General features: G+C 40.9%; 4 protein-coding genes across 11 annotated transcripts; 3 read left to right on the forward strand and 1 right to left on the reverse strand.

Moving 5' to 3' along the window:
* The first annotated feature begins 2017 nt into the window (after positions 1-2017).
* cxxc1a (CXXC finger protein 1a) lies at positions 2018-18813 on the forward strand. 2 transcript variants are annotated; one of them, XM_062999496.1, is made up of 14 exons: positions 2018-2165; positions 5183-5295; positions 5409-5509; positions 7489-7619; positions 7717-7872; positions 8327-8470; positions 9289-9396; positions 10106-10293; positions 12914-13121; positions 13317-13424; positions 14564-14613; positions 14699-14795; positions 17314-17466; positions 18161-18813. In XM_062999496.1, exons 1-14 carry the CDS (start codon positions 2154-2156, stop codon positions 18305-18307), a joined length of 1716 nt encoding a protein of 571 aa, XP_062855566.1. In that variant the 5' UTR covers positions 2018-2153; the 3' UTR covers positions 18308-18813. The 2 variants fall into 2 exon arrangements, with proteins under 2 accessions (XP_062855566.1, XP_062855567.1); XM_062999497.1 differs by having other exon boundaries at positions 10109-10293.
* A 1337-nt stretch (positions 18814-20150) lies between these two features.
* On the forward strand, positions 20151-23811 carry LOC134318535 (uncharacterized). Its single transcript, XM_062999528.1, has 2 exons — positions 20151-20387; positions 22425-23811. Exon 2 carries the CDS (start codon positions 22450-22452, stop codon positions 23752-23754), a length of 1305 nt encoding a protein of 434 aa, XP_062855598.1. The 5' UTR covers positions 20151-20387; positions 22425-22449; the 3' UTR covers positions 23755-23811.
* Positions 23812-28301: 4490 nt separating this feature from the next.
* LOC134318532 (beta-1,4-galactosyltransferase galt-1-like) lies at positions 28302-34069 on the forward strand. Of its 6 annotated transcripts, none has more exons than XM_062999521.1 (4): positions 28302-29477; positions 31314-31536; positions 31760-32203; positions 32354-34069. In XM_062999521.1, the coding sequence occupies exons 3-4, from the start codon at positions 32172-32174 to the stop codon at positions 33672-33674; spliced, it is 1353 nt and encodes a 450-aa protein (XP_062855591.1). In that variant the 5' UTR covers positions 28302-29477; positions 31314-31536; positions 31760-32171; the 3' UTR covers positions 33675-34069. The 6 variants fall into 6 exon arrangements, with proteins under 6 accessions (XP_062855591.1, XP_062855590.1, XP_062855592.1 ...); XM_062999520.1 differs by lacking the exon at positions 28302-29477 and having other exon boundaries at positions 30054-31536; positions 31760-31851; positions 31971-32203; XM_062999524.1 differs by lacking the exon at positions 28302-29477 and having other exon boundaries at positions 30055-31536; positions 31760-31851; positions 31971-32018.
* A 4502-nt stretch (positions 34070-38571) lies between these two features.
* Positions 38572-55824, reverse strand: LOC134318522 (cyclin-dependent kinase 17-like). Of its 2 annotated transcripts, XM_062999508.1 has the most exons (17): positions 55552-55824; positions 52786-52938; positions 51976-52122; positions 50813-50946; positions 50121-50246; positions 49114-49170; positions 48389-48503; positions 47057-47151; positions 46900-46962; positions 46411-46534; positions 46170-46290; positions 45824-45921; positions 45543-45648; positions 44655-44697; positions 44466-44556; positions 43861-43938; positions 38572-40645 (listed from the first exon to the last, which is right to left on the reverse strand). In XM_062999508.1, the coding sequence occupies exons 2-17, from the start codon at positions 52913-52915 to the stop codon at positions 40608-40610; spliced, it is 1566 nt and encodes a 521-aa protein (XP_062855578.1). In that variant the 5' UTR covers positions 52916-52938; positions 55552-55824; the 3' UTR covers positions 38572-40607. The 2 variants fall into 2 exon arrangements, with proteins under 2 accessions (XP_062855578.1, XP_062855579.1); XM_062999509.1 differs by lacking the exon at positions 51976-52122 and having other exon boundaries at positions 55552-55822.
* Positions 55825-58251: the final 2427 nt, after the last annotated feature.

The raw sequence follows: 58251 nt of genomic DNA on the forward strand, positions 1-58251 counted from the left end.
ACTTTAAATCACGTTTAAAGTATTAAAATAAAACTTTTCTCTTACCTTGTGTTGATGAGATTCAGTTTTAAACTGATTATATTCCGATAATAAATAAAAGTGAGAGTTTAATCCGTCACACTGCTGAACTGATCCAACACTCTAATGCACGCTTATGAGATCTGTGTTGCCAGATTGGACGAGATAACACCAGCTGCGAGGTTTAAATTCCGCCTACATGATTGAAAGTCCTCCCAATCTTTTCATGTATTTCTTCATTGCCTGTTTTGCCAATGCTTGATTCATCAGGTACCCGGGATTTCTCCCCACTTTTTCAATCATGCACAAGTTTGTGAAGTTTGTGAGTGGATAATTAGCTCTTGTTTACACTCAGTCAAAACATAACCATCATAACGGATTGAAAAGCCGCACAATCTGGCAACCTGACTGCAGCTCTTGCGCTTTTCCTTCCTTTACAGCTGAGACTCGCAGCAGCATCAGAACTGATCTGGATACACGTTCATCATTCATTCATTCATTCATTTATTCATTCATTCATTCATCCATCCATCCATCCATTCATTCATTCATTCATTTATCCATCCATTAATTAATTCATTCATTCATTTATCCATCCAGCCATTCATTCATCAATTCATCTATTTATTCATTCATTCATTTATTCATTCATTCATTCATTCATTTACAATAACAGCTTTATTATATTCAAGTTCGCGGTGGGTCAGGCGCCTAACCGAACACTAAAACCTTTGCAAAACTTACTAACTCATTGACTCTATCACTTATTCAGTCACTTATTCAATCACTCACTCATTCACTCACTTGTACACTCGTTTATTTACTTACTCAATCACTTATTCAGTCACTTATTTACTCACTTTCTTATTTACACAAACTATTATACACTCACTTATTCACCCACTCATTTACTCAGTCAATCACTTATTCACTCACTCCCTTATTTACTCACTGTTATTCACTCAATCACTCGATTATTCACTTACTTAATCACTTATTCACTCACTCACTTATTTACTTACTCAATCACTTATTCAATCACTCATTTACTCACTCGTTTACTCAATCACTCGCTTATTTAATAACTAATTCACTTATTTACTCACTCACTTATTTACTTACTTAATCACTTATTCACTCAATCACTCGCTTATTTACTTACTCAATCACTCATTTACTCACTCACTTTTCACTAAGTCACGTATTCACCCATTCACTCACTCATTCACTCAATCCCTTACTTATTTAGGGCCAGTGATAGCTCAGTAGTTAAGGTACTGGACTAGTAAACAGAAGGTTGCCGGTTCAAGCCCCACCATCACCAAGTTGCCACTGTTGGGTCCCTGAGCAAGGCCCTTAACCCTCAATTGCTCATCGTGTTCCGCTCATTGTGTAAGTCGCTTTGGATAAAAGCGTCTGCTGAAAATGTAAATGTAAATGTAAATATTTACTTAATCAATTATTCAATCACTTTTTTACTAATTTTTTACTCATTTGTTACAACCTGGACAAAGCACCAGTCCTTTGCAAAGCTCCACTCATTCACTCACTTATTTACTTACTTATTCACTCACTTTCTTTTTTATTCATTCACTCACTCACTCACTCACTCACTCAGAAGTACACAAAAGCAAGAGTCATTTGCAAAGCTCACTCACTTGTTCACTTTGAAAAGTCCATGTTTGGTTTCCAGCATGATGAGATTAAATTCTTGCAGGGTTCCACAATGACTAGCTACACTCTTTAATAAGTATTTGTATTGTTTATAAGAACGTTAATCAGGAAAAATGCTCAAGACATTTTTAGTTTTTTGAACATTAAAAATATTATAAACAAGGTGTTAATAAATATAATTAATAATGAAAAGGAAATGTGTCGAGTACTGGTGCATTAGTAGATAAGCGGTTCATGCGGTGTCCGGTAGGTGTCAGTGTTTCTAACACAGCCTGGAGAAACAACGAGGAAGAAACATGCTAGGCTAACAGAGGCTGCAGAGATGATGCGGATCCGCCGTGTAAACACAATGTAAATATTTCTAAAAGGATCCTCATTTTAAGCTTATATTCGTTTTATTCTTCTTTTTTTACTTTGTTGTTTTTATCTGGTGTTTTTTATTGGACGTGTTTTGGACAGAAATGGATAACATGGTAAGTATTTGGCTTTAATCGCGACAGAAAGTCAAGCAACAGCCGCCATTACGGATCAACCTGATTCATAACAATCAGACACACATCACACTGTCAGGGTTAATATATATATATATATTATTTTTATTATTTAATGGTACTTGACTGGTAATCAGAAGGTTGCTGGTTCGTGTTTCACCAATGCCAGGTTGCCACTGTTGGGCCCTTGAGCGGGGCCCTTAGTTCTCGGTGATTGTATTGTATATGATCACAGATATAAGCTCATTTGGATAAAAGCATCTGCTAAAGGTGGAAATGTAAACAAAAAAAGCAAAGAAACATATATTAGTAACACTGGGTGGTAGATCAGTGGTTCAAACAGGGGTGGGAAGGTTGCTGGTTTAATCCCCACCACCGCCTACTGTTTGGCCCCCGAGAAAGGCATATAGAAGCACTTTGTAGTTCTACAATTACTGACTGTAGTCCATCTGTTTCTTTACATGCTTTGTTAACCCTTTCACCCTGTTCTTCAGTGGTCAGGACCACCACAGAGCAGGTATTATTTAGGTGGTGGATGATTCTCAGCACTGCAGTGACACTGACATGGTGGTGGTGTGTTAGTGTGTGTTGTGCTGGTACGAGTGGATCAGACACAGCAGCGCTGCTGGAGTTTTTGAACACCGTGTCCACTCTCTGTCCACTCTATTAGACGCTCCTACCTAGTTAGTCCATCTTGTAGATGTAAAGTCGCTCATCTATTGCTGCTGTTTGAGTCGGTCATCTTCTAGACCTTCCTCAGTGGTCAAAGGACGCTGCCCACGGGGCGCTGTTGGCTGGATATTTTTGGTTGGTGGACTATTCTCAGTCCAGCAGTGACAGTGAGGTGTTTAAAAACTCCAGCAGCGCTGCTGTGTCTGATCCACTCATACCAGCACAACACACACTAACACACCACCACCATGTCAGTGTCACTGCAGTGCTGAGAATCATCCACCACCTAAATATTACCTGCTCTGTGGGGGTCCTGACCATTGAAGAACAGCATGAAAGGGGGTTAACAAAGCATGCAGAGAAACAGATGGACTACAGTCAGTAATTGTAGAAATAAATATATATATATGGTAAGTGGAGCGGATAAGATGTACAGTACAACAAAATTTTCCCTCGTATATCCCAGCTTGTTTGGACGCTGGGGTCAGAGCACAGGGTCAGACATCGTACGGTGCCCCTGGAGCAGAGAGGGTTAAGGGCCTTGCTCAGGGGCCCAACTGTGGCAGCATGGCAGAGCAGGGATTTGAACCCTCAACCTTTCGTTTGAAAGCCCAAAGCTCTACCCACTGGGCTACCACCGTCCTCAGTTTCTAGTATTGTAGTGGTTAAAATTTTGGCCCAGTTATCAGAAGGTTACTGACACTTTTACCCTGGTACGATGACATACGGATCAGCCGTGACATTAAAACCATTTTGCCTAATATTGTGCAGATTCTCACAGCTTTGGCCCCCTCGGATTTCTAAAGGTGTCTTTTAATCACTTGAATCACTTTACCTGTCAGTGTTTTTTTTTTTTTTTTTCTCCCTTTTTTTCCCTTTTTCTCCCCCTTTAGAGGGGATCCAATTGTGCATCCAATTGTTCAGTTTGCATCGTGCTTCCTCTCTGTCTATGCCGAACCCCGCCCTGACCGAGGAGATCGAAGCTAACCCACATCCCCTCCGAAACATGAGCTGCAGCCGGATGCATCATTGCCACCTGCACATCGATGAGTTTGGCGCCACCTAGCGCTGCATGCGGAGAGACACACCCTTAGGGCGCTCTTCCTCATCTCCTGTGCGGGCGCCTCTAATCAGCCGGCAGAGGTCGCAGTCGCATTCTGACACAGAGAGACCCACATCCGGTTCTTTGTCCCGCCCCCCAACTGAGCAGCCGGCCAATCGTCTCTCATACAGCCGCTCGGCCTCGAACCGGTGAGGCAGAGCTGGATTCGATACCACGTACTCAGAATCCAGCCCTGGTTGCAGCGCGTCTTTCTTACCGCTGCGCCACCTGAGCGGCAACTGTCAGTGGTTTTAATGTTGTGGCTGATCGTCGTATCTCAGAACAATCTGGAAATACAAAAGCTAACACAGGGTCACTTATTTTAATAAGTCTTGGGATAAAAATGTTAAAACCCGGGCCACGATATGTATTGTCATTTATTTTTTTGTCACAGTGAGCTTAGATTTTAGCTCCAGCAATCTGACCGTAAAAGAGGAAGAGGTTTCAAAAACATTGAATATTTCAGAGCGACAGGACGATGTAAACTGAAGATCCAGATGTGAAATTTTCTTCCTATGAAAATCATTTTAAAAATAAGAGATGAAAGTTTTGTAGCCCACTGTTCACCATAGCAAGTACCTAAACACCTAAGTACCTAAACAAGCACCCTGGCTAGCTAAAAACACCCTTACAAACACAGTTTTCAAGAAATGCATCTTTCTGTACGTAGTTTAGTTCTCCATCGCACATATATAGACCCTTAATTATAAGGATTTTACATAAAGCAGGGGTAAATTACAATCTGTACCCTGACAATCTAAAAACACCCTTACAACCACCTAATAAACTCCGGCAACCACAAAGAAGTGCATCTTTCTGCACATGTTTTAGTTTTATATACAGCACAGAGTCAGATTAGACCCTTAATTACAAGGATGTTACATAAAGCAGGAGTAAATTACAGTATTTCAATGTTTTACTTTAAAACCAACATTATTTAACAGATTTTACTGTAGAAATGAGTATATATTTTTCTAAACTGTATATAAAAAGCACTATACACATTAATTTTACCCAAATCTTAAATTTTCAGTCAAATTCAGTCAAGTTTTATACTGCATTAAGCATCCCCCCTTCCCAATTTCCCCCTCAAACTAGTCGTATTCAGTTACCCAATCGTTTTTCACCTCTGTCTGATCCTCCAGACGTTTTAAACACTCGTTATTAGACCGAAGTGCACCCCTGGTTTGTCTGTAACCCTTTTGCTTCACTTTTCTAACACTAGGATAGTGAAACATCAGAGTTTGAGCAGCATTCAGGAGCCGAGATGAGCACGAGCCGGGACAACGCTCCAGTTTATTGCATTTGTCGCAAACCAGACATCAACTGCTTCATGATGTAAGAAGTCGTGTTTACACCCGAGCAAACACTTCTCTTTTCTGAATGCAGCGTGAAGTCAGTCATGCTTGTAATGCACTATGTTTCGATGTGCTTTTTTTTTTTTCATGCAGTGGTTGTGACAACTGCAATGAGTGGTTTCATGGCGACTGCATTAATATATCCGAGAAGACGGCTAAATCCATTAGGGTGTGGTACTGTGAGAAATGCCGCAGTGAGTATCTGTTGTTAGGTTTAAGACTTCTTGGCTTCGTCGCCCAAATCGCTGGCGACCGTTTCTGACCTCGAGCTGAGCTTTGCTTTCACTAACACCAAGCAAGTGACCGCAGATCATACACCAATCAGATAGCTACCCACCATGGCGGAGAGTTTCTCTCCCATCTCTAATCTTCCATCTCTTCATGGTAATGGAGATGACGCATGTACCGCTCTGCTTAATTCTCAATTCCTGTTGCTAATCACCACATCGCTTTGCTACTAATTTGCATACGATTCGTTGCGTTGCCAGTGTTCCCGCTGCCTCCTGTCCCCAGAACTCGCCAGCTTTAATAAATGACGTGATTTCTGCGCTTGCCGCGACGCTCAAAGCTCACCTGATTAAACTTTGCTGTCCGCTGACCCTCCAACGTGATTTATTGTAGTAAAACGGCGAGTGAGGAATGTGATTAGTGGAGGAACTTATGATCAGTAATAATGAAGAGAAGTTTAGTGCTCCTGTCTCCTTCTTTTACTACATTAAACCACGTTAAGCTTTATTTGGGACTCTGGGAGAAGCTGATTCTGATTCTCACAGTTTCTCAGAAGCTGGAGCTGTAACACAAGTTTAAAAGTGAAACAGGGAGGAGAATCCAGATAAACACAGATACATGTGGAGCTGTAACCCTGGATCTGCACCTTATTCCACACTAATGCAGATTCGGCTCATATTCACACTTTGATGACGTTTTATTGCACCACTCAAGCCGAGATTATATTATAAAACGCTTCTCATGTGACCACGCGCTAAACATAAATAATACATACGATTTAGTGTGGAACGGTGATGGACAGTCACATGAGATCATTTGGTTTCAAAATACTGTGTGCGCAGACGACCCATTCCATTAGATGATCCGATATGCATCAGGATTGAGACTCCGCAAGTAGAGTGTGAGCTTGAAAATATCACCGTCCTGGCCTCACTCAGTTCCAACCAAAAAAGTATCCAGACTTTACACACATTAGGTGATGTAGATTCGTTTTTAATGGTTATGGAAAGGTGAGCTTGTGTGCACAGGAGTCTTACTGTATTTGGCTGCATCCATCTGGGTCTGTCAGCCTGGTGATGTGTGGCGTGCTCCTGGTTTTGATGTTCTGCCCAAAGAGTAAAATTCTCATCTACCAGCATTGTCAGTTTGTCATTACTGGTGATTACGTGTAGATTGATGGGTAAAAATGGGCAATTACAAATTAAAATCACAACACTACGTGTGCGAAACATCCTGGGGTCTGAATACTTCAATCCACTGTGTGTAGGTAGAAGTATTTAATACCCTCACAGCAAGAAGGTCCTGTATTCCATCCCCAGGTGGTGCGGTCCGGGTCCTTTCTGTGTGGAGTTTGCATGTTCTCCCCGTGTCTGTGTGGGTTTTCTCTGAGAGCTCCGGTTTCCTCCCACAGTCCAAAGACGTGCAAGTGAAGTGAACTGAAGATACTAAATTGTCCATGACTGTGTTTGGTATTAAACGTGTGAATTGATGAACCTTGTGATGTAACCAAAGTGTCAAACGTAACGTTATAATCCTAATAAATAAACACCCTTTTTAAACACTGGGTGGCACTGTAGTCCATCAAAGATACACTGGATCCTCAGGGTAAATGGTGTATTATAAATAGATGGTACATAGTGGTGATGCAGAACACTGAAATCTGAACTCGTGATGTCAGTACCAAGTACTGGTGGGCTAGCGTATTTTACCAGGAAATAATTGTCACGTTTTAGTGCTTGGCATTCGATGACCAGTGTGATTCCACAGCGGTGGGATGCAGCGTACCGAACTTTATCTGCTGTCCTTATGTGTGAAGTGAAAACAGACAGAAACGCTTCATTCTGTGCTTATTTTTTTTTTAAAGAAATAAATAAAGAAATAAAGCACCTTTTCCCCTTCGTTCTTGCTTAATTCATCCCTTTTGGGGCTTAATTTGCTATTTTAGGTAAAGACGACTCTTTAGAGACCAAGTATCGGATGAAGAAAAGTCGCGAGAGAGACTCGGAGGACGACGACATGGAGCAGCAGTCCGATCTCGACACGCCCGACAAGCTCGACCGCCGCCGTGGCTCACGGGTAACCTGGATCCAAACACTCTTGTATCTGAAGTCTATCTTAACCCTAGTGTAACTGTAGTCATGATTAAACGTGTGTTTATTATATTTGCCTGTAGATCAAGCGCTCGGCGCGGATGTGCGGCGAGTGCGAGCCCTGCATGCGCACGGAGGACTGCGCCCAGTGCGACTTCTGCAAGGACATGAAGAAGTTCGGCGGGCCCAACAAGATCAGGCAGAAGTGTCGACTCAGGCAGTGTGAAGTGCGGGCCCGGGTGAGTGCGCTTCTTAGACGTATCCGATTACCCAGCTGTGTCTCCTCCACTGCCCGCTTTGGTTCACCATGTATGTTCGTACGGAGATTTGTCACACATTGATCTTCATTATTCGTCACCGACCAGCCAATAGAGGGCGCAGTTGCAGCAGCATTGACGAATCTCTTCAGAGGCATTCGAGTCCTTAAGTTCGAATCTCAGCTGTGCTATCAGTCGGCCGGGTCATCTACACAGACACACTAGTAATCAGGGTGCCGGTTCAATCCCCACCACTGCCAGGTTGCCACTGTTGAGCTCTTAAACAAGCCCCTGATTGTATACTGTCACAACTGTAAGTCGCTTTAGATAAAAGCGTCCACTTAATGCTGAAAATGTAAGCAGTACTGTGTCGTATGTTGATTAAAATGTATTATTTAATACTTTGTGTCTGCTCCTGATGTTGGTTGTGCTGCAGAAAATGCTGCGTGTGAAGGAGGAGGAGCTGGCCATGTCTAAAGGATGCGATCGATACCAGTCGGATTATCCGTTATCCGACGAGTTCAGCGAGAACGAGCTGGAGCTCTACCAGCAGTACTGCGCCGGCAGATACGGTGAACAGGTAGGTTTCTTATTTAACAACACCGTACTCTTTCTAAATAAACAGCATACCATATATTTATGATCCCCATGTACACAGCATTAAAAACAAGAATCTGTGATTTGTTTATTCGCTACACCTTTATTTAACCTTCATTTCCAAAGTTTTTACTTACCAGCTTCATCGTATTTTGTAAAAAAAAATTTTGTGACAACTGGCAAAATAAGAGTAAAAAGTTAATTCGATGTTCGAGTTACAATGTTTTGAAACGTTCCACAGCAAAGAGGTAAATTGGTAACTTGAAGCATTTCTAAATTCACTGTTGCAAATAATCGAGTTATTCACCATCTACTGTACATACTATTGTTAAAAGATAAAGGAAATACAGACAAACCGCAGTTAAATGTGCAGCGCCGTCGATCAGCCAGCAGAGGTCGTTATTGCAGCAGTGATGAGGAATCCCTACGGTCCTCCCACCCTCGGACCAGCCTTTAGTGTCCGTACAGGTGCCTGGCTGACTGTTAGCAGAGCTGAGATTCAAACTGTCAGCACTGGTGGGCTAGTGTGTTAGACCGCTGTGCCACCAAAATGCCTTTGAATAGATTTTTTAAAGGTTAAATTAAATTAAACACATAGATTATTACAGTGAAGGAAAAGAAATGCATATTAATACAATACAATGCACATAAGCAACTCTTGAGGGGTCTCTATTACTATCTTTAACAACTTTTTTTTTTTATATATATGTAGTATTATGTTGTATATGGCATTCAGGATGTATTTTTAGGGTTTTAGTATATAAAGGACCTGTTCAGAGATGGGTGTATGTTTTGGATCAGGGCTGGAACAGCGATGAGGACGACGGACAGTACCTCGATCCTGCCGTGCGGAAGAAAGCTGTGAAGGTCAAACACGTGAAGAGGAGAGAGAAACGATCCGAGAAAAAGGTGAATCACCTCCTACACAGATGTAAACACCATAAAAAACCGACATATAATGTACATGATAACATGAAATGGACTTTAGCATTAAAGTACATACTGTGACACCTACTACAGGAGATTTAGAACGCCTTAACGTAAAGAGCAGACGCTAGCACTGGGTGATGGGGCAAAAGGAAATCAGATCGCACCGTATTTATTTCCATATCATTTAATATTGATATATTATGTCATGTCACCACGTCCCCAGTGCATTAATGGTTGGCTAAGATGGTTGGCACAGATCCTAAAACATGCAGTCAGGCCAACTAGAGCTGATATAAATTGGTGTGTGTGAGTTTGTGTGTGTGTGTGTGTGTGTGTGTGAGTAAATGTGTGTGAGTGAGTGTGTGCATAAGTGTTAGTGAATGAATGTGGGTGAATGTGTGTGCGTGTAGCCTAGAGGTTAAAGGTACTGGACTAGTAATCATAAGGTTGCTGGTTCAAGTTCCACCACTGACAGGTTGCCACTGTTGGGCCCTTGAGCAAGGCCCTTAACCCTCAATTACTTAGATAATATACTGTAAGTTGCTGTAGATAAAAGCGTCTGCTAAATGCCGAAAACGTAAGTGTGTGTGTGTGTGATGGACTGGACTTGGCATTATTGGTTGACCGGTGGCGTCTCTCCGCCCCCCTCCCCTCCCCTCCCAACTGACTTGAATGTTCCTTCCATCAGAAGGAGGAGAATAAACCCCGTAAGCACAAGCCGAAGCAGAAACACAAGGACAAGGTGAAGCACAGCGAGAGGACCGAAGCCCGAGACGGCGGCGAGGCCAGACAGTGTCTCGGACCCGGCTGTGTAGAAACGGCGCGTCCCGGCTCCAAGTACTGCTCCGACAACTGCGGCATGAAGCTCGCTGCCAAGTACGTACCGAGCGGCCGACACCATCTCATCCAAACTGTTATCAGATTATTACAGAGCTCGTTTAAACCGGTGGGGGCCTCGGTAAAAGCGTTCCGATTTTTAAAGAAAATAAATAAATAATATAATATAGAAAAAAAATTAATAATAAAATATATTAAATAAATAAATAATACAGAAGTAAAATAAATAATATATATATATAAATAAATAATAGAAATAAATAATAAAAATAAATATCTTTTGTACTGAATGCTTTACTGTCCTTTTGCTGCTGCAACAATTTGAATTTCTCCACTGTGGGACTAATAAAGGATTATCTTATCTTAAAATAAATAAAATATAGAAATAAAATAAATAAATAAAAATAAATAAATAATATAGAAATAAATGAATAATAATATACACTACCGCTCAAAAGTTTGGGATCACTGTGAAATTTTCTTGTTTTCAATGAAAACACACATGAGATTAGGAAATATAGCTAATAAACAGGACATGCAGACATTGTCTGAGTAAAAAAAAATTATTTTGATGGAAATGATGACTGTGTACTTCAAATTTAGCCTTTATCAACAAAAGCCACCTTTTGCAGCAATTACAGCCTGGCAGACCTTAGGCATTCTAGCTGTCAATTTTCGAGGTAATCTGATGTGATTTCACCCCATACTTCCTGGTGCATCTCCCATGACATGGATTGGCTTGATGCACTCGTCCTCCGTACCATACGGTCCAGCTGCTCCCACAACAGCTCAATAGGGTTCAGATCCGGAGACTGTGCTGGTCACTCCATTACAGTCAAAATTCTGGCTGACTTCTTATTTCTTAAATATTGCTGACACATTTTGGAGGTGTGTTTGGGGTAATTATTCTGTTGTAGGATGAAATTGGCCCCAATCAAGTGCTGTCCACAGGGTATGGCATGGCGTTGCAATGTCTTGTGGTAGCCTTCCTTCTTCAAAATCCCATTCACTCTATATAAATCTCCTATTTTACCACCTTCAAAGCATCCCCAGACCATCAAGCTGCCTCCACCATGCTTGACAGCTGGCATTAAGCATTGGTCTTGCATCTTTTCATTGTTCCTGTGCCTCACAAATGTTATTCTGTTTGATCCAAAGACCTCAAACTTGGACTCATCTGTCCACAACACCTTCTTCCAATCTTCCAGTGTCCAATGTCTTTTCTCTTTGGCCCATCGCAGTCTTTTCTTTTTATTGGCCAGTGTAAGGTATGGCTTTTTCTTGCCAATTCTGCCATGAAGTCCAGCATCCTGAAGTCACCTCTTCACCGTTGATGCTGACACTGGTGTTTGACGGGCTCCATTTAGTGCAGCTGTCAGTTGACAACCTGTGAGGCGTCTTTGTCTCAAACTGCACAGTCTAAGACGTTTATTTTCTTGTACAGTTGTGCATCGGGGCCTCCCACTCTTTTTTCTGTCCTTATTAGAGCCAGTTTGTGCTACTCTCTGAAGGGAGTAGTTAACAGCATGGTAAGATATTTTAAGTTTCTTTGCAATAACTCACATTGAGTAGCCTTCCATTCTTAACACAACAATAGACTGACGAGTCTCTAAAGAAAATTGTTTCTTTCTGGCCATTTTGAGCCAGTAAGCAAGCCAACAACTGCTGATGCTTCAGATACTAAACTAACCTAGAATGTTGTGCTCCCTTTTATGCTCCCTTATTAGTATAACGTTTTTCAGCTGTGCAACAAAATTAAAAAAGGGTTTCCTAACAATCAATTAGCCTAATAACATTCTTAACTTGGATTGGCAGCCAAACCAAGAGATTGAGGCAGAGGACTAAGAATGGCTGATAATAGGACTATATGCAAAATAGGCCTCTATACAAAAATAGGCTTTAATGCAAACATTTTCATTCTTCAAAAATCATCTGATACATTTAAAATAATTGTGTAATGGACTAAATTGTTTGTGAATTGCATGAAAATGTGTTTTTCTTTGGAAAAGAGGGAAATTTGCAAGTGATCCCAAACTTTTGAGCGGTAGTGTATATTAAATAAATAAATAAACAATATAGAAATTAAATAAATAATAAAATGAATAAATAATATAGAAATAAATAAATAATATAGACATTAAATAAATAAATAATATAGACATTAAATACATAAATAATATAGAAATTAAATGAAAAAATATTATAGAAATAAACAAATGAATAATATAGAAATAAAATAAATAATAAAATATATATAAAAAATATAGAAAATAAATAATTAATATAGAAATTAAATAAATAATATACACATTAAATAAATAAATTAATATAGACATTAAATACATAAATAATATAGAAATTAAATGTAAAGATATAGAAATAAACAAATGAATAATATAGAAATAAAAAAAAAAAATTAATACTACAGAAATAAAATAAATAAATAAAAAGTGGGGCTAAGAAGGAACATGGGAAATTAGTTAAGGGGAGGGACTATCTAGGTCTTCTACTTCTAATAATGAAGTAAGTAATGAAGTCTAATATAATTTCTTTTTATTTTAAACTAAATTACACAGATTCATAATTTATTTAAGTGCTCGTCTCAGAAAACAAGCCGCCGGAGGTCTGAAGCCGTTTACTTTCCTGTTTTTCCCCTCAGCCGTATCTACGAGATCCTCCCTCAGCGCATCCAGCAGTGGCAGCAGAGCCCGTGTATCGCGGAGGAGCAGGGAAAGAAACTCCTGGAGCGCATCCGGCGGGAGCAGCAGCTAGCTCGGACACGCCTGACCGACATGGAGAAACGGTTCCACGAGCTGGAGAACATCATCGCCAAGGCAAAGCAGCAGGTCGTGCAGCAGCATGAGGAGGTCAGAGAGCGTCGTTAATGTCACTGCTAGTGCTCTGTTATACGGAACCTTAACTAGGAAAAGCATTTTTACAGTATATTATAGTGGTACCTTAAACCTCATCAAGCGTCTTAATTGGGACAATTCTGAGAAATAAAACTGAGCAAAACGGACGTCTATCTAATTGTCCTGAGTTCTGATTACCGCCCCCTGCAGGTGAACGAGGGAGACGACGACACGGACCTTCAGATTTTCTGCGTCTCCTGCAGTCACCCGGTCAACCCCAAGGTGGCGTTGCGGCACATGGAGAGGTGCTACGCCAAGGTGAGCTGTCCCGTCGTCTGTATCCTACTGGAAACAGTAAAACAGTAGTGACGAACTGAAATGGAAAAAATGTGAAATGCAACACTCACAGACTCACAGACGTCGGTAATTTTCCATAAAGCATGCAGTAAACGTGCCAAAATGAAACACAAAACCTCTGTTTGCATTGATTTAACGTCACTCGACCTCTTACCAGTAAAAGCAATACCTGTGGGTTTGAATTTAAAAGAACAAGATGATGAATTCGTGCCAGAATGGAACACAAATCGGCTTGAAATGCGTCAGCTCGCAGCTGTAGTGCATTTCACTGTGTGCTGCATCGATTTCGACAACACAGTACCCCTAATAGTACTGCTACAGAACCCTGTTAGGATTAAACGATCAGAAACACGATCAACATATACACCGATCAGCCATAACATTAAAACCACCTCCTTGTTTCTACACTCACTGTCCATTTTATCAGCTCCACTTACCATATAGAAGCACTTTGTAGTTCTACAATTACTGACTGTAGTCCATCTGTTTCTCTGCATGCTTTGTTAGCCCCTTTCATGCTGTTCTTCAATGGTCAGGACCACCACAGAGCAGGTATTATTTGGGTGGTGGATGATTCTCAGCACTGCAGTGACACTGACATGGTGCTGGTGTGTTAGTGTGTTTTGTGCTGGTATGAGTGGAGTTTTTAAACACCTCACTGTCACTGCTGGACTGATAATCGTCCACCAACCAAAAATATCCAGCCGACAGCGTCCTGTGACCACTGATGAAGGTCTAGAAGATGAGCGACTCAAACAGCAGCAATAGATGAGCGATCGTCTCTGACTTTACATCTACAAGGTGGACCGACTAGGTAGGAGTGTCTAATAGAGTGGACAGTGAGTGGACACGGTGTTTAAAAACTCCAGCAGCGCTGCTGTGTCTGATCCACTCATACCAGCACCATGTCAGTGTCACTGCAGTGCTGAGAATCATCCACCACCTAAATAATACCTGCTCTGTGGTGGTCCTGACCAATTAAAGAACAGCATGAAAGGGGGCATGCAGAGAAACAGATGGACTACAGTCAGTAATTGTAGAACTATAATTTGTAGAACTACAAACTACAACTGGTCATTAACCTTGTTGTCTTGTTACAGTACGAGAGTCAGACGTCGTTCGGCTCCATGTATCCCACACGTATAGAGGGGTAAGTGAACCGTATACAGATCTATAAGTACCGATACAGATATTCCATATCAGTCCGTCTAACTATCTGTTTTTATTATTTTCAGAGCAACGAGGCTGTTCTGTGACGTTTACAATCCCCAAAGCAAAACCTACTGTAAGAGGCTGCAGGTTCTCTGTCCGGAACACTCCAGAGATCCAAAGGTGCGTTTTTTTATCTTTGTTCAACATTGAATCTAGTGACACACACACACTTAACTACTCAGAATGTGTTTGGGTCGAATCTCAGGCACCTTTGTTTCACTTCTACAAGGTTTCAAAGTGGAAGATGAGTACATACAGTGTATCACAAAAGTGAGTACACCCCTCACATTTCTGCAGATATTTAAGTATATCTTTTCATGGGACAACACTGACAAAATGACACTTTGACACAATGAAAAGTAGTCTGTGTGCAGCTTATATAACAGTGTAAATTTATTCTTCCCTCAAAATAACTCAATATACAGCCATTAATGTCTAAACCACCAGCAACAAAAGTGAGTACACCCCTTAGTGAAAGTTCCTGAAGTGTCAATATTTTGTGTGGCCACCATTATTTCCCAGAACTGCCTTAACTCTCCTGTGCATGGAGTTTACCAGAGCTTCACAGGTTGCCACTGGAATGCTTTTCCACTCCTCCATGACGACATCACGGAGCTGGCGGATATTCGAGACTTTGCGCTCCTCCACCTTCCGCTTGAGGATGCCCCAAAGATGTTCTATTGGGTTTAGGTCTGGAGACATGCTTGGCCAGTCCATCACCTTTACCTTCAGCCTCTTCAATAAAGCAGTGGTCGTCTTAGAGGTGTGTTTGGGGTCATTATCATGCTGGAACACTGCCCTGTGACCCAGTTTCCGGAGGCAGGGGATCATGCTCTGCTTCAGTATTTCACAGTACATATTGGAGTTCATGTGTCCCTCAATGAAATGTAACTCCCCAACACCTGCTGCACTCATGCAGCCCCAGACCATGGCATTCCCACCACCATGCTTGACTGTAGGCATGACACACTTATCTTTGTACTCCTCACCTGATTGCCGCCACACATGCTTGAGACCGTCTGAACCAAACAAATTAATCTTGGTCTCATTAGACCATAGGACATGGTTCCAGTAATCCATGTCCTTTGTTGACATGTCTTCAGCAAACTGTTTGCGGGCTTTCTTGTGTAGAGACTTCGGAAAAGGCTTCCTTCTGGGGTGACAGCCATGCAGACCAATTTGATGTAGTGTGTGGCGTATGGTCTGAGCACTGACAGGCTGACCCCCCACCTTTTCAATCTCTGCAGCAATGCTGACAGCACTCCTGCGCCTATCTTTCAAAGACAGCAGTTGGATGTGACGCTGAGCACGTGCACTCAGCTTCTTTGGACGACCAACACGAGGTCTGTTCTGAGTGGACCCTGCTCTTTTAAAACGCTGGATGATCTTGGCCACTGTGCTGCAGCTCAGTTTCAGGGTGTTGGCAATCTTCTTGTAGCCTTGGCCATCGTCATGTAGCGCAACAATTCGTCTTTTAAGATCCTCAGAGAGTTCTTTGCCATGAGGTGCCATGTTGGAACTTTCAGTGACCAGTATGAGAGAGTGTGAGAGCTGTACTACTAAATTGAACACACCTGCTCCCTATGCACACCTGAGACCTAGTAACACTAACAAATCACATGACATTTTGGAGGGAAAATGACAAGCAGTGCTCAATTTGGACATTTAGGGGTGTAGTCTCTTAGGGGTGTACTCACTTTTGTTGCCGGTGGTTTAGACATTAATGGCTGTATATTGAGTTATTTTGAGGGAAGAATAAATTTACACTGTTATATAAGCTGCACACAGACTACTTTTCATTGTGTCAAAGTGTCATTTTGTCAGTGTTGTCCCATGAAAAGATATACTTAAATATCTGCAGAAATGTGAGGGGTGTACTCACTTTTGTGATACACTGTACATGAAATATAGCAGTGTGGAGAACATGTTAAAAGAACGACAACACCGGGCACAGTCTACTGATTTGTTATATTTAAAATAAACACATTAAAACAACTAAGAAAAAATGTAGGTAACAGGAATGCATGTTGTGATTAAGTGTCTCAGTTACAATATTATCAAACACCGGGGGAAAAAGGGAGAACCTACTAATGCTCTTCCCGTGAGCTTCAGTAGATACATATAATGTACATTTTTTGTTCAAAATGTGACGATGTGAATATTTCCACATTTTTATTATTAGAAGGATGAATATGTGAGTGAGGGTAACAGGACTGAGTGGATGGATTTTAACCACATTATGGAAAATAATGATTAAAATCATAGAGGGGATCTGGAGTCACTAAACAATGCAGATTTTACTTGTTATATTTCGTTAGAGAGTGGTGACGTAAAAAAATACTAAACGTTTTAAGTTATATATCCAAAATGTGCAATTAGATCAATGTGCGGGACACTTTGTGGAATAAAAAATGCATTTTCTTATACATTTATACACAGAGTGTCCTGTGGACGTCCTGTATTAATCCTATATTAACTCTTCTCCAAATAAACTCTCTTCCCTCTTCTGCACATGCTCAAACCGTGTCAATCTGGCCTCCCTAAAGCATCCTAGTAATAAACACGGTCCTAATCTATATAAAACAAGTACTGTCATCCACATGAATTAAAAAAAACAAATCGATCTGCTGTTTTTAAGGTGCCGGCGGACGAGGTGTGCGGATGCCCCCTGGTGCGGGACGTCTTCGAGCCCACCGGCGAGTACTGCCGAGTGTCGAAGCGCAAGTGCAACAAGCACTACTGCTGGGAGAAGCTTCGGCGGGCCGAGGTGGACCTGGAGAGAGTCCGAGTGGTCAGTCCTTTTTTTTAATTTCAGTTATTTACCGAGTCACTGCTGGGAAACCTGTTGTTTTAGCGACTGTAGACAATAGTATTCCCGTTCCAGTCGGGATATTAATCCCCGAATAAAAAGTAACAATGACAGACCCATAAATCACTCGAACCCTTTTCCTGTTACTTAGTACGAGTAACATGAGCCGATCTCAGAACACGGTGTCAGTCTGAATACCTGCTGATCTCTGTAAATAGCTGTGTTTTATATCATCCTTCACTCCTGAGAAGAGGGCGTGTCTAAATTCTTAGATTCCTTAAAATGGTCCTACTGAGGCGCCTTAATTCTGAGTGAATAACGAGGGAGAGAATAACGGGCAATCCCAGCATTCAGTGCGGCACGACTTTTCTCACAAAAAACGACAAACGTGGCGGACAAATCAGTGCGGAGCAACCAACGGAGTTCTTCTTACATGTGAATAAACTTTCATTGATGTTTAATCTGTATAAAGGTGCACGAGTGTCGTTCATTTGTAAATTCGAGCTTGTCAGGGTCAGTTGAACCATTTTCGGTACACGGAGTCGGTTTGAACGGCCTGATGCTAACTGTATTAGCTTAGTAGGTACGTAGTCAGTATAGTGACATAGTCAGCTATTATTCGTATTAGTATTAATTTTGATTTTAAATGTTATTCCATGTGCTCTGTGTCTCCCAGTGGTACAAGCTGGACGAGCTGTTCGAACAGGAGCGCAACGTCCGAATGGCCATGACGAACCGCGCCGGTCTCCTGGCTCTCATGCTGCACCAGACCATCCAGCACGACCCGCGTTCTACAGACCTGCGCTCCGGCAGGGACAGATAACCCATCGGCTCCTCATTTATACGCATTTGTACGTTTCGTCTTTTTAAGTGTAAATATCGTGTTAATACTGTTGATTATATTTTAACGATGTTTTTGGAGTGCGACTTAATCCCAGGCATTGCTGTCGACCCAGCCGGGCAGCCGTACAGACATGAGGGAGCGAGGGGATAGGTCGATATCATTGCTGGTGTACGTTTGCTCCCTCTGCTGACCAGCGGTCGTGTGTCTCTCTGGATCGGTCTGGTCTAGTTTCCACTCGTCGTATGGGGCGCGTCGTATAGCCTCAGCCCTCCTAGTAGCAAGATTCTAATAGAGGGAATTGGAGATGACTAAAGGGAGGAAAAATTTTGTCAAAGATTACTAGTGTAGCCTGCTTTATAGGGTCACTTTGTGTGTGTGTGTTTATTAATAAATCAATTATTTTATGATGTTACTGTTTTAACAAGCTAAAAATGTGTATGTGTGCTCATTGTGTTAGAACAGACCATCTATTAATATCAATAAAGACATGTATGTTTTATTTGTTAAATAATGAATAAAGCGTAACTGTATTCTGTCTGATTTTTCATTTCATTCACTTCATTTCAGTAGCGTTTAGTTTGTTGGATAGATTAACTGTACTGTATGTATACAAGAATACATGATGAATAAAGACTTTCTAGTTCTAGCTGAGTAAAAAGCACTATATAAATACATCTGACTTGACAGTTTCCGAAGGAGTGTCTCTTAATACGTTTTGGCCAGCATTAGTGGAGTGTATGCACTTGTTATGAGAACACAGGAAACATGAAGTCATCATCTCAGGAAATCAGCTTCTATCTTGAGGTCACGATATAACAAACTTAACACGTGGTCTCTCTGGACTTCTGTTGTGGTCTTATTTATGCTGCTACTACTCCTCTCGGTCACTGGTGCATTTATTAAATCATCATGAAAGGGTAAGTGCACGTCTCGAAACAATTAGCACCACACAATGGATTACTGAGTTGTCTAAAATCCTGAATTCATGTCCCAAGATTAAGTATTTACACTGATCAGCCATAACATTAAAATCACCTTGTTTCTACACCCACTCTCCATTTTATCAGCTCCACTGTAGTCCATCTGTTTCTCTACATGATCTGTTAGCCCCCTTTCATGCTGTTCTTCACTGGTCAGGACCCCCACAGAGCAGGTATTATTTAGGTGGTGGATCATTCTCAGCACTGCAGTGACACTGACATGGTGGTGGTGTGTTAGTGTGTGTTGTGCTGGTATGAGTGGATCAGACACAGCAGCGCTGCTGGAGTTTTTAAATACCGTGTCCACTCACTGTCCACTCTATTAGACACTCCTACCTAGTCGGTCCACCTTGTAGATGTAAAGTCGGAGACGATCGCTCATCTATTGCTGCTGTTTGAGTCGCTCATCTTCTAGACCTTCATGTTTTTAGTTGGTGGATGATTTTCAGTCCAGCAGTGACATGTAGGTGTCTGATCCACTCATACAAGCACCATGTCAGTGTCACTGCAGTGCTGAGAATGACCCACCACCTAAATAATACCTGCTCTGTGGTGGTCCTGTGGTGGTCCTGACAATTGAAGAACAGTGTGAAAGGGGGCTAACAAGGTTGGCAGAGAAACTGGACTGCAGTGGTTTAAATGTTATGGCTGATCAGTGTATATTTTAATATTCTGAACCAAATATACTGTACACTGATATTTCATCTTTATTTTGTGCACAATTGAGTATTTGATGTTGTTTGGAGAAATGCACCCTCCTCATGTCTGTAATATTAACTCCACTCACTGTTTATGATACATGGGTGGGTGGAGGATCTGCTTATCTTCCTGTCTTCAACCAGACCAAAGTTTCGGTGTGAACCTTCTGGAGAACATTCACCAGCTCATCCGTGACTTTCCGCTACATGTGAGAAGAACCTCGTTTTCATTTTGATGGTGGATGGATTAAATGTTTTGGTCTTTTTCTAACAAGTGGAACGATAAAACGCTGAACTTCCTTGAGGAGATGAAGGATTAAAGTTCCTCAGACGTCTGTGTAGACATTTTGAGGTGCTGGACGAGTCCATGATTCGGTTTTGGTAAGTCGGATAGTATAAAATAAACCCGCATGTTTAAGTTGTTTACGTCGTTTAGAGATAATGTCTCTCTATCTTTATCTCTCTCTCTGTTGTTGTTGTTTGATATTCGCAGTGCATTAAAACTGTTTTTAACCTGTTATAAATTATATTCTTGTGTTGATTTCACCATATTGTGCTGCATATCAAGATTTATTTACTTCTACTTTAGTTCCCGTTAACCCTCTACAGCACAGAAAGTTCTGAAGCTCCATGTCCAGTGCATGTATTTTTTTTAAAAACAATCTAATAAACTTTGTGATTTACCATCAAGCATCATTGTAAGGTGGGACTGCCTTTTCTGACACATGGTCACAGGAGCACATGGTATAATATGCTTTATTAATCTTATTTGGAATAACTTGGACTGTAAATAAAAAAATATGTGCACATGTATGAAGGTGTAGAGAAGTCTTTTGTCAGGTTTTACATTTACATTTAGCAGACGCTTTTATCCAAAGCGATTTACAGCACTGTGACAGCATATAATCTAAGCAATTGAGGGTGAAGGGCCTTGCTCAAGGGCCCAACAGTGGCAACCTGGCAGTGGTGAGACTTGAACCGGCAACCTTCTGATTACTGGACCAGTACCTTAACCACTAGGCTACAACTGCGCTACAACTTTATATTCTTTTTTTTCTTTTCAGTTTTTGCTGACTGTGTTTTAGGATGTTATCATGTATTCTCACATGTATTTGTGTACAGTATAAGCTCCGAATTTAAATGTGTTTTCTTCTCCTTTAAATTAATGTTTTTTATAGTTTTTGCAAAGAAATGGACATGAGGGTTTTATGGAAGACAGGAACAGGATCGCCATGTTAGGCCAATACCATCTGAAAGTGAAGACAGTGAGATAGACAGCACTGACAGTGAGCAGGAGTGTAGTGTAGAAAAAAGGTTTGAGCAAAAATTAAAAGATAAGGTTTTAATTTCATACAGCAGACAACATACAAAAAAGTAGTTGAGGAATATTGGAGCAATATCAAGCTGTGAGAACAATTGTTTTATTATTGTGTTTTTGTTGGCATTGGAAATATACTCAAGACACCAGTGAGGAAGAAGATGAAGATGACAATTTGTCAGATGATGACAGTAGTTCTCCCCAAATCCCTTAATGGAAAACACACCTTTGCCCTGAATGGTTACACATTTCTACATCAGCCAGTGAAATGTTGGCATGTATACAGATAGAATTGTGCTAAAGATGGCATAATAAGAAGTGACCACATGCATCTTTATGCCTTTAAGTCCCAGTTTGCACATAGTTTGTGCAATTACAAATAAGATGTCAGGAAGAGAGAGCGACCCAGTGGTGGGAATTCCCAACAGTATTAGGAGAAGAGGGAGAAGCAGAGCCTGACAGCACCTATCCCTAACCAACATATCAGACTGGACAATATCTCACACCGGCCAATAATGTGTGACAAGAAGGGAAGATGCAGGGTTCCTGGGTTCACAAGAATGCCCAAAGTTATGTGCAAAAAGTGTAACGTACCACATCACAGCAGAGAAGAACTACACACTACATAATACAAACCTATACCCATGTCCACGTTTCTAGTGCTTTTTTTTTCTTTCCTTTTTAACTGTTTGTTGACATTTTTTAAAAGATTTCTGATTTTGTACTGCTCTCTGAGTAGTTAATTATGATCTGTTGATTCATCATTTTCTCTGCGAATCTGTACCATTGTTGCACAAAAGCTGGGACAGGCTCCAGCACCCCGCACGGCCCTAATTGGATAAACGGTTAAGAAAGTGAGTGAGTGAGTGAACATAGTACTAAATAGAAACATTCCTTTAGGTGTATCTTGAACAGGCACAATGATTTATTGAAGTATTTCAATTATTTGACGTGAATTTGAAGAACATTTGTCGTTTCTTTTGCAGTACAGATTCTTTTCCACATACAAGCAAATCGTGGTTTATTTCAAAATAAAATTAAAATGCATAAAATTATGAACTTCTATTAATGCATTTTGTTTTTGTTTTTGTTTTTTTTAGGTGAAAAATTGGATGGTGCGTTACGATGGAAGGAATAAGAGTGAAATGTTTTATCTTTATTTTATCGTTAGTGGTTTTCATCCTCATTTGGGAATATATACATGAAATCAGAAGATTTGTCTTCATTTTGCCAACTATTAAGAGTAAATATAAACCAACTAGTATGCTGGTATCTCTGAATTCCATCACCAGGATTAAAAACTCGGAACACTTCGCCGTATCTGCGTTCATCGATCACAGGATTGGTGAAGCCATCCGAGTGATCAGCATCATCAAAAGAGACAGTAAACAGTCGCTTTATTGCGTCTACGGCAACAGCAGCCATCACTGGCGCTTCTCTAAGGCCGAGGTGGAAATACACACCGATCATTTCGGCTTCCCGTTTGCAGCCACGGATCTTCTGTGTCATGGCTGGCGCACCCAAGACGCCACACACGTGGCTGTTACGACAAACGCTGAGGTCTCGAACGTTCCCAACGCAACCTTCCTTCCTATAAAGAACAGAGTGCACGGCGAGTCGTTTAAATTCAACTTCACCGTCTGCGTCTCCAACCTGTTCGGGAGCTACAATAACGTCCTGCAGTTTGCTCAGACCATGGAGATGTACAAGCTCCTCGGCGTGCAGCGTGTCGTGATCTACAACACGAGCTGTGGCCCGGACCTGGAGAAGCTCCTACAGTACTATAAGAAGGAAGGAATACTGGAGATCGTCCCGTGGCCCATCGACCAGTTCCTGACCCCGTCTTCAGGGTGGAACTTCCAAATGCACGGAGGGGATCTGCACTATTACGGTCAGCTGGTGACACTCAACGAGTGCATTTACAGGAACATGTACCGGTCGAAATATGTTCTCCTGAACGACATGGACGAGATCATCATGCCTTATAAGCACAAGAACCTCGAATCGCTGATGGACGCTCTGCAGCAGGAACACAAGAACGTTGGTGTGTTTTACATCGAGAACCACATTTTCCCCAAGACGCTGTTCGACCAGAGTGGGAAGTTTCACCGACCAGAATGGGTAAATATTTCTGGAATTAATATCATGGAGCACATTTACAGAGAGCCAGACAGAAAGAATGTCTACAACCCCAAAAAGATGATCGTCAACCCCAGGAACATGTTCCAAACCTCGGTGCATTCCAGCCTGAACCATATCGGAGGCGAGTGTTCCGTTCCGAACGACGTGTGTCGGATCGTCCACGTCAGAACGCCCCTTCAGGCGAGTCTCCCCAAAGAAAAGCTCTTCGTTGACACGAGAGTGTGGGACTTTGAGAAAGATCTGGTACCGAATGTGACTTTCGCTTTGAAGTCATCAGGTTTGTTGTAAAGATTAAATTTTTTTTCTGTGGTTCTCTGAAAATAAATCAAACAAATCTTATGCAAATCGAATGTATTTATAGTTACATGTATTCATTCATATTTATTTGTTTATCTGGAGATCTATGCAAGGGAATTTGGCTCTAAATATACATGAAACACTTTGATTCTGACGGCTTTTGTACAGAACTAAGTGTGTTTGAATTTATTTCGGGAGAAATGGTGTGAAATGTTGCACTAAAATGCTGACTTGCTTGGGGATCTTTCTTGCATAACCCTGGCCGGCGCTTATCAGATGCTCTGCTGTGATAGGGACGTCTTGGAAGTCTCCATGCTCTTCCTACCTACCTGAAGTCTGTGCAGAGATCTTCCAACAGTGGGTTTTGTAACTTTTTAGCATGTCATGTATGCAGCGGGGTGTAGAGGTTGGACGGACTTGCTTTTTACAATGCTGCCAAACCTGTTGAATCTAAACATCACTTGAATATAACCTGTTTTGGGGATGTGAAACAGGCTAGAAGGTCTCAAACTGCTGCAGATGACGCAACGTGTTAAAGATATTTTGTACGAGCTGTGGTTTCTACATGCTGCTTTACACACACACACACACACACACACACACACGGTAGATTAGAAAAGAACCTTAGTTGCATCATTTTCAAATGCACACACACAAATCACTTCGTTTATACACAGACCAGGCATAACATTATGAGCAATAATGTAATATTAAGCAGCAAGTGAACATTTTATCCTCAAAGTTGATGTTAGAAGCAGGAAAAATGATCAAGCGTGAGGATCTGAGGGCCAAACTGTGACGGCTAGACGACTGGGTCGGAGCATCTCCATAACTGCAGCTCTTGTGGGGTGTGTCCCAGTCTGCAGTGGTCCAAGGAAGAAACAGTGGTAAACCGGCGACGGGGTCATGGGCGGCCAAGGCTCATCGATGCAAGTGGGTCAGTCCTCACGTGGCTATCTGTTTATATTTAAGTTGGATCTCTGTTGCAGGAAAGGAATGTTCTGTTATTCTGGGTGGGGAAGTCCCACAGTGGTTGTTTGGCCGGTGGTGCATTACTAGCTCATTTTCTTTGCATGTGTTAGTATCAGGAATATAAGAGATACAAGATTAGATTAGAGATACAAAAGTCTAGAAGCTCAACTAGAAACTAACCTTCTGGTTACTAACTTTAGTTGGAAATGGGTTTCAGTTCAAGTAAAACTTAATCTGACCCCTGAACTAAATGAAACTCCTAAAAACCTGGATCTATAGGTCTGGATTTGGAAGTAGATCCATGGTACAATATGATAATTAAGCAGGTTGGACTGAAGCTATAGGCTTAAGACTTATCCTAGAAATGTATACTTACAGAATAATCATTTGAAAACTGCTAGCTTGTGCATGTCAGACAGATAGCGAGCTCCAGACTGGGATTTAGTTTATATAAATCGGCTTCATGAGCTGGCAGCTAACAAGGCTGAGAAATCCAAACCACGCCAGCGGCCCCGAACGATTCCACCCTTGATGCATGCCAAAAGATTCTTGTAGCCTCATTGTAGCAGTTGTAGCCTAGTGATTAAGGTACTTGACTAGTAATCAGAGGGTCACGAGTTCAAGCCCCACCACTGCCAGGCTGTTACTGTTAAGGCCCTTAACCCTCGATTGCTTCGACTGTATACTGACACAGTACTGTAGGTCGCTTTCTGCTATCTGCCAAAAATGTAAATGTATTGTAAATGGATCTGTCCTAAGGCAGGGACAAAGACATTTGTTAGACGAACTCCGTGCTGTAATCTAGGTTATAGCCCGAAGAAAAAATGCAAAAGCTTTGCTTAAAATTCTTGGACTGCGGAATTAATGCGGGATAAAGATGCTGTGACAGAACACATAAGCCCATCATATGGAATAAAGAAAAGCGACTGGCTTCCCAGCTGCTTAAAACTACTTAATTGAGAAATTTGTACCCTTAAACTCAACGTTTCCCTTGAGTGGTGCGGTAAAATGTCCTCAAAATGCGAATGTGAGCTGAATCTGTATTAGTGTGGAATAAGAGTCAGATCCAGGGTTACAGCTCCACATGTATCTGTGTTTATCTGGATTCTCCTCCCTGTTTCACTTTTAAACTTGTGTTACAGTTCCAGCTTCTGAGAAATGGTGAGAATCAGAATCAGCTTCTCCCAGAGTCTAAACAAAGCTTAACGTGGTTTAATGTAGTAAAAGAAGGAGACAGGAGCACTAAACTTCTCTTCATTATTACTGCTCATAAGTTCCTCCACTAATCACATTCCTCACTCGCTGTTTTAATACAATAAGTCACGTTAAGCTTTGTTTGTACGTCCTGAGTCGCTTTTACCACCTCATATCAAACAGTTCATCTCATTAGAGGAGCTTTGGAAAGGTCAGCGAACAGCAAACTGAGTCAGGCAAAAATTGCACGTCCAGGGAAGCGACACTCCATAAGAAACAGCAGCACAGCCGACTCAAAAGCGTTGTTGCAACTTCTCATGTGATTGTGCTCTTTGACTGTTACGCCAATAACTTCTGCAAACTCACTTGCTCACCGTATTATTGCACACTTTACTTCTACTTCTACCTACAACAACCAGCAGAACAAAACTGCTTAGCCACAATGCACAAGTCTTCTAACCCTGGGTGTGATATCTCGCCAAAGCTGCATAAAAACGACGTCAGTATTCTTGTTAACGGTTCATACTGAGAACTTATTTTCGTACATGAGAAACACCCATTTCCTTCATCGCAAGCTGCATCCTGTTTAAAGATCGGTGTGTTACTACCCTTTTTTACAGACTCTGAACGTGCTTTTTAATCAAATTTGGCTAAGCAAACTTCTAATTCTCATCTGGTGTTTAAAATCTGCCTCAACAGTGAGCTGTTATTAAGATCAAGGGTCATGGTGCCTCACGTGGTGCCTCACATGGTGTTTTGGCAGATACGGTGGAAAAAACACATAACAGCAAGAAACAGATGTAAAAGTTTGTACACTGGCACGTTCTTTACTTTTCTTTAAACCAATGTCATGTTTTTTTGCAAACCTTGGCTAGAAAAGCAGATTGGGCATCCAAAAAATGTATTTCACATGTCGTACAAAGGGGAACAAAAGAAAACATTGCAAAACAATGTAGTATAAAAGATTATAACAGTTAAGAAAGGTGTTAAACTTTTTGGTCCTGTTGAACCTGTCCACTGCTACTCATGCACAGAAACTTCTCAAGTTCACAGCCTACAGAAGAAGAGTGGTGGAACAGTGGTGAACCTTTCCAGGAGTGGCTGCTAACTATAATTTTACCAAGAATGCGTCAACGTCCCATCCAGGAAATCACAAGAACATTTGCCAGAACACATCGAGATGCCTCCCAAGACTTTTTAATGGTGTTCTGTGGACTTATGAGTAAAATTAAGCCAATTCTACAAGGATTAGTGGGACAGAATTTCTCCACAGTGATGTAAAGGACTCTGCAGTTATAGCCCTGGGTCAAAGTTAACAGTGGGAATGTTTGGATGGCCGGGTGGATGGGTTGGTGTGTGGATGGATGGGTGGGTGGGTTGGTGGATAGATGGAAGAATGGACGGATGAATTGGTGTTTAAATGGGTGTGTTGCTGGATGGATGGGTGTGTGGGTGGTTAGATGGGTGGGTTGGTGTTTAAATGCGTGGGTTGGTGTTTGGATGAGTGGGTTGGTGGATGGCTGGGTGGGTGGATGGATGAAGAGGTGGGTTGGTGTTTGGATGGCTGGGTTGGTGGATGGCTGGATGAATGAATGGGTGGGTTGGTGTTTGGATGGGTGGGTTGATGGACGGAGGGGTGGATAGATGGATGGAGGGGTGGGTTGGTGTTTGGATGGCTGGGTGGATGGATGGCTGGGTTGGTGGTTGGATGAGTGGGCAAAATAGACACGCTAACACTGGCATTACTAAACAGTAACACGGCACTGTTAATTTTACCATGTACATTCCATTATTGGTAAACATCACACCAGATTGCAGCGGACGGAAGTGTGGAAGCATGTTCACCTCGATTATAAACTAAATGGCTTTTCAAATGATGTTCTGTGGACTTATGAGTATAATTAAGCCAATTTTACAAGGAGCAGTGGGACAGAATTCCACCACAGTGATGTAAACGACTCTGACTGGCGAGGGTTTAGGGTTGGGGGGGGGGGGGGGGATTACTTTTTCACATGAGTGATCTAGTAATAAATTGAATGATGATTCTGTGTTTACTCATGTTGTCTTTATAGAAATTGAGACGGGGGCACATACTTATTCACAGCGCTGTGTTTTCCTGACCGTTTATTGTCGGGCACCGGGGGTGCGTGACCGGATCAGGTATTAAAATAAATTGTTAACTTTGACCGAGTGTTTGCCCAACAGTGGATTATTAACCTGTCCGGGTTGTAAACCTTTGAAACGGGCGGGGTGGGATGTGGTTCAGCTCAGGGTTGCAACAGGAGATAAGCTAAGATAAGATACTGGGGGGTGAATTTAAGGGGTTTCACCCGTGGAGACGCTGTTTGTTGTTTTGTTTTTCCTTTGTAAGCTGTTGAGGATTAAAAAAGCACATCATTTTTGTTTGTGTGGATGTAGAGGATTAAAAAATAATCAAATTTAAAAAGACAGACAGAATGATGAACCCATGTCCTCCTCGCTGGCTGGAATGAACTTTGTGTGCTGAGGTCTGTCGTGTTAGATAACAGGAGATAACAGGGGGTCGTTTTTATGGTGGGTTTGAGGCCCCTTGTGTAAATATCAGTCAGGCTTCATTTTTCTGAACCTGTTGTGCTCACAGATACGAGTTATAAAAGAAGTTAAATATAAACTGTAGTGATGGTGGGAGCAGCAGCAGCCGGGACAGAGGGAGCATGCAGAGCCAACCAACAGCGGAGTGGCTTCAGGGCTTCAGGTCTCTGAATGCTCATGGATGGCCGATGAGCAGATCTGTGGAGAGACCAGATGTTCACAGATGTTTGCTATTCAGTTTGATGTAGCTTGAGAGGATCTGTCATGAACGATGAGATGATCTGCCTAAATCCAAGTAAAATAGATGTTAGTACTTGGGTGGATGGGTGTTTGAATAGGTGGATGGATATGTGGGTTGGTGTTTGGATGGGTGGATGAATGTTTGGATGGGTGAGTTGGTGGATAGATGGATGGATGGACTTCTGTATGGGTGAATGGATGGATGGGTTGGTGGATGGATTTATGGAAGGGTGAATGAATGGATGAATGGTGTACTTATGGATGGATTTTTAGATGGATGGATGGACTTATGTATGGGTAAATGAATGGATGGATGGATTTATGGATGGGTAGATTTATAGATGGATGGATGGGTGGGTTGGTGGATGGATGGATGGATTTATGGAAGGGTGAATGAATGGTGTACTTATGGATGGATTTATAGATGGATTTATATTGAATGGAAGGATGGATGGATGAATGGTGTACTTATGGATGGATGGATGGATTTATGGATGGATGGATGGATTTATATTGAATGGAAGGATGGATGGATGAATGGTGTACTTATGGATGGATGGATGTACTTATGGATGGATGGATGGATTGATTTATGGATGGATGGATGGATTTATGGATGGATTTATGGATGGATGGATGGATGGATGGGTGAATGGATGGATGGATTTATGGATGGGTGGATGGATTTATGGATGGGTGAATGGGCAAAAACGACACGACACTGGCATTACCAGACGGTAAGTAACAGCACGTAGTAATTTTATCATGTACGTTCCTTTATTATAAAACATCACAACAGATTCCAGAAAAATGCAAAAACTGAAGCATCTTCACTCGTGGCCTCAGACTTTTGCCCCTGATGATAAACTATATGGCCAAAAGTATTTGGACACCTGACCATGAGCTTGTTGGGCGTCCTGTTTAAAAAACAAACGGTATTAAGATCGAGTGACCCGAACAACAGCCGCTCCTCTCCTCTCACAAGACTTTGAAGTATGTCTGTGGGAATTTGCTGAGCATTCGTATAGTTTATCATCAGTGTAAAAACATCTTAAACACAATGTTTCTCATTAAAAATCATATAATCAGTGAATGGCAACTTATTATGAATTACAGAATGTCTTAGTATTGGGTATGTTAGCGTTAAGACTGGGTGAAAGGCAGGTTTGCTGCTGCACCAGTACTCCCAGTAGTGTTGTAGCCTATTTAAACCTCTGGTTACTATAAAGTTTAATCCTTAATTTTACTGTCAACTAGATATACACGTGTGTGATTTTATTTTATGCTTTATTTCTTTTTTTTTTATGTAGCTTTTATTTTTGATGCCCTGTTGTTGCATTCAGTGTCCTGTAGGGGGCACCACCTGAATTTTATTTTCACTTTGCCAGCATTTGGTAGTTAATTAAACAATCCATAATGTGTTTAATATTTTGATACCCGTTATCCTCTTGGTGCAGTAAAATTACTTGGTCTTTCTGCTTTTATGTGCAGCTTCTAAGATTTTAACCAGTTTTTATTGAAACAAATGATGCACTGTCATATACCAGTGTTTGTGCTGCTGTTACAGATGTTTGTGTTTATATTTTATCCAACAAAGCAAGCACAGATCAACTACTGGTGATAAGAAGATGTTCTTTTTCCTCTAAAACTAGGATGTAGTCGTGGTTCATGCTGAAGAACTTACTGTTCTTTGGTTCCAGCTCAGAATTAAGGTTCCCTTTTCGGTACCTATTTAATTTTGGTGAAAATGCAGTGAATGGTTGGAACTTTGGGTCTCTGAATGGAACAGAAGCCGTTCCACGTTAATTGAAATTGGTTATGGGTGATAATTATACAACACATCATAGCTCAGACTCAGCTCAACCAAATGGTTGAGCAGATCATTAAAGTGCTAAAAGTATCACCATTTTTGTTAAACTCTCTTGAGTTTTGCTTTAAATTAATTCTGCCAAAATTCAGTGCTTATAGACCACATATAACATACATACGCATTACAACACATTACTAAAATGTTTGAACAGGGCAATTTAGGACTAGTAATGGGTTGAAAAGAACTAAATAATGATGTGATTTCATATAGGTAACGTCAACAACTGATTATAATCATGTTCAGATAAAGAAAGAAAATGTATTTTGTGTTGTGAAGAGCTGGTTTTTCTGTAGATGTGAGGTCGGCTCCATTGTTAAGGTGGTTTACAGAATTAAAAGAACAATCTTTATATTTTTCAAAATTCCGACCACTTCTGTTTTTTATGAACAGAATTTACTTCTACTTTTAATACTTCAGTACATTTAATATCAGAAAATGACTTTTGATACTTAAGTGCAATAAACATCAGATACTTTTACTCAAGTAATATTCTAAAAGGTGACTTTTACTTCTATCAAAGTACATTTCTGGTAAGACACTTTTACTCAAGTATGGCCTTCAGGTACTTTATACACCACTGGTTTGTAGATGCCAAGTCACTAAGTGCTTCTGATTTAAAGTGACACCTCAGTGAGTAAAGATACAGTCAGCGTTTATTTGTCAGAAATTTGTTTTGCAAATTTTCTTCTGTAAATCCTCTCAGGAAGGGGAGGTGCTGCAATCCAAGAAAAAGGAGTAAATGAGAAAAGGAACATGAGCAGAAACGTTAAACATGTGAACATGGATTAGCACTGGATTAGCACTGGATTAGTGTCTGAGTAACAGAAGAAGAAAAGAAGATCATTTTAAATCATCATGTCATGTCTTTAGGAACTGTAGTCGGAAGTGTGAGGGAATAAGAAGTGCTGACGCTGCTGAAACTACAGGTGAGAAACAGAGACGTGACCTTTACTTGCAGAATGTGTGTTCGTGTTTGTGTTGTTCAATCAACAATTATTAAATTCGCAATGTTTTTTTTTTTTTTTTTCATTTCATCATAGTGATTAAATGGAAAAAAAAATGGAAGAATAAATTTAATGTGCTCCTTTTTTTTAAAGCTTTGAACTGGCACAGAATCTGATGTGATTAATTTGATTTACTTTTTTACAGTTTTTAAATGTTAAAATCTGATTATTTAAAATCAGCCACCTTTAAGCTTTCAAAGTGACCTGCTCACAGTTCCCACTCAGATGCTCTGACGGGTGCGTTAAGATCTGGTTCAAGATTTAAAACAAATAATATATCACATGCAAAAGTAAATCTGGACACAAATGCTCCAATTTCCCGGCACTGTAACCGTTTTTCTCTTCTTTATTTGAAGCACATCTCGGCTCAGGTACAGACGGGACTGAAAGACGATGTCCAGCCGGTGAGTACTAAACACAGTCAAGAAGACAGTCAACAGGGGGCGCTCATCTAAGCGTGAGGGAGGGTCACAGGGATTCCTCATGACTGCTGCAGTTACCACCTCTGCTGGCTGATCGTTGGCACTGCACAGAGACGGGGGGATAATGGGGATCGTATGAACCCGCCAGGTGCTGGTGAAAAGAAGCGGTCTGTACTGCACACGTGCAGCAGTAGAGATGAAATACGCTCAGCTAATTTAAATAATAGTATTTTTATCTGTTTATTTCCAGCATTAATAGAGTTGTTTGTATTATTTATTAATGACTGTAGTTTTATCGTTGATGTTTTAATCTACAGGGGTCACAGTGGACGGTGGCTTAAGACTAAAAGAGGGAAGATGAAGCTCTTTATTTTGCTGTTATTGTTCATCATTCCAAACATCTATTTAATAGCGAAATATATTTACGGACACGGAGGAAGTTTCTTTCCGCGTGCGTGTTCGTCCAGTCCTTTTGCTCTAGACGAGAACTCCATCACCAGGATTAAAAACTCAGAACACTTCGCCGTATCTGCGTTCATCGATCACAGGATCGATAAAGCCATCCGAGTGATCAGCATCATCAAAAGAGACAGTAAACAGTCGCTTTATTGCGTCTACGGAGACGGCGCCCACGACTGGCGCTTCTCTGAGGCCGAGGTGGAAATACACGCCGATCATTTCGGCTTCCCGTTTGCAGCCACGGATCTTCTGTGTCATGGCGAGGGCACCCAAGACGCCACGCACGTGGCCGTTTCGACAAGCCCGGAGGTCTCAAACATTCCCAACACAACCTTCCTTCCTATAAAGAACAGAGTGCACGGCGAGTCGTTTAAATTCAACTTCACCGTCTGCGTGTCCAGCCTGTTCGGGCGCTACAATAACGTCCTGCAGTTTGCTCAGACCATGGAGATGTACAAGCTCCTCGGCGTGCAGCGTGTCGTGATCTACAACACGAGCTGTGGCCCGGACCTGGAGAAGCTCCTACAGTACTATAAGAAGGAAGGAATACTGGAGATCGTCCCGTGGCCCATCGACCAGTTCCTGACCCCGTCTTCAGGGTGGAACTTCCAAATGCACGGAGGGGATCTGCACTATTACGGTCAGCTGGTGACGCTCAACGAGTGCATTTACAGGAACATGTACCGGTCGAAATATGTTCTCCTGAATGACATCGATGAGATCATCATGCCTTATAAGCACAAGAACCTCGAATCGCTGATGGACGCTCTGCAGCAGGAACACCAACGCGCCAGCGTCTTCCTCTTCGAGAACCACGTCTTCCCCAAGACCCAGTTCGACCACAGTGGTAGATTCTCCCGACCCGAATGGAAGAACGTTCCCGGGGTGAACATCATGGAGCACGTTTACAGGGAGCCAGACGACAAGAACACTCACGACGCCAAGAAAATGATCATCGACCCCAGGAAGGTGTTTCAGACGTCGGTGCATGCCAGCCTGAACTACACCGGCGACATGTACGAGGTTCCGTTCAACGTGAGCCGGAGCGTCCACGTCAGGAGGCCCGAACAGGCCAATCTTACCAGAGACGAGTTTTTAATGGACACCAGGGTTTGGGACTTTGAGCGTGAGCTGGTACCGAACGTGGACAGGGTTCTGCTCTCGTCAGGTCTGTTATAATCCCGTCCAGAGTCTCTGAGAGTTACATTCATTCCTTTACGTCTTATTATTAATGTTAGTTAAACATACACTGTAAAGCCTAAAGTATGTGGACACCCCTTCTAACTGTTTCTATCTAGTTTGGGGGTAACAGTATAAGAAGGGCTCCTGTGCACAAAACAAGGTTCATAAAGGGGATGGGGTTAAATGCCCCATAATAACATGAATACAGACTTACAACACAACCCACAACAGCGTGACTGGCTTCAAAAACGTATCGTTATCACCATGCTGATTTACAGTGTATTTATTTATAATTACAGTGTATTTATTTATAATTACAGTGTATTTATTTATTTATTTATTAATTTATCCATTCATTCACTTTGAATAAAGTTTTGCATTTGATTCTCTTATTCTTTTTAAATTCTAATTTATTATATTCATGTTTTTTTTCCCTGTCATGTAAAGCACATTCAACTGCTGCTGTATACAAGGTGCTATATAAATAAAGATTATTTAATTATTATTATTTAATTATTATTATTATTATTATTATTATTAACTGTTACTATTATTATTATTTTAATATTAATATTATTAACCGTTATTATTATTATTATTTTAGTGTTAGTATTATTAACAGTTATTATTATTATTATTTACAATTATTATAATTATTATTAACCGTTATTATTATTATTAACCGTTATTATAATAATAATAATAATTATTATTATTATAATTATTATTATTAACTGTTATTATTATTATTTACAATTATAATTATTATTATTATTATTTACAATCATTATAATTATTATTATAAACCGTTATTATTATTATTATTTTTATAATTATTTTTATTAACTGTTGTTATTATTATTACAATTATTATTATTATTATTATTATTATTATTAATAATATATTATTATTATTAATATTATTATTATTAACCGATATTATTATTATTATTATTTTTTTTATTAACGTTATTATTATTATAATAATTATTATTAACCATTATTATTATTTAAAATTATTATAATTATTATAATTATTTTTAACCGTTATTATTATTATTATTTACTATTATTATAATTATTATTATTAACCATTATTATTATTTTTATAATTATTTTTATTAACCGTTGTTATTATTATAATTATTATTATTAACTGTTATTATTATTATAATTATAATTATTAACCGTTATTATTATTTTAGTATTAATATTATTCACAGTTATTATTATTATTTACTGTTTTTATTATTATAATTATTATTATTACTCATTGTTATATTATTATTTTATTATTATTATTATTATTCACTGTTATTATTATAGTGTAGAGTATAATAGTAGTGTATTGTTGCTAATCCACGTCGTACTCATTTTATAACAACCTTTATTCTGCTGGTTCGTTTCCACTAAATATTCTGGCCCAGTTTGTCTTAAATGAAACATTTGCACTAATTAATCAATATTTTAATGCTAATTTAAAATAACGTGATAAAACGATTAACTTTTACACTATAATGGACGGTGTGTACGTGCTACCCAGGAATGTTAAACAGAAGAGCGACGCAAATCAGATGCAAAATCACTCGAGTTTGATTTGAATGTTTCTCCCCCTGTAGAACTGCTTAAGTGATTCTACTGAGAGGCAGGAGTTCCTGTAGTAACAGTACAAACTCTTTTTCAGTACCTTGTGTTTATTACACTGTGTTTACTGTGTTAGTGGCTCTGGTGCTCCAGGGTATCAGCACTAACCCACCGCTCACGTCCATCTCAGATCAGCAAGAAGAATCTCAAATCTCATGTCATCATGGTAACGTTTATAACATCATCTGTTAAAACAATCAGATTTAAATCAAAATAAAAGCTGATACACACTCGAGAGTGTTAATGTTCATGTCTCTGTTAATGTGGGTAAACGAGTTTAAAACATTCATCATGCAGTGAGTACGAACCACGCCCTGTATTTAATCACATGATGAATTTAACGTGATGATCATGTAAACTCAGGAGTAACGGCGGGTTCACGCTAATGAAACATGCGACACGTAAATGACTCTTAATGTGTAGTGATGCACTGAAACAACCCACTCACCCAATCACTCACCCACTCACTCACCCAATCACTCACCCACTCACTCACCCACTCACCAACCCACTCACTCACCCAATCACTCACCCACTTACTCACTCACTCACCCACTCACTCAAACACCCATTCATTCACCTACTCACTCACCCACTCACTCACTTAATCACTCACCCACTCACTCACTCACCCACCCATCCATTCACCTACTCACTCACTCACCCACTCACTCACTCACCCACCCACACACTCACTCACTCATATATCCATGGAAGGGCAGGAAACACCCCAGACAGGCCACCAGAAACACACACTCCAGTTGTTCTGACTGCACGTCTTTGGACTGTGGAAGGAAACCGGAGCACCCAGCAGAAAACCACATGGACATGAGGAGAACATGCCAACTACACACAGACAGGGAATCAAACCCAAGCCCTTCTTGCTATTGCCGTGTCGCCCCGGATTTAATACAAGTTCAGTTTTAATTCGTAATATTGCATAAATAATAAAATTCACTCATTAATCTATTTCCACTAACTGCTTCAGCCTGGTCAGGGTTGTGGGGGGTCCGGCACCACCCAGAAACACTAGGCATAAGCCAGGGACGCACCCTGAAGAGGGCACTAATCCATTCCATAACACTAATCCACTAATCCATTCCAAACATAAAGTGGAAATAATTTAGAGAATTAAGTGGAAATAATTTTAAGAATAAAGTGGAAATAATTTAGAGAATAAAGAGGAAATAATTAGAAGAATTAAATAAAAAATATTCAGGCTATAAAAACCTCCTGGTGTTAAAAGGATTAAGTTTAACTTTTATATCATTTTTTTTTTAATTGTATATATTTATAAGACGTCCTGCACATCAGCATCAGTGTTATAATAACTGCGTTTATTTAGAAGAAAGAACCAGATGGACTTTGAGGAAATTTTCTCTTTTGTTGAATCAGAACCTGCAGCTCGTCTGAGCTTCTCTAATCCGCCTGCGTCCATAATATTTTGAGTTTATTCTCGAAATTGAAACTTAAACTGTAATAAAAATGATTACCAGCGGCTCTAACACATCGCCGTATCGATGCACGTGCGGCCTGTGAAAGGTTCCATCTATAAAATAATTGAGAACCACTGATGTGAGACTATTTATTTATTTATGAATGCGCCGCTGCGTGGTCGAGCATGTAAATACCTGAACACAGAGGTGATACAGAGACTCTGTAGCTCTGTAATTACTCTCCGTTTATCGCCGTTCTGATCCAGCTGATGTTTCCTGGTGAATCTAATGAAGATGTAAATTCACGCCTGCACTCGTTCTGTAACTGACAGCCGGCAGCTTCCTTCACGCAGGAGCCGGGACGAAGCAGGAGATGATTTACCTTGCAAAACCACAACAGCAGCCTGAGGAGTTTTACTCTGCTGCACTTTACATGAGCAGTAAAGCAGAACGACGTTCTCTCACGATGCAGGAAGACCAGGAATCAGATCAGCAGGATTAATGACATCACGGCGTGGGATTGCATTATCAAGGGCTAATCGAGACAACCATCACAAAGTCAACCCATAACAAATCTAGCAAAAGTATAAAAACGAAACCGGCTCTCTGTAACCCAACGTTCAGACCGGCAGAGATTCTTCACCTCCTGTCGCCTAAATCACAAATTATAGTAAAATAAATAAATAAAATCATTTCAAGAATAAAACAGAAATTATTTCGAGAATAACGTGGAGATAATTGAGAGAATAAAATGGAAATAATTTTACAAATAAAGTGGAAAAAATTTAAGAATAAAATGGAAATAATTTCAAAAATAAGATGCAAATAATTTTAAGAATAAAAAGAAAATAATTTTAAAATTAAAATAATTCAGAGAATAGAGTGGAAATAATTTTAAGAATAAGAAGGAAACCATTTTAAAATTAAAATAGAAATAATTTGAAAAAAATAAAATAGAATTAATTTAGAGAATAAAGTGGAAATAATTTTACAATTAAAATAGAAATAATTTGAAAAATAAATAGAAATAATTTTGAGAATAAGGTGTAAATAATTTAGGGAATAAAATAGAAATATTTGTAAAACAAAATAGAATTAATTTGAAAAATAAAGTGATAATTTAGAGAATAAAGTGGAAATAATAAAGTAAAATAAAGTTCTGGTGTGTTGCGAGACTGGAAGCGTCATTGTCGTCTGTGGGCGTTTGGTTGCCACAGTTTAACATTAAAAAGTAATAAAAGAAATAAAAAGGCGTGGCAGTTTGGAGTACTTTACTGTCTAGTATCTACAGAGCGTCTAGAAAAAAACACAAATCAGACGTGATCCTGCTGAAAATAAAAAAAACCAATTATCTATAAATCTCATCCCTGTGTAGTCCATCACTGACTGTACGGTCAATATGACAACAAAACTGTTTGATCTTCGCGATCGCTGCGTCTTTTTGTGGAAGTTTGACGCCACAACAGTGAGTTTGTCTTCGATCTCTAGTAGGAACGATTATCTAGGAACCAAATTGCTTCGCTCCTAATTTGTTTAAAGTTAAACTCTGCTCGACTTGTTCTTGTTCCCGACTCCGTATTGCTAACGTTCTCTTCGCCACCAGCTCTGACTGAAAATCAATGGCAGGCTGGGCGCCCCACTAGTCTGCTGGGTGGGAAAAGACAGGACTGAAAAGTGGGCGGGGTCTTCGACGAGGCGCCTGTACAGAAGTGGGGGAACGTGGAGATCAGCGCGTGACTCTACATGCGTGAGACCGAACACACGCGCCGATCCACCGAAGAAATGAAATAGTAAAAACAAACAAACAAAAGAAATGGATGCAGGATTATTATTTAACCACATTTATGATATTTTTTTAGGCCGAATGTAACTGACGTCTGTTCAGTGCATCATTAGTGACACGTTTCAGCATGTAAACGTGATGGAATCATCGGGAATCAAGTTCTCTCTCGTATTGCTTAACAAATATATCAGTAATAAGTTAGAAAGTATTGCGAAGCGATAAAGTAAACACAGTTCTGCGTGAGATGCTTGTTATGATTGTATTTATGCTACTTCTATGGCTTCATTCCCCGGCGTCCCGACGCGCACGTAACTCAACTGTATTAACTGCTAGCTCACTAGCGCAGAGATCCGGGGATCCGGGTTCGAATCTGAGCTCTGTTACGAGTGGGTGGTGCATATGTGGGTGCGCTCTCAGTGCAGGTCCCAGGTCCGGATAGAGATAGGAGGGTTGTGTCAGGAAGGGCATCCGGGGTACACACTGTACCGAGTCTGATATGAGGACCGGATCTGCCGTGGCGCCCCCTACATACGGGAAATGCGCCGAAGTATCAGCTATAAGGAGGACAGAGGTTTGGGGGGAAATGATGATCACAGGGACAGGGCGCTTTATTAGGAACGCCTAAACTAAGCCAGGTTAGTTCTCATGAGATAGAGCGCTCATCTTGAGGTCGGAGGGCGTCCCAAATTAAGGGATTCAACCCCCTGAGGTTCCCTTATAGCCGAGTTCACGTGATTAGTGTGTAGGGAACACAAGGGCGCCTCCTAGGGGCCGTGTGGAATGGAACGCGGCTCTAGTTTGGATCAGACCTGCACTATTCGCGTCGACCTGCTGTCGGCCTCCTGGTCTTCCCTGTTCTTACGTTTAATCTGAGAGGGATGCGAACTATTGCACGTATGGTATATGGACAAAAGTATTTGGACACCCCTTTTAATTACAGGTGTAATAAGTCAGTTATATAAAGGAAGTCAGTTTAGGGAAGGTCCTTGCCTTCATAGAGCTTGCTTTGTGCACAGGGGCACAAATTCCCACACACAGACACACTACTTGTTTAAAAGCTGTTGTTTTAGCTGACAAGGTCACACAGAGCTCGCAATCAGGTGTCCAAATACTTTCGATCATATAGCATAACTGTAAAACTCCCATCACTCCTACACAGCGCCAAATCCACCTCCCGCCCAGCGCCTGGAAGTAGCACAATACCATTCAGTCGTGTAATACCCATTCCTGCGGCGACAGTCAGTAGTAGAATACCTCTGCTCATCCAGAAAGTGCATGCTTAACATCAGAGTCCGAAAGGTTCAGGAAACGTCCTACAGTGCAGACTAAAGAGATCTTCGCGTCGCGTCCGTTTCCTCTCCCCGAGGTCGGAGGTTCGTTATGGATGTAATGAAGCCTGAGCTCTACAGTGTAAGGTGCAAATAATTAGTACTCAGTTCGTACCGCGGTTCGTACCGGCGTAGCAGTGAGGGGGGCGGGTAGGGTCGGAACTAATCACCCGGCTAATCCTGACCGCCCCAGCGTGTTTATATACATACATACATACATACATACATACATGCACGGATATGAGGGGCGAGGGAAGGCTGGGGGGGTTCGGACGTGACTGAGGTATAGCGCTAACATTTAGGGGAACAAATCCTGCGTGGAAGAGCAGGACGGAATGTCAAGGGTGACTGCAGCTTCGACTCCTCTTCTGATCCGAAAACAGAAACGCTCCAAAATAAAAGTCATGCGATCCCGTCCGTCCGAGCGAGACAGAAATTCTTGATTTGTCTCCTTCGCGATCCCAAAAATCCCCTCAAGGAGGAGAATAAACGGAAGAACAGGGCTGTGATTGCTTCTTACGTTCACGATGTGTGTGTGTGTGTGTGTGTGTGTGTTGTTCCATCCTTCTTCTTGGCGGTGTAGTGTGTGCACGTCCTCAGCCAGCGCTCGTTCGTTGCGCTGTTCGTTTCCCCGGCGGTGCAGGAACCGGGATTTTCTTGTCAGTGTTTGTTTGTATTTTTGTCTGCCGTTGGTGGGGTGGTGGTCCGAGTGTGTGACGTCCTCAGGTGCATCTCGTCCTTAAAACAATACGCTCTGCCGGCGGGATTTCCCCTGACCTGAGAGAGAGAGAGGTGAACCTGTTATTGCAGGGATTTATTTCAGTTTTTGTTATGTAACATACACTATATGGACGAAAGTATCAGGACGCTCATTCTGATTACCGGATTCATGTGTTTCAGTACTAAATCAATCACGTAAAGAAAATGACACGCTTTCAACTTGCAGCAATAGTTTAGGGAGGGTCCGTTCCTGTTCCAGACATGTGGAAAAACAAGACGCTCTAGTGACCTGCACAGAGTCCTGACCTCAGCCCCACTCAGCACCTCTGGGATAAACCGGAACATCAACTGAGGCTTTCTTGACCACCATCAATCATAAATGCTGTCATCTATTGACTAATTGAGGCACAAATCCCCACAGACATACAGACACACTGGAAAAAGCTCTTATTTTGACACCGTTTGCTTTTGAAATGGAATGTCAGTGTCAAGACGTGCTCATGATCAGGCGTCCAAATACTTCTGGTCATATTGTGTATGTACAAACAAACATCAAATCTATAAATGTGTGTATGAATAGAAGAGAGAGAGAAAGAGAGAGGACGTGTAGAGGCGTAAGCGAACATGTTAGGTTACAGATGTGTAAGGTACCAGTAAACACACACACACACACACACACACACACATACACTTGGTTAGAACACCCCATAGTATCATTACATTACACTAAAAAAACAGCTGCATATAGAGATTTTGGAACATCTGTCCTCAGGTCATGTCACAATGATGATAATAATAATAATAATAATAAGCAATTTTGAAAAAAAAAGTGTGGTCACAACAATCGTCCGAAAGTGCCTGACAGTAAATGAATCTGGCGCCACCTTGTGGTTCACGATCTTTCCCCAGGGTAACAGTTCATTGTGGTGGATCTGTGTGTGTGTTTTTATCATTCTCAGCATTTAACAGACACTTTTTAAATAGAATATTATTGAATCATTGCAATTTGAGCAATTAAGGGTTGAGAGCCTTGCTCAGGGGCAACAGTGGAAACTTTGCAGTGATGGGGCTTGAACCAGCAACCTTTGGCTGACTAGTTAAGTACCTTAGCCGCTGAGCTACCACTGCCCTATATTTTGGGACTAAATGCCCGGATGCCCATCAAAAACACTGTAAAGTACCAGGAGATTTAATATTATTTTGTTCGTTCCTGTGTCAAGGTTCGTGCTTGGTTCTTCCAGTATGACGATGATTCCAAACATATCAAATAATATATGAAACTAAATATGTGGGAAGAAGAGAAAAGACTACAGGGTAAGACCCAGAAACCCGAAGGATGAGAAGAACGGAGAGACATCTAACTCTGTACGCTTTGTATAATCTTAATAAGCATTGTACCAATATACTCAGTGCTTTTATTTATTTATTAATATTTAATGCATTTCCCAGCCAATTTTCCTCCCAATCTAGCCATATCCGATTCCCCTAATTGTACTTCTCCGACACGTGTGCAGCACCGACCTCTTTTTTTACCCGAATGAGGCCGGTTTATACGGAGATCCGTATCGTGCACGGAGAGTACTTAAAAACTGAAGGTTGGATTTCTCGATTTCTGCATTTTCTCCCAATTTAGTGGTGTCAATCTGTCTCCCGCTGCTGGTGGATCCCTGATTACATTCGAGGAGGGTATATCGCTGGTCATGCCTCCTCCGACCCGTGTGCAGTCCTAGCGGACCCCTTCTTTTCGCCCATGCTTTTGCACAGGCGCCTCTATCTGCTAATTAGGGCCCTTACACAGCGTTTGAAGACCCCACCCACATAGTCCGGTCATCCCGCCCTAGCAGACACGGTGGCCAGTTAGTGTCTGCCGCAGGCACTGCCAATTACGCCAGCTAGATGATGCCCAGCCGATAGGTGGCAAGGCCGAGTTTCAAACCGAGGAGTTCAGAATCTCGGCGCTGGTGTGCTAGCGGAATATCCGGCTGTGCCACCTGGACGCCCATGATTTTTTAAATAGATGGAAAATAAAACAGCTATTGTTGGCACGGTCCCTATAAGATTTTTATCTCTACTAGCTGGTGGAAATAAGCTTCCTTTCCTATACATAGGCTGAGTGGGGTCTACCTTTTTGTGGTCCATGTATTCTATGTATTGTCCGCTATTTGCAATTAAAATACCAATAAAAAATCCAAATAATAATAACAGTAACTACCTAAAGATGAACGATATGAGAAATGAAAGGCAGAGAAGAGAAAGCTTCGTTACCAAAGTGCTCTAATGAATCAGCCGGTGGAGGGGGAAGAGGGAGCAGGATTCAGCGCCGGCTTTGCACTTTCTCTCTGCAAATATTCCAATCGAACCGGACCCGTCTTATGGGGCATGGCTTTAAAAAGGGCGTGGTTTTGGGAGGAGGAAGAGTGGAAAGGTGGGAAAGGAGGTGTGGAGAAAACAGACAGAGAAGACAAAGTCTTACACAGAGGATGATAGATCGAAATATGGAGTACGTTTAGATCAAGGTGCAGTGTGTGTGTGTGTGTGTGTGTGTGTGTGTGTGTTGCTATTGGTCCTGAAGTTTAAGTCTGATTTCCTAAATATACGTACACTATATGGACAAAAGTATGTGGACACCCCTTCTAATTATTGCATTTATGTGATAAATCAGTTATATAAAGGAAACTTTGCAGCAGCAGTTTAGGGAAGGTCCTTTCCCGTTGGAATGAACCGGAACGTCAACTGATGCTTTCTCGACCGACATCAGCGCCCTGCCATCCAAACGGTGTCATCTTCGGACTAAATGGGCACAAATTCCCACAGAAATACTCAGAACAGTGGCTGTTGTTCGAGCTGAAAGGATCACATTGAGGTCTGTCTATTTTAATAGAAGTCTGACAAGCTCATGGTCAAGCGTCCAGATACTTTTGGCCGTACAGTGAATATAGTATGAGGCTTAATAAAGCAAGACGTGATTCAGCATGAAAAGCCTGGCACACGGCCTGCAGGAGTGGAAATCAGATTTGGTGCCCGTTTAGCTGCAGGTTCACTCCTTGCTATTTTATTTATCTCCAAATTTAGAGTAGGCAACCCTGCCCTCTATTTAGTCCGGTCAATTTTGGCACTGCCAATTGTGCCCTCATCATTTTTGTTCCTAAAGGACTTTTCTTTCATTTTTAAAATAAGGGCGTCTGTACGTGTCCCACCTGCCCGCCTGTAAACACTGTAAAGCGCGAGTACTTGCTTAGGTTAGAACGATTCTCGACACGAGTCGGACTCACCTGGTTCTGAGTACGGTACGGAACGTTTTCCTGGGTCCTTCTGAAGCTGCATCTCCTTTACTGAGAAGATGGAGGCAGCTGGAAAGGAATTTTAGACAGTTATGACCGATCTACATGAGTAAGTGCTGTTTATAAACTTTGCACTCTAATTGCACACGTCGGTGTTCCTGAGCACACTTGGTGGTTCCTGCCCTTATTAAACCTAATTGAAGGTTTGAACTGTCTATGCACAATGTGTGTGTGTGTTATTTTTATCGAGTGGCACCCGTAAAAGAGGAAGAGGACGGTCGAAAGACCTACAAGACTAAGGGTGGACGAGATCAGGAATTACATGGGCTCTTCATGGACGGGAAAAGCAAGATCGAGAGAGGACCAGCGGTGCCCAAACGATCAGTCAAGGTGATCAAAGTGATTCTGGTAACGTGCAGTATTAAGTCAGTTTATTAAATGTCACGTATAGGTGAATAATAAACACTAAAAACTGTGGAACTGCATTAGAAGCAGTATAGCCAATCATAGCACTACTAAGATTCGAACCCTGCATCCCCAGGTCTCAGCGGTGGTATATCATACTTCACAAAAGCTTAAAAAGATTAAATCCTTACTGTCAGGCAGATGTTGAACTTGCCCCCCCAAACTCCTGAAATAGGGGTGTCTGAGAGCCTCTTCCGCCGAGATCCGCCGCCGCGCTTCAAACTACAAAACAGCACAGATACAAACCGAACCTTCAATCTGCACTCACAAAGCTTTAGAGCGTTCTTAAAATGTTTATAATGTAAGATTTAATTCTGTACCTGTAATAACTGAGCCATTAAGTCGCTGCCGTCAGTGTCGATCCTGTGAGCAAGAGGTGAAAAAATAAACTCAGATTATTTACTGATATTCTGCAATCACACACACGTGCATGTGAACACACACGACATGTGTGGACGGGAAGACGGGTCTGATGCATTTTCTCATCACTTTTAAGGACCTTTTAAATGATTATATTACATAAAAACGTATTACAGGAAAGATGTGACCAAAAGTATGTAGACACCCCTCCAATATAAGGCAAATAAAGTGAGGAAGCTCGATAGAGACATTTTTTTCTGGATGTTTTCCTTATGTCCGATCTGCTGCCGCTTCTTTTTACCTGCTTTCTGATTTTTTCTATTTGTGCGTATTTGACTCGTCCTACACACCTGAGAAGAGGGCGTGTCTAACTTCTTAGATCCCTTAAAATGCTCCTACTGAGGTGGTAATCTGACCGAATAACGAGGGAGCGACCTGAAGGCAATCCCAGCATTCAGTGCGGCACGACTTTACTCACAAAAAAATGACAAACATGGCGGACGAATCCGGAGCAACCGACGGAGTCCTTTTCACATGTAAATAAATTCTCATTGAGGTTCAATTCGTATAACAGTGATTTAAACAAGTGTCGTTTATTTGTAAATTGGGGCGTCAGGGACAGTTTAAGCGTTTTCGGTACACGGAGGTTTGAAAGGTCGCTGGTTCCAGCCCCATCACTGCTAGATTGCCACTGTTGGGCGCTTGAGTAAGCCCCTTAACCCTCAATTGCTTAGAAAATATGCTGTCCTGGTACTGTAAGTCGTTTTGAATAAAAGCGTATTTTTTTACAATATCATGAATACAAAACAAAACAAATCGCATGCATGCATGCACAGAGACACACACACCTGGGAGCATGAGTGACAAGAGGCTCAGGACGATATCGAGGAAAGTTAAAGGATTTGAATTCTTCATTGGTACAGACGCCCGGCCAGGACTCCTCAGTGGGAGTGCCTGAAGACACATGTTTAAATAAAACACACACACACACACACACACATGGAGACACACACACACATATGCACAGATGAACACGAGTGCGATAGAATACATGTTAAAATCAGCCGTGAATGATAACAGAAAGGAGACTGAGCACACGCAAACACGTGAACGCGCAGGTGCTGCTCACCCAGGATCCGGAAGATGAGATGCAGCTCGTCTTCTACTGTGGATCCGGGGAAAAGAGGCCGTCCTGTGATCATCTCGTAGAATATACAACCCACCCCCCTACAAACAAAGAGCAAAGGGTTTATACTCAACAACAAAACGTTCATTCATTATTTTACGCTCACACAATTGGCCTGACTGCATGTGAGAGGAAACTGGCCATGGGTGTATGCTAGGTCCAGTTTAGTTTACAATATCATATCATCATTTATTTCCTGGTCAGTGACGCGGTAGCTCCGGCTTCCCCCGGAATCACTGGGCACAGTGCAGGACGCCAACACATAAGCGGCGTAATGTGTGCTTCTTACCACATGTCAATAGGAGTAGAGTATTCTGTTGATCCTAGCAGCACGTCCGGTGGTCTGTACCAAAGAGTGACCACCTCGTTGGAGTACGTCTTAGTGGGCACAGACTTGGCCCGAGCCAGACCTGCAACACCATGATACGTCCATTAAGCATATATCTATATTCTTTATAGAGAATGACAGAGGGTGACACAAACAGGGCCCTTAACCTTTAATTGCATCCTTTAAATGCCGTAAAACTCACCAAAGTCAGCCAGCTTGAGCTCCCCCCTGTCGTTAATGAGGAGATTCTGGGGTTTCAAGTCTCTGTGTAGAACCTTCCGGTGGTGGCAGTACGCCAGTCCTCGTAGCAGCTGAAAGAGGAAGATCTACAGAGCGGATATCAGAAGATGGGATTAGAAAACCTGAATCAAGTGCTGACATTTCGTGCTCTGCTATTGGCCGGCCGGGACCATAACATAATCTATACGGACAATTATTGGCTCGTCTGAGGGAGGGAGGGAGGGCCGTACGGATTCCTTATAACTGCTGCAGTTACGACCTCTGCTGGCTGATCGATGGTGCTGCACAATGAGACGGGATAATGCAGATCAGTGCGTGACTCTCCGTGCACGATACGGATCTTGGACGTGTGTTAGTTACGACCCTCCTTGGTGAACTCGAATCAGGGAATTGGATACGACTAGAATGAGAAGAAAATTGGGGGGAAATGCTTTGAAACACACAGACTCACTTTAACATTGTGGACACACATGATGCTCCCACAGTCGTCCATGTACTGCTTCAGATCTCTGTCCTGAACATTCATCACAAACACAACGCTGGTTAGAGGAGCAGCCGCTATCGATCCCACACAAACACCAGTCAAACACCCAAAACTATCTACTCACCAGGTACTCAAAGACGAGTGTTAGGCACTTGTCTGTGTGGATTATATCATGGAGAGTGACGATGTTGGCGTGTTTTAAATCCTTCAGGAGGGACACTAAAGAAAAAAAGAGACGACAACGGCAAATATATATATATATAGCGATGTACTTAATGCCACCTGTAGCTATCATTCTCAGTAATTAGGTTTGTCACAATTGGTGTGTTATAACATTTATTTAATGTCAATAATTGTTTATTTCTACATTATGTCTGGAGCCAAAATCAACCCTATGCACCTTTATGATTCAACATAATAAAAAACATTAACATGTCTTATAATATTATATATTACATATATATTTTTTGTACAGTAGTAACCATGTTAACAAAACTTAATGCCTTAGTCCACGAAAATAGACTATTATTATTATTATTATTATTATTATTATTATTAATAGTAGTAGTAGTATTAATTGTATTATTATGCTTATTATTAAGTTATTATTACTAGTAAAAGAATAAATTGTATTATAATAATTATTAGCTGCATTGTTGTTATTATTATTATCATTAATTTTATTATTATTTTTATTAATAGTGTTATTATTATAGATTTTATTATTAACAATAATTGTTTTTTATTATATTCAGTTATTTCATTATTATTAACATTATAAATATGTATTATTATTTATTATAATATTATTATATTATTATAATTGACATTATATTATTATAATAGAATCCAATACTTCTTTATTATATTATTATTTTTATTTAAAGATTTTTTGTTATTAATGATAATGTGCCCTGATATTATTAATATTATTTTAAAAATCCAGTACATTTTGCTACTATTAATAATACTATTATTAAGAAATAAGGTTAAAAGTGCAATATCATGTACAGTATCTGTTCATATGTACTGTATCTACGTCCTTATATGTATACATTGTTGTTTTTAGCAATACATTAATTTAAAGCTTATTCTCATATTTGAAGCTTGTGTTATTGTAGTGTGACCGGGACGTGTCCCAATATTTTTTATTTAGCATTCAGCTTTGTACCAATGAAAAACAGCTTTCTTTTAGGGTTTGATTATATAATTAGTATTTTTCCCTCTTATGATTTTGATATGTGATCGTTTCGTCATTCATAATTGTAATTTATAAAAATTAAACACAGCTCCAGGTCTCTCTCTCTCTGTAGTGCTCAGGTGTGAGACCTGCAGCTCTGCTCTTAATTAATAAACCAGATGTTAGCTGCTGGATCGACTGCATTTACTAAACAGTGACTGTTGGGTATTGGTTGATCATAAAAACATCTGGATGAGAGGGTTCATATCTTGTTACCTTCTCGAATAGCGGTGCATGGTGCGCCCTCTTCATGCTCCAGCCGAATCTCCTTCAGAGCCACCAGGTTATCAGTCAGTTTGCTGCGACCCTTATACACTGTCGCATAGGTTCCCTACACAGACAAAAAATCACACACTTATGAGTTATATTTTCCCTTTTCTTCATATTAATACTCATCTGTTTTGTGGCTATAAACATGGTTATGTACCAAGCAGATATTTTTGGTCATCTGTATGTTAGTAAGACGAATCACTTAGAATGTGTCCAGATATGGTGACTAAACTTAAGAGCAAGAAATGGGAGCACAAATCTGTATGTTACATGTATGTAATACACAGTCTTGCTTTTTAGTGAGCCATTCAGATTAAGGAAATCATCTGCATGCACTGCATGCCAAATCTGTCCTTCGTGGAGGACATACAACAATTATATTGTATAAACCTTAAGAAGAAGCTATTTTTTCCAGACTGCAACCAGCCTCATGAATAAGACCCCCAGTGAAATACCCCCCCAAAAATTTATTGCACTCTTGTGAGCTCTTCTATCTGTCCACACTTTCTTATTTATTGTATTTTTACATTTCTGTTTGAAAAAGGTTCCACTATGCCTGGTAGAGCTGAAATTGGCAAAATAATGCTTTTGAAAACCGATGAGATGTAAAACATGAGAAAATAATAGAATAGAATAAAGACTCGTGGTAAACGTCTGATGTCTTATCTTACCTCTCCGAGTTTGTCCAGTTTGATGTAAGTCTCCAGTTTCCCAAAGCCAATTTCAGACTGCATTAAAGAAAATGAATTAAATCTTTATGTTTAATGTGTTTGTTCTAATCCACCACACCTGCATATATAAATATATATATATATATAAAATACATCGATCAGCCATAACATTAAAACCACCTCCTTGTTTCTACACTCACTGTCCATTTTATCAGCTCCACTTACCATATAGAAGCACTTTGTAGTTCTACAATTACTGACTGTAGTCCATCTAGTTCTCTACATACTTTTTTTTACCTGCTTTCACCCTGTTCTTCAATGGTCAGGACCCCCACAGGACCCCCACAGAGCAGGTATTATTTAGGTGGTGGATGATTCTCAGCACTGCAGTGACACTGACATGGTGGTGGTGTGTTAGTGTGTGTTGTGCTGGTATGAGTGGATCAGACACAGCAGCGCTGCTGGAGTTTTAAAATACAGTGTCCACTCACTGTCCACTCTATTAGACACTCCTACCTAGTCGGTCCACCTTGTAGATGTAAAGTCAGAGACGATCGCTCATCTATTGCTGCTGTTTGAGTCGCTCATCTTCTAGACCTTCATCAGTGGTCACAGGACGCTGCCCACGGGGCGCTGTTGGCTGGATGTTTTTGGTTGGTGGACGATTCTCAGTCCAGCAGTGACAGTGAGGTGTTTAAAAACACCAGCAGCGCTGCTGTGTCTGATCCACTCATACCAGCACAACACACACTAACACACCACCACCATGTCAGTGTCACTGCAGTGCTGAGAATGATCCACCACCTAAATAATACCTGCTCTGTGGTGGTCCTGTGGGGGTCCTGACCATTGAAGAACAGGGTGAAAGGGGGCTAACAAAGTATGTAGAGAAACAGATGGACTACAGTCAGTAATTGTAGAACTACAAAGTGCTTCTATATGATAAGTGGACGTGTATATCGATGCTGTATATTATATGATAATAAATAACGAAGTGAAAATCTTACCAGTGACGCCCGGCGCAGCCTCCGACTCAGGGGTTTGTCGAAGGGTGGACTGTTCATAGCAAACTTTTCCAGGTATCCCTCTGGTAATCGGATATCCACCGGGAGTGAGAGGCGCTTATTAATGTCCTAAATAATAAGAAAAGGGGGGTAAAAGGAAATATTAAGAGCCTTCTGGGGTGTCAGAGTGTCCTAAGTTTTGGAGACAAGTCATGCCGTGACTGACTAGATACACTATATGGACAAAAGTATCATGAAACACTTTCTATTTATTGAATTCATGCGTTCCAGCCACAACAGTTGCTAACGTGTAATAAAATAATTATATAAAGGAAATTATAATCTTCCAGCTTTGCAGAAACAGGTTAGGGAAGGCCCTTTTCTGTTCCAGCACAAAGAAACTCGTGTCCTGCAACATCAACTGATCAATCAATGAACTGGAACGTCAACTGATTCAAATACTGCCATCTTTTGACTGGACGGGCACAAATTCCCACACACAAACATACTCCAAAGTCTGTTGCTCTGGCTGAACAGATCACACAGAGGTCACTCTGTTTTAATACAGTTTGTTTCTGAAATAGGACGTCCGGCAAGCTCATGGTCAGGTGTCCGAATACTTTTGGCCATACAGTGTATACAGTATGCAAACTGGAGTTTGGGATTTGTGAACTTGGCTTCGGTGTGGGTGTTACCTCGCTGCAGATGCGCCGCGAATGGTTGTTGCGCATCCGAACCCTGACAGGACTTTGTACCTCGTCAGATGAGGTACCTGAAGCATGATCACTCTCTCCGTCTGAGCCCATCTTCACATTTTCATGAACTACGCCTGCGCACACACACACATATTACTTCTAAACACATAAATCTCAGTATAGGTAGAAAATCTACCCTATTCTTTTTTCTCTTGTTCTCCCAATCTAGTCATATCCAATTCCCCCTGCTGCAGACCCCTACCCTGACTTGAGAAGGCTGTACCTAACACACATCCCCTGACACGTGTACAGATGCCAACCGCTTCTTTTTACCTGCACTGAGCAAAGATTTGTTGAACTTTTAGCATTTGTAAAGAAAAGCATGTGTGAAACATTTTACTCTGCCCTGACATCATTTGATGCCCTGACGTTTATGGCATTTAGCTTTTTTTATCCACTTAAAATGAGCATATGAGGGTTAAAAGCCTTGTTCAGGGGCCCAACAGGGGTGAGGTGAGGCTTAAACAAACAACCTTCTGATCACTAGTCCAGTTTTAAATGTGTGCATTGACTGTCCACCAGGTATTAGCTCAGATAATAAAGTTATAAACACCTGACTTGACTATTTTGCATATTATTTAACATAGTAGGTAAATTAATGCATATATTAAAGTTGTCAAAGGCAGAACTACAAACATCATCTAACAAAATACTATCTTAATGGTATGACGTATAAATATTATTTATTTTTGTATCTGTCAGAGATCAGCAGTAGGGCATGGGTTACAGAATAATGCCCATCTCGAAGTGCCATGTATAGCCAGAAAATTGGGGCATGGAGGCGCAAATTATTGACGTGCCGATCACTGACGAGCACTAAGTGGTTTCAGGTAAAGAGATGCATATTTAATTAAGTCAATTCATTTCTTCCTCAGTGTTGCTCATTGGCTCTTCTGTTGCTGATAATTTTGTTCAATTATTATTATTATTTTATTTATTTTATTTAGAGACTTTGCTTATCATTACAGTAGCTCATGCAAAGTTAATGTTATTGTTTATTTGTTTAATTCTAACATAAATGCTTCGAGAACACTTAAAACTAACATTGTAGTGTAGGGGAGAGCTTCAGACAAAAGAAAGGTTTGGGATAGATAGAGATTCACCGAGAGAGCCAGTCCGGTGAAGGGAAAGGTAGGGTCGGTCCAGGCCGTCTCTACGCATCGCTCCGCGCCCCAAACCTCCTGCGTAGTGGCGCAAGAACGAAGGGGCACTTTGGGATGCGGGAGGGGGCACGGGGCAAACCACTGGCTCTGAGAGAGAGACAGAAAAAGAGAGAGAAATGAAATATAGAGAGACAAAAAAAAGCTGCAGACGAGACGGGTTGGTAAAATACTGAGAGGTCAAAGCGGCGGCCATGCAAGATCGGACATACGGGGAAGGGGAATATATAGAGGCGAGCAGCTGAGCAGAAGCACATTTCCATCAATCGTCCATATATTGTCTGTTTTACCATCAATTTAGCCTGGTCAGGGTCACGGTGGGTCTGATTCATTGGGCGCAAGGCAGGAAACACCCCGGACAGGTCGCCAGTCCATCACATGGCACATACACACACAATTTGGGCAATTTTTTGTAGCTCTGATTGTTCTGACTGCACGTCTTTGGACTTGTGGGAGAAAACCGGAGCACCCACAAGAACAGAGGGAGAACATGCAAACTCCACACAGTATTGAGTTATATAAGAAAATAAGGAGTTATTTTGTCCCCCTTTCTTCAAAAGTCAAAAGTTATGCTGTCCACTCATTAAGCAAACACTAGTTCATTTATTCATGCGTAACAGTTTAGGGAAGAACCTTTCAGCAACAAAAAAGGCTACAATAAGAGGATTATTTTTTAGTCTGACTTAATGAACACACATCTCATGACGAATGAAGCTCGATACGTTACGTTTGTCTGCGGTTCCGCGTCCTTACCATTTTCCTGCGACGCCGCCGATTCGTCCGCACCAGCGTTCTCCGTGAGCTCGGACAGGTTTTCGTCTACCGGCCGGGCACTGCGCAGGCTCATAGACAAACGTCTCTTAATTATTTTCATGCGGTCCATGAGTGCTCATTTCATTCAGGATCCTGTGAAAAAAACAACTTTACAGCTCGATCAAATCCTTTACCTACAGTCGTGACCCACCCAAGAGTCAACTTTCACAGGCACATTAATACGAAATGAACTTGTACATGTGCGCCTTCTTGTGGAGGCTTTACGTTACATCTAGTAAACCACAGTGGGACTAGACTGCCACTAATTTCATTAATTAGGTATATTTTAATTTTTTGTGTTTTTATTTTGATGCATTGCTTGTGTTACCTGGGTTGTGGTAAAATTCATGAACAAAATGTGGTCGGTTTGAAAAACCCTGCACTACACAAATATACAGACTCACTCCTCACAATCCTTGGAGCCTTTACAGAGCAAAATTAAACCATAAACTATCAAAATATAAGAAGCATATTCATTGTCCCAACCTCCAAGAAACATACCTGACCTTAAATAGTCCTACCAGACTCAAAAACTATACCATGTACAAAATATATGGCCCTAATACACAACCAGAAAGACATGGAAACATGTAACGATACACTCTACCCACGATGCGATGCGATGCGATTCACGATACTGGGTTCACGATACGATTTTTTCCCGATTTTTAAAATTGAAATCCTTTCATATTTCTCTTAAAAAATAAAATAAAATCCTGTATTTGTGATTATCTTTTATTTATCTTAATAATGAATGTCCTTTTATTTCTGCAAAACAATTTTGAATTAAGCCCAATGTGGCTGAAAAACCCCGAATTTGGCAACCAGGCGTATAGCGCCAGTAATGTCAACCAGGCGAGGTGTATAGCGCCAGCGCCCTCTGCTGTTTAAAGTGAATATTGATTCATTTTACATTTCAGATCGATTTGATTAGTGATTCTTGTGGTCCATCGTTACATCCCTACATTCTAATAGTCCTTCTTACAGCAAAGAATTAGGTATCGATTAGGAGAAGGGTTCAAGAAAATTGTACACATTTCCAAGGCTTTATATATCCGTGGAACACAGGGACAACAGTGGCGTTACCAAGAACTGGACGTGTTTACAAAACTGGCAAAAAGACAGAAAGAAAAGTGGTTCAGGATGCTGCCAAGATGGCCACAGTAACATTACAGGAACATCATGTTGATGCGGGATATTACTTTCTACAAAATCACTATAGTCAAAGATCGACTGTAATTTGACCTCTATTGATTAGTATAAAGCATTGGCATACTCCGACAATATACTCCATGTGAAATCGACACGTCTAAGAACATGACTCTCTCTCTGTTACGAAACCTTGATGAATAATAAACAGGCGTGTGAGAAATGAAGGAGCTACTGGGAGGCGTGAGGATGTATTCACTTAGAGATAATGGTAGCTGAGAGGCGGAGGAGAGGATAACAAGGCCTGCACATCCTCAGGCTCCTCCGTCACTCCCTGGGACGTGACTCAGATCGTTCTGGTTTGTAAAAGCCTTGATAAAGTTATTGATTTATGTGCAGCTCCATGTGTGGCATTGGGTTGTTTATTCTTGTTAATTGTATTTAAGCTATGGTGGTGATATTTCTCCCTATATGGAATTGTATATTGTGTATATTGTCTATAATTATATGCATATTGTGTCTTTATTATACTGGAGACACACCAATGGCTGCAACCAAATTCCTTGTCTCAAATGGACAATTAATCTAATTCTAATGGTTTTTCTTTTGGTTGGAATGGACTTTATTTAAAATCTGCTGTATGTTTGTTGTCATCTGAGGTTATTAGTTAGTTTCCAGAACTTAATCGGAACTACTGAATTGTTAATAAGGATTAAATCGATAAAAACAGAAGTGAATTGAGGGGGGGTACTTTCTTTTTCCCCTCACCGCTGTGGCGATCTGGCGCATGCGCGCTAGCACTCCGTTCTCGTAGCATCGGAGCTAAAGCTAGCCTGTTAGCTCTGGTGCGCCCCGGCTACGTTTTTCCATTCGGGTTGGGACTGTTGGCTTAACAGGACAAAATGTGAACATTTAACTCAATATGAATTCCCGTGCCGTTCCTAAAGACATACAGAAATCAGACAGCGTTAACAAAGTGATAATATTTACAATCCAGGTCATTTTAGCTTGCTAGCCTGGATCGCTAACGAGCTAGCCGTATTCAAAAAAACCTACTTGAGTTACGTCATCAGTCCAGCGGTTAAAACAATAAATAAATTGAAATAAAATGCTTATAAATGTGTAATTACGACGCGAATTTCGCATCCAAACGTATTAACAATTAAATCTTCGTTCTAAAACGAATTCATTTTGCGGCTAGTCGGGACACCATGTTATTGTTAGCGAGCTAAAGTTAGCTAGCGGAGGAATAGTTCGAAGCCCATTAGTAGCCAGGAAGGTTAGCAGCTCAGTCGTGCCCAGTGTATACCAATTAATAACACTGTTATTATTATAAAGATCACTTTTCTATAGCTCGAATACAACCGAGTCATGCTGAATACGCTGATGCTATTTAAATTAATATTTAATATTGTGAACAGCTATACCGGCTATACTGGCAGCACAATTGTGCATTAAATTAAACAAGAGACCGATCTGTCCTGAAAAAAAGACACGTTTACTAGATTACTAGGTTATAAATGGTGAATAAAGACAGACATTGTGGTGTTTTAATACCTGTCCTGAAGTCTGGGGATGGACGGACACTCCAGCTGCGGTATCCCGGAGTCCTGAGTCCGGACTCAACTCGCTGCGTCAACTTCCAATTCCGAAGCGAATTAAACACAAATCAATACACAAAGCGCCCAGATTACTCGCTCATTTAACGGCTTAAAGGCGAAATGTGTTTCAGTAGATACTGCCAACCTTTCTACATTCTTTAGTGGTAATTCCAGCAGCTCGTTTTCGTCCTAGACCGAATGGGATGCCTAAATAGGGAGCGAAGCCGGGGAGGACAACGTTAACCATCCCGGAAAACACCGCAAGGGGTGTGAGCAGCTTTTGGACAAAGCCTTCAAAGTGATCTTTATTTTAGTGTTATTTTAGCCTAGACGGATTCATTGTGTTTGATTTAAACGACACAATAACATAAACTTTCACTTTTGTGATGGCTTATAGGGAGGAAAGGTGTTGGATGGTCCGAGCACTGCACTGGTTACACCAAGTTCATTAGAAAGGATGATGATGGAATCCAATGTCATTTAAAGATCTTACTATCTTCAGTTGTAAAGATCTGATGTGATCATTTCAGTATTTAGCTATTAGGGAAGAGTGGTGTTGGATGATCCAGGCACTGGACTGGTTACACCAAAAGTTCATTAGAAAGATTGATGATGAAATGTTAAGCTCTGAGGTCCAATGTTATCTAAAGACCTATCTTCAGTTGTAGGGATTTGATGTGATAATTTGGGTATTTAGCTGTTAGGGAAGAGTGGTGTTGGATGGTCCGAGCACTGAACTGGTCACATTAAAAGTACACCAAATGTAATGCTCCGAGGTCCAATATCAACTAAAGATCTTTCTATCTTCAGTTGTAAAGATCTAATGGGATCATTTAAGTATTTAGCTATTAGGGAAGAGTGGTGTTGGATGACCCAGGCACTGGACTGGTTACACCAAAAGTTAATTAGAAAGGTCCGATGTCTGAGGTTCGATTTCAATCCTTAGTTGTAAAGATCTGATGGGAGAATTTAGGTATTGGGGAGAATGCCATTGGTTGGTCCGAGCACTGGACTGGTTACACCAAAAGTTCATTAGAAAGGATGATGGTGAAATCCAATATCAACTGAAGATTGTAAGGATCTGATGGGACAATTTAGGTATTTAAGTAATAGGGGTGAATGCCGTTGAATGGTCAAAGCAAGTCTTGTTACAAAGGTTAGAAAGTATGAGGATGAAATGGTAAACTCTGAGGTCCAATGCCATCTATAGATCTTTATATCTTTAGTTGTAAAGATCTGATGTGACAATTTATTTGACTTTAAAAATGAGTCACATTGAAAGTGGAATGTGATTGTTTTGTTTGATTAAACACTGCCACTTCCAGACATTTACAGCATTTATGAGAGTATACAATACAAGCAATTAAGGGTTAAAGGCCTTGCAAAGGGGCCCAACAGTGGAAACTTGGCGGTAGAACCAGCGACTTTACACATACTAGTCCGGTACCCTAACCACTGAGCTACCTCTGTGAAGTACCTGTGTTCTGCAATATAAAGTAAGCAGTTTGAAACCCAGATGAGACCCACGGTATTTGTTCTTTGACAGAACCAGAAAATAAATTATTATTTATTTTAATAAATTGTTTAAAATAACAATAAATTAAACAAATATTAATCAAAAGCAAGAGGCAAGTTTTTCAACACAGACATTACAGACTGCACTTGTGGCATTCTCACACTGGACATTTAAGACATCATTAACCACAGACATGTGCCGCCCTCTTCCAAATTCTTAAATGTACTGCCTTTAATTACATTCTTACTCAGAATGACCTTTGTGATAACTACCAGTCTGGCTTTAAAGCCTGCACGCTTCACAGAAACTGTTCTTAGCAGTCATTCACAGCTAACCACAGCCTTTAATTCACTAGCTTAACATGGTGGTGGTGGTTTACTTCTTACCTAAAGAAGTACCTCCTTTGCTGATGTTACAACTGTCCTCTCACATTTCTTCCACTTTATTAGGTACACCTATATTAACTTTATATAGATGCACTTTGTAGGTATACAGTCACTCTTCTCTTCCCCATCAGTCAGTAGTAGGGGACTCCTATAGAACTACACTGTATAATAAGATACCAAACTGGGATAGGTGATGGACCTTTATCAGCGTGTTAGTGCAATTTTAAGGTGTGCAGTTACAGACTACTCCTTGGTTTTTCCCTCTGCAGTGTCTTAGTCATCCTCAAGCCCTCTATCACTGTCAGTCTCGGACCACAGGTCTGCGGTCAGCTGTTAGCCGACTGTCCTTATTGACAACGATGCCTGAAGCACTCGTATCAACAACACACGCATTAGCATTCCATGCTGGAGGGGATACTGTAATTGAAATGGTCCACCAATCTGTGGTATAGGATGTGCATCTTTACTATATGGCCAAAAGTATTTGGACACCTGACCTTGAGCACGTCAGACATTTAAAAACGAATGCTAGTAAATGAGAGCGACCGCCACGTGATCTTTTCAGATAGAACAGCAGCTCTCACAAGACTGTGTATGGGAATTTGTGCCCATTCCGTTAAAAGATGACAGCATTTGTATGTATCCCAGTTTATTCCAGAGCTGTTGAGTGGGGCTGCGGTCAGGGCTCTGTGCAGGAGACTGTAGTTTCGTTTGACTGAGCTCTTCTTTGTGAAACACCTTTCCAAAACAGTTG

This window comes from Trichomycterus rosablanca, chromosome 7 (genome assembly GCF_030014385.1).
Source record: "Trichomycterus rosablanca isolate fTriRos1 chromosome 7, fTriRos1.hap1, whole genome shotgun sequence".
In the NCBI taxonomy this organism is placed as follows: Eukaryota; Metazoa; Chordata; class Actinopteri; order Siluriformes; family Trichomycteridae; genus Trichomycterus; species Trichomycterus rosablanca.

What these genes read in the sequence shown, in the direction of transcription:
- LOC134318522 (XM_062999508.1), bottom strand. Translation starts at nt 52,915, where the DNA reads ATGGACCGCATGAAAATAATTAAGAGACGTTTGTCTATGAGCCTGCGC. An exon ending in TCACCGGACTGGCTCTCTCG is followed by an intron (nt 50,947 to 51,975) that starts GTGAATCTCTAT and finishes GTGTGTGCGCAG; the next exon opens with GCGTAGTTCATGAAAATGTG. An exon ending in AACTGGACAAACTCGGAGAG is followed by an intron (nt 48,504 to 49,113) that starts GTAAGATAAGAC and finishes TTGTCTGTGTAG; the next exon opens with GGAACCTATGCGACAGTGTA.
- LOC134318532 (XM_062999521.1), top strand. Translation starts at nt 32,172, where the DNA reads ATGAACCCGCCAGGTGCTGGTGAAAAGAAGCG. An exon ending in GGTGCTGGTGAAAAGAAGCG is followed by an intron (nt 32,204 to 32,353) that starts GTCTGTACTGCA and finishes TTTAATCTACAG; the next exon opens with GGGTCACAGTGGACGGTGGC.
- LOC134318535 (XM_062999528.1), top strand. Translation starts at nt 22,450, where the DNA reads ATGGAAGGAATAAGAGTGAAATGTTTTATCTTTATTTTATCGTTAGTG.
- cxxc1a (XM_062999496.1), top strand. An exon ending in GTACTGTGAGAAATGCCGCA is followed by an intron (nt 5,510 to 7,488) that starts GTGAGTATCTGT and finishes TTGCTATTTTAG; the next exon opens with GTAAAGACGACTCTTTAGAG. An exon ending in ACCTGGAGAGAGTCCGAGTG is followed by an intron (nt 17,467 to 18,160) that starts GTCAGTCCTTTT and finishes TGTGTCTCCCAG; the next exon opens with TGGTACAAGCTGGACGAGCT.